Source organism: Microcaecilia unicolor, unplaced genomic scaffold, assembly GCF_901765095.1.
Source record: "Microcaecilia unicolor unplaced genomic scaffold, aMicUni1.1, whole genome shotgun sequence".
Lineage (NCBI taxonomy): Eukaryota > Metazoa > Chordata > Amphibia > Gymnophiona > Siphonopidae > Microcaecilia > Microcaecilia unicolor.
In genome coordinates, this window is record NW_021963007.1 from 304,858 (window position 1) to 376,946 (window position 72,089).

The 72,089-nt window shown below is 42.9% G+C and overlaps 1 protein-coding gene across 1 annotated transcript; it reads left to right on the top strand.

Moving 5' to 3' along the window:
* Positions 1-4,908: 4,908 nt before the first annotated feature.
* LOC115458719 (vomeronasal type-2 receptor 26-like) lies at positions 4,909-57,042 on the top strand. Its single transcript, XM_030188543.1, has 5 exons — positions 4,909-5,045; positions 18,410-18,701; positions 42,693-42,920; positions 45,724-45,850; positions 56,074-57,042. Exons 1-5 carry the CDS (start codon positions 4,909-4,911, stop codon positions 56,970-56,972), a joined length of 1,683 nt encoding a protein of 560 aa, XP_030044403.1. The 3' UTR covers positions 56,973-57,042.
* The last annotated feature ends 15,047 nt before the right edge of the window (positions 57,043-72,089 follow it).

Consider the following 72,089-nt stretch of genomic DNA (forward strand, 5'->3'; position numbering starts at 1 on the left):
CAGCGACAGAAGCAAAGCAGAGCAGAAGGGGGCTAGGGACAGGGGGGGCATGAATTCCGTGCCCACCCACCTTAGACTCAGGCCCACCCAAAATTGTCTGTCTGGCTACGCCCCTGAGAGTGAGGCTAACAAGTTAGTTACTTCTTCCATTAAAGGCTTGGTTGAAACGTCAAGCTTTCACCTGCTTCCTGAAGTAGAGTTAGTCTTGTGTTAAGCAAAGCCTTTCAGGCAATACATTCCAGAGTGTGGGGGCTACTCCGGAGAAGGCTCAATTGTGGGTATCACATTGTGTAATGTCTTTTGGAGAGTGTATGGTTAGTGATAGTCATTGAGAGGACCTTAGTGTCCTTGGCGGTGTGTAGAGAGTCATCCTGTTCTTCAAGTACGCGGGGCCATTTCCTTTAAGGGCCTTGAAGATCAGACATTGAGTTTTATGTTTAAATCTTTTTATTCATAACAAGAGTGACAATTGCAAATACAATTCACAGGTAAAATTGAAAACTTAACATGTCTGCAATCCAACTCTAGTAAACATATAATGCATAAAAACATATTTCAAACTTCCCCCCTCCCTTCCCTCCCTATTCCCCCCTTTCCCTCCCCCCCAAAGCGTTCAGGCAATGCATCAGAAAGGCGTGGCACATTTCAACACTGTTTCACAGAGGCATTAACTATTAAGGAGACTGCTCCTGGCTGCGGGCTGTAGTGTGTCCCAGAAACGACTCCACACCAACCGCAAACGTCTGCCCTCCGGTGACTCAAGGTTTTTGATTCCCCGTCTCTCCAGTTTTAGTCTCTCAATCATTTGCACCCTCCATTGCGCCACAGCTGGGGCGGTAGACTCCCTCCAGTTCAGTAGCAATACTCTCTTTCCCTGCAGCACAGATCTCCTCAAGAAATCTTTCAGACCCGATACATGAAGATCTCCTAGTTTAAAGTCCTCAAATAAGAGCAGAGGCTGCAGGGGCACTGAGTTGTTCCAATATTTCCGAATAGCTGCTAGGATCTCTGTCCAGAAGCTTGCCACTAATGGGCAAGTCCAAAACATATGGCCCAAAGTAGCTGGATTCCTGCCACACTTTGGACACGCCCCTGTAGCTCCAAATCGCGCCTTGAATGCTCTATTAGGCGCAATATATAGTCTTAGCGCAAACCTGTATTGCAGCTCCCAGTCTCGGGAGAAGGTGGCCTTTCTCAGGATGCTTCTAAGAAATTCTGTAAACACACTCTCCGAGACCTCTACTACTAAGTCCTCTGCCCACTTCGCCGCATAGCCCGCATAGTCCAGATCTTCTGTCGTGTCCAACAAATTTCGATAGAAAAATCTCAATGGTACTGTATTTTGAGAGCCCAAGGTAAGGGCCGAGCTTAAAATATCTTGAACATCCTCGCATAAGTTCTCCCAGCCGAGCGATGCTGCATAATGCCGCACCTGGTAATAAGCAAAAGAGTCCTGAGCTGGTAATTTAAACTCCTGCTGCAGTTCTTTAAAGTCTTTTATCTTCCCCTCCTCATTTAGCAGCTGATATATATAGTGGATCCCGCACTTCTGCCAAGCGAGGAGAGTCTTTGAAGATGTGCCCACTGGGAAATCTGGGTTGTTTCTCAACGGCAAAAAAGGTGTTGCTGCGGGCGAAAAATTGTGGCGCCTGCACAACCACCTCCAAGCTGCTCTTGCTGAACTAATAAACGGATTTTTCCGAATCTCCAGCTGTGGTTTTCTGCTTGTTGTGTGTACCAGCCATCCCAGATGCTCTTCAGGGGCCAACGATGTTTCTATTGCAGTCGGTGTTAAGTCCTGGGTCCCCGCCAGCCAGTCTCGAACATGCCTCAAAACACAGGAAACTACCAAGTACCTAATATTCAGTAATCCCATTCCGCCATGAGCCTTTGGTTTTTGTATCACTGCCATCTGCAGTCTAGGGCGCCGATCCCTCCACAAAAAGCCTTGCACCATGCGATGTAATATCCGCTCTTCTCTGCGCCGCAAATACAACGGCAACATTTGAAATAGGTAGAGCCACTTAGGCGCTATCATCATGTTAAAAAGTGCTATACGGCCGACAAGTGAGATGGGATAGGCGCCCCAGAGTTGCAGTAATCGACGGGTTTCCGCCAGCAGTGGGAACACATTCATTCTATATAACTTAGCTAGATCAGTCGGGACCATAACCCCCAGGTATTTTATTTTCTCAATTGCCCATCCTAAAGGGAACCGGTCTCCCCAGCCAACCTTCAGGACATTGAGTTTTAAATTTAGCCCTGTATTGTACTGGTAGCCAATGAAGTTTTTGTAAGAATGGTGTGATGTGGTCCCATTGCTTGCAACCTTCAACGAGTCTTGCTGCAAAATTCTGAATCAATTGAAGCTGGTGCAGGCAGTGGCGTAGGAAGGGGGGGGGCGGTGGGGCGGTCCGCCCCGGGTGCACGCCACTGCAGGGGTGTCGGCTCCGCTGGTTCAGTTCTCTCTGCCCCGGAACAGGTTACTTCCTGTTCCGGGGCAGAGAGAGCAGGGAAACAGCGGAGCCGACGCAGCTCCCAGCAACGTGCACTTGGGGCGGAGCGGCCCTCCCGCCCGTCCCCTTTGGTAAGAATGCGCTCGGGGGGGGAGGGTGCACACACCAAGGAGGGGTGCGCCCTGCTGCACCTGGGGGGGGTGTGCAGCGACGAACCGCCCCGGGTGTCAGTCGCCCTCGCTACGGCACTGGGTGCAGGTCCTTCATAGTCAGACCATTGCAGTAATCCAGTCTTGATGTTATCAAGGCATGTACAACTGGGTTTAAGATTTACCTTCTCGAAGTAAGGAGAGAGGCAGTGTAGCTGTTGCAAATAGTAGAAGCAGCTCTTGAAGGTTGCTTGGATTTGGAGAATCAGAGTAAGTGTTGAATCTAATTGTATTTCAAGGTTCCTGACTTGTGATTTAAGGAGAGAGGCAGTGTAGCTGTCGCAAATAATAGAAGCAGCTCTTGAAGGTTGCTTGGATTTGGAGAATCAGGGTAAGTGTTGAATCTAATTGTATTTCAAGGTTCCTGACTTGTGATTTAAGGAGAGAGGCAGTGTAGTTGTCACAAATAGTAGAAGCAGCTCTTGAAGGTTGCTTGGATTTGGAGAATCAGAGTAAGTGTTGAATCTAATTGTATTTCAAGGTTCCTGACTTGTGATTTAAGGGGGAGTTCGTACTTCCCAAAAGAGATTTTGATGTCAGGTATGTATCCCACTTGTGTTAGAGACCCAGAGAAGCTCAGTTTTACTTGGGTTCAGGCAAAGTTTGTTGTGTTTAGCCAGGTAATCAGTTTATTCAAGGTTGTAGGTAAGTCAAGTTCAATGGGTATGAGTAGCTGCACATCATCTGCGTAGATGTAGAACTGAGTGCCCATTGACCAAATGAACTCGGTGTTATTTTGGACATTGTCTGCTGTCCTTTCCTTTGTCACCCTTGTTATTACTGTTTTGTCAGAATTTAAGAAGGCATGGGATAAGCACATGGGATCACTTTAGAAAAGGAAAAGTTAGCAGTTTCAGAAGTTGGGTAGAATGGATGGGCCATTTGGCCTTTATCTGCCATCATGTTTCTTTGTTTCTATCTGCTCATAATTCAGCCAACTAAATTTAGCTAGGAAAACTAGAAGCAAGTGCACACACGAAAATATAAGTAAAATAGAGTGCAAACAAAAGAAATCAACTGAGTTCTATGCTTCTATAGTGAAAACCATTTATTCACGGACAAACAACATAACATGTTTCATCGACAGGCTGCTTCAGGGGTTATTGAGCTATATTACTGCAGTTTGGTAAAAGGAGCCTTCTATTTGCTAAATATGCACCTATGCAGATACCAGTGACATCAACAATTACAATGCTGTGGTTGCCTGTACCATATTGATGTTGTAAGAGGGGTCTAATGAGTCAGACTTCACACCAATTTCATGCAGGCTAAGGGACCTAACACTATACTGATAAGTAATAGATAACCACTTTATTTTTGAGATGACCCATTCAAAGAATAGAGAGCTCCTGTGAACAGATCTGAACCTGCCTTAATACATATCTGGTCAATAGCAAACCCATGCTAACAGCCTTCTTAGTCTTGCCCTGGGCCAGACAGAGACACACCATGAGCATATCTCCTCCCAGCCCCACCCTCTGGAAATGTAGCTGGGGTTTTTTTGTTTGTTTGTTTTGCAGGAAAGTTGTGATTTTTATCTGTGTTGACAAGTTTATTGTTTTATCCATCATGAAGTTTTCTTTTATTTTGTATAAATACTGTACGACAAGCAAACTACTTTATAAAAATATGAAAGAAAATGTAAAGGAATAAAAAGGCAAAAAAATAAAAAGGAAAAGTACAATTGATGGAAGTTGTGTTCACTATACTGATTATAATTATTTTATTCTCACTAAGACTTTCTACATAATTAATAATTGTTGGTTAATGAATATGTAATTTCTATAAAATTATATTAAGAAGCAAAAAAATATATATTTAATGTCAGACACACAAATCTGGAGAAGGCATCCCTTTAGGTTGAATCCTTGAGGAGCAGGACTCTATAAAGAATTAACAGTGCCCTCACCAGCTGCTGAATCATAGTTAATAATACTGAGATCAATGGAACCTCAGAATGAGACTTGTGCTGTCTTTCCTCAATCTTCTTTGTGTCTTTGCACAGATTTACTGGTGTGAATTTTGAAAATTCTTGGTCATAATATTATTTTTTTCTGCACATTATTTTAAAATCCAAGATCTCTGAAACTTCCACCTTCTTACCACAATTGTAGATCAGGACAAGCAGGTATATGTTTCATAGGAAAAGCTGCTTCACAACCTGAAAGACGGCAGCAACTCTGGTCCTGATTTTCATACTTTGTTGCATCCAATGGGAGACTATTGAGATCCAATGTCCACCAATGAAATTTGGAAGCTTAAAACCAGGATACCACAAGGATGGAGACATCATGATTGGGGGAATTGTTACAATGAGAAATTTTATAATCCGAAAACCATTGTCCTATACAACTTTTCCAACATGGGATCATGATTACTAGTAAGTAGCACAGTAGCTTAGTTTCTATTGAACACACACTTATGATTTATATGTTTAGGACGATCTCTGACTTGAACTGCCAATTTGATTTGTAGCTTAATGAAGGATCTTTAGATAAGGGAGACCTTCTTGGGATTTTACATTTGCCTATCACAGTTCAATGGGATGCTCAGAATTTTCTGAAGGTTTATAGTTATAAATCGGGGTCTGTCAATAAATTAATTGCCATAACCAAAGCACACAGAGATAGGTATTCAAAATTATTTAAAAAGCCAACTTCCAGTGTAACCACTTTAGTCTATTTTTTTTATTTGGGGCTCCAAACTGCTACTTTTAGGTCAGATATCAAGATATCTTGTCTGAGTTCTATGCATAAAAAGAGGTGAGAACAGAATTATTCCCAGGGCTTAGCTTAAACACAATTGGATAATAGTGATATTAACATAAAAACATAAGCATTGCCATAATGGGACAGACCAAAGGTCCATCAAGCCCAGTATCCTGTTACCAACAGTGGCCAATCCAGGTCTCAAGTACTTAGCAAGATCCCAGAACAGTATAGCAGATTTTATGCTACTTATCCTAGAATATGCAGTGCATTTTCCCAAGTCTATCTTAGTAATGGCTTATGGACCTTTCTTTTAGGAAATTCTCCAAACCAATTTTAAACCCTGCTAACCTAACTGCTTTTATCACATTCTCTGGCAACAAATTCCAGACTTTACTCACTGAGTGAAAAAATATTTTCTCTGATTCATTTTAAATTTACTACTTAGTACCTTATTTGCACGCCTCCTAGTCTTAGTAGTTTTGGAAAGAGTAAACAAGTGATTCACATCTACCTGTTCCACTCCAATCATTATTTTTTATACCTCTGTCATATCGCCCCTCAGTCATCTCTTCTCCAAGCTGAAGAGCCCTAGCTGCCTAGCTGCTTTAGTCTTTCCTCATAGGGAAGTCGTCCCATCCCCTTTATCATTTTTGGCACCCTTCTCTGTACTTTTTCTAATTCCACTATATCTTTTTTGAGATGCGGTGACCAGAATTGCAGACAGTATTTCGAGGTACAGTTGCATCATGGAGTGATACAAAGGCATTATAACATTCTCAGTTTTGTTTTCCATTCCTTTCCCAATAATTTCCATTTGCTTTCTTAGCCACCATTCCACATTGAGCAGAGAGTTTCAACATATCATCAACAATGACACCTGGATCCTTTTCCTGGGTGGTTACTCCTAATGTGGAACCTTGCATCACGTAACTATGGTTTGGGTTCCTCTTTCCCACATGCATAACTTTGCACTTGCTCATATTAAAAGTCATCTGCCATTTGGATGCCTAGTTTCCCAATCTAGAAAGGTCCTCTTGCAACTTTTCACAATCCTCTTGTGATTTAACAACTTTGAATGACGTTGTATCATCAGCAAATTTAATTATCTCACTAGTTATTTCCAACTCTAGGTCATTTATCTGTTTAAGTAGGATAGTAAATAGCTGTCTTAACTTATATAGATAACTTATTCATTTGAGTTTAGAGCTACATATTCATCGGTCCTACTTAAATGGATAGTGTGATTGAAACAAGCGGAAAGCATATATTGCTTTTCTGTGGTTACAATCAAAGCAGTTTATATATTATATACAGGTCCTTATTTTGCACCTGGGGCAATAGAGGGTTAGTTGACTTGTTCAGAGTCACAAAGAGCTGCAGTGGGATTTAATCCCAGTTTCCCATGTTCTTAGACCATTGCACTAACCACTAGGCTACTCCTCATCAAAGCAAGTGGCTCAGTCATTTTCTTATCTTTATGCATAGGCCACCCTGTTGAATGTCAACCTTACACTGCTCAGGAAAACAGAGGATAAACTGCTCAGATGAATTCTTACTTAGCCCAAGATATGAAATGCACAAAACTAGTTACCTTGAAAATGTCATATAAGCAAATTTTGTCAACCCCATAAAAATCTGAGATTGGTATTCAAAGTGATGCAAATGGCCATAAAACATCTCCTGGTCCTTTAAATTGCTTGTATGAGGATATCCGCTGGTATTCAGGGCCATTTAGCCAGTGTCACTGAAATCACACTAACCACTAAACACAAAACTGGCTATTTTCTGGGTGGTCTGAGGGCAAAGTCAGCATCTATGTGGTTAAGGGCAGATATTCAGCACTTACCCAAATAAGGTGACCTCATAAATAGGACTGTTTAAAGACATCTAGTTATCTCCATGACCTTGTTTCATAGGTACCTTGTAGGGATCTGTACACAGAAAGTTTTCAGTTTTATTTCCTCTTTCATTTGCTTTTGAATCAAGAAAGCTCATTTAGTTCCACCAGTGTTCTGGTTGACCCCTTTTTGAAGAAACCCTCCCTAGACCCTTCAATTTCAGTAAAATTAGAGGCCTGTCCTTCCTTTCTAAAGTGATTGAGAAAACAGTTTTCTCCCAACTCCTATACCATGTGAGGCCACAAATATTTTCCATCCATGCTTTTTTGGCTTTTGTGTAGACCATGGCATGTAATGCTTTCTGACTGGTTAATGAGTGATATTTACTCTGTCCTTGATAAGGCTCAGATTATACGCTTCATCTCTTTAGATTAATCATTGGCTTTTGATCTCATGAATCACAAGCTTCTTCTTTGCTGTCTTGTGAATTATGAGCTCTCTGGAATGGTATTGAAGTGGTTCAACTCCTTTCTTAATGATTGTGCTTCTCAGTCTGTGCCTATTCTGCTCTGTCCACCCCCTTCCCTCGGGGTCACCTCTTCTTTTCAATATATTTCTTAGTCCTCTTGCCAATGTTTTTCAGAAAGAAGGTGTCTTGTTTTATTTCTATGCTGTTGACATTCTTAAGTTTGTTCTGCAAGACTGTCTTACCAATGATCTTTCCTAGATTCAACATTGACTCAATTCAATTTCTCTTTGGTTTCAATCTAATCACTTGATCTTGAATGTTTCTGAAATGGTCACCTGTTGAGTGACAGGTGCATAGGACTGTCTCTCATTTTCCCAGACTCTGTTGGTATACCCAATCACCTTAGTTGACTAATTTAAATACATTGGGGTTTACATCAACCAACACCTCTCTTTTGGACCTCAGATCTCTCATGTTATTCATATTTGCATCTGAGCATTGCAGCAGTTTAGATAAATCTGGTCTTATTTATTTATTTATTTATTTATGATATTTGTACCCCACATTAGCTTGTGAGTGACTCAGGTTCAATGTGGCTTACATAACAAACAATTAAATGAATGATACATATTAAAATGACATAAACAGATTATAAATTACAATAATGCTATAACATTGGCTTTGTAAAACAAATATAACATATGAGATGAATTAACCTGGATGCAACTGTTCTTAAGGGTAGATGGATAGAGAAGAAGATTAAATCATAATTAAGTATGTAAACAAAGAAGTGAAGATGGATAAATATGTGTACAATTAGGGCTAGATAGGATTAAGGAGGAAAGAAGTTAAATTAAATTTTATGAATTGATAATTCTTTGTTTTCTGAAAGGTTAAATTGAAAAAAAAATGAGTTATCAGTAGGTTTCTGAAGGACAGGTAATCATTTGTGCATTTAATTGTTTTTGGTAAAGAATTCCAAATTTTAGTACCTTGATATGAGAAACTGCCATTGTGAATTGTTTTATAGATTACATTCCTACAAATAGGAAAATGATGATACGGCATTATGTGGGGGTAATTCAATGGGATTGCTCATATATGATGGAGCCAGAACCATATAGAATTTGGTGAATAAAAACACAGAACTTGAAAGGTATTCTATCTTTTATTGGTAACCAGTGTAGGTTATATAGAAGTGACTTTGGCAAAGCGAGGTAATCTACTTATGAGGCGTGCAGTGGTATTTCTGCAGTGTGCAATTTTTTTGATACGGTCATTTTTAATTCCTGCATAAATGGAGTTGCAATAGTCAAATTTTGTTAGTACTAGGGATTGAACCAAAGTACGAAAGACTGATTTAGTGAAAAAAGTCTTAATCTCTTTAGTTTCTAAAGTGAATTAAAGGCACTTGAGACCACCTTAGAAACTTGAGTTTCAAGGGAAAGTGATTATTATTATTATTTATTACATTTGTATCCCACATTTTCCCACTTTTTGCAGGCTCAATGTGGCTTACATATAACCGTTAACGGTGTTACTTGATTACGGTCGAACAAATACATGGTATGAAAGAATACATATTGTGGTAGAATGAGGTACATGTATGATAGGTATAGTTGGAGGGAACTTAGAGAGGGAAAGGGGGAAGAAGAGTCAAGTAATGTCCGTTACGGTCTTTGGTTACAGTGTGTCGCAAGTGACCAGGTATTTTTATGTTGGGTCGGTGGGGTATGCTCCTCTAAACAGGTCTGTCTTTAGTGCTTTCCAAAAATTTAGGTGGTCGAGCGTAGTTTTTACTGCTTTTGGCAATGCGTTCCGTAGTTGTGCACTTAGGTAGGAAAAGCTGGATGCATAGGTGGATTTGTATTTGAGTCCTTTGCTGCTTGGGTAGTGGAGGTTTAGGTATGATCGTGCAGATTTTGTGGTGTTTCTGGTTGGTAGGCCGATGAGGTCTGTTATGTATTCCGGTGCCTCGCCTTAAATGATTTTATGAACAGTCGTGCAGATTTTGAAAGTGATACATTCTTTGATTGGTAGCCAATGCAATTTTTCTCGGAGTGGTTTGGCGCTGTCAAAACGTGTTTTTCCAAATATAAGCCTGGCTGCTGTGTTTTGGACGGTCTGAAGTTTCTTTGTGATTTGATCCTTACATCCCGCATAGATTCCATTTCAGTAATCTGTGTGGCTTAGTACCATTGACTGTACCAGCTTACGAAATATTTCCCTTTGAGTGTGTGTTCGTCTTTTATTTTTTTTTCCATGCGCGTTCCAGTTTCCTAGATTGTGTTTTTAGTTTTTTCAGTTCTTCATTGAACCACGGTATCGAGTTGTGTCTTTGTGAAGTTCTTATTTGTAAGGGTGCTATTTCATCTAGTATGTGTCTGCATCTTTTGTCCCATTCTGCGAGGTAATATGTGGATTCTGTTTGTGCTATCCAGTCGTTGTTGTATATCTGTTGCCAGAAAGTATTCGGGTCTATTTGGCCGCTCGTGGTATGAGTTGCGTGTTCTCGTGTGTGGAGAGAGCCCCTTGTTCACTATTTTAGGGATAGGTTTAGTTTGTAATGGTCAGTCCATGGTGTTTCTGTCCATCTAGTTTGTGTTATGGTTAGGTTCTGATCAGTGGACAGTTTGTATGAGATGAGGTCAAGTGTGTGACCCTTCACGTGGGTTGTTTGCATGTGTGGTCATGTATGGTCACATAGATGAATGAAGTCCTTGCAATCTCGTGCACTGGTAGAGTTTGGGTCTTCAAGGTGAAGGTTAATGTCTCCTAATACTAGTGTATTGGAGTTAGATACATATATGTTTGAAACGAAGTCCATGAAGTCCGCCTGGCTTTCTTACCAATTACACTGTGGTCTGTAGAATAGGACGCAATTTAGGTGATTGAGCAGGGTTTTATAGTGGATTCTGATTGAGGCTATTTCGAGGTGGTTTGTTATAGATTCCGCAGTGGTTTCAATCGTGAGGTGAGATCGGTATATGAGTGCTATGCCCCCTCCTCTTTTTTCTTTTCTGGTCCAGTGGATGATTTTGTATCCTGGAGGACATAGGTTTAAGATGATAGGGTCCATCTGATCATGGATCCAAGTTTCAGTGATGAAGAGTAGATCAAGTTTCTCTGACGTGATCCAGTCTGTTATTATTGTTGTTTTGTTTATTACGGATCTGGCGTTGACATAACCTATTTGAATTTTTTGGTATGGGCCTTCTACATTCGGTGTTATGTGGACTTTTGTTTAGTTGGTTTGTGTGGATTTTTTATGATCTTTCTTTTCATTTTGTTGAGGTTGTATGCTTGTTGGTTCTTTTCCTTTGTTTTGGTTTATGTCGGTTTGGTGTGATGTGGTGTGTCTGGTCAGTGTTCGGTTATTGATTAGTATGGGTATATTGTTGATTTCTGCAAGTGGGGTGGTCATTGTTAGGTGGATCAGGCATAAGGAGTAGATTGCAAGGAGCAGTTTGGTGGTGTTTATTATGATATCATTTCAGTAGTTTTTAGAAGAAGATTGTTGCTGTATTCAACGTTAGAGATTATTCTTCCGGACCCTCGTATTTACGTAGCAATCTTGTCCTCCTTAAAAGTTGAGAGACTTCCATCGTGCGACGGTAACGTTATGTCACAGGGGTGTGACTAGCAGGATCTAGCGTTCTTGGGGTAATTACAATATGCAGCGATCACTAGTCTTAGCCCAGCGTTGCGGTTCTTTATTTTCCTCTTACCTGACGAATCTTGAAGGGGGTTTAATAGACTGGAGTGGAAGTGAACCTGTCTAGTCCGTTGTAAACAAGGAAGCCATTTGGTTAATCTCTGTTTCCAGTGCCACGTACAGCCGTCATTGGCGTTCACTCAAAGCACAGCAGTAAACCTATGAGCTTGCGAACCTTGAAGGAGGTATAATAGATTGGAGTGGAAGTGAGCCTAGCTAGTCCACTGTAAGCAAGGAAGCTGTTTGATCAATTTCTGTTTCCACTGTCCCACGCAGCCGTCATTGGCGTTCACTCAGCACAGCAAGTAAACCTATGAATGCTGCTTCCACGTTGTCGTTCTTTGTTGTTTGTCTATCTGTAGCAAGTCTAGCACTATTCATGTTGGATAGGCAGTGCCTGGCACACAATATGCGCGTGGTGTCTCCCCACGCCCTTTGCCTGGCTGATCGGCGCTCTGGCTAGGCGGGCGAGCTGGGACTGAGGAGCAGACCGCCTCTGTTCCTGTTGCCGGCCACCGCTCACACCACGGTTCTGGGTGGGCAAACGATTCAGGAGGACAGGCCACCTCTGCTCCGTCGCCTCCGGCCACTCTCGACCGCAGCTCTAGTGGATGGAGCGGTCAAGTCGCGAAGGCAGGCCGCCTTCACTCCGCTGCTACCCGCTGCTCATCAGCTGCTGTTGTCCGCGGATCCGGAGGATGGAGCGGCTGAATCGGGGGGGGGGGGCAGGCCACCTCTGCTCTGCTGCTGCCCGCTGCCTGTCAGCCACTCACCGCCGCGGCTCCGGTGGATAGAGTAGGGGTGGGATGGTGGGGCAGGGCAGGCGTGGGGCGCTATCGGCCGCCCACCTTGGCTCTCTCGCTAGCACCCCATAGGGAGAGGTTCCTTTGCCTCTCCCCTCTTTTGGGGTGGTAGCGGATCTCGACTAAACGGCCGGCTCGAGCCCTCCATGCTGCACCCACCATGCACAGCCTCCACCTGGACACGGAGCTCAGTGAGGCCCGTCTTGTTCCGTCGCCATCTTGATTCCTAGTATTCCTAGTATTTTCATTGATGAGTCAAGTGGATAAGTGATGTTCTCTAATGTAAATTTGTAATGATTTATAGGGTGGTGAGGGTTAGTTACTATTAGAAACTTAGTTTTTATTCAGTATTGAGTTTTAATTTAAAATTAGATGCCCAAGCTTCTATTAATTTGATGCCTAATTTGATCAATATTGTTATTTCATACAATTCTTTAGAGAACGGTATATAAATGGTGACATCATTGACGTAAATGAATGATGAAAGACCATTTATTTTTAGCAGATTACTCAGGGGGATCATCATGATCTTGAACAGGATGGGGGACAGAGGAGAACCTTGAAGTACTCCACAATCAGGAAACCATGTTGAAGAAATTGCACCTGATTATTTGACTTGATATGATCTAGACTTTAGAAAGCCAGAGAACCATTTCAGGATAGCTCCACAGATTCCATAATAGTTGAGGATATTTAGAAGAATATTATGGTCAAAGGCACTAGTCATATCAAACTGAAGTAATAATATTTTGTTGCCAATACTCAGTTGTCTTCTGAAGTTGGCTAAGAGGGTAGTAAGAAAAGTTTCAGTACTACAAGAGGGTCTAAAACCAGATTGTGAGCTGTGCAAGATGGAATGGAGTTGTCATGCAACAATTAATATTCCATTAGTTGTTGCATGACAAGTCCTTCCATAACTTTAACTAATAGAGGAATTGAGGCCATTAGGCTATAATTGGAGACTATAATTAAGCTTGCTTGGGTATTCTTTGGTATGGAAGTCAAGATAATATTGCCATTTTGAAAGGGGAACAGACCCTGAGATAGCATCAGAGTAAGATCTGAGTGTAGATAACAGATGACTAGATTAGGTGCTGATCCGAGTAGGTAACTAGGGCATGTGTCAAGTAGGCATTATGATTTTGCATATTTGAGTAGGGTGTGCCTGACCTGATCAATAGTAACTGAGTGTAAAGCGGACCAAAATATGTCTGCATGAGAACAAGATGGTAATTGATCCTGAATACTGAGGAAGTAATCAATTGATGTAAAAGAGTTGTTTAGCTCTAGTCTGATTTTAGTTATTTTCTGTTCGAAATATGCCACCAATTGGTCTGTGGTTGGAATTGGTTCTTTTGCAGTTGATACAGGTTGAGTGTTCAATATACTATTTACTAAGGAGTAGAGTTTCCTTGGATTGACTTTTGTATCACATATGAGCTTGGAGTAGTAGGAAGTTTTTGCTTTGATAATCATGTTTTTGTATATTTTTAGGAGTTTTTTCCAATTAATCCATTGTTCAGTGGATTTATTGTTGGCCCAAATTATTTCTTGTTTCCTGCAATTGTGTTTCATTGTAGAAGATCTTTGTTAAACCATAGGGATCATTTTTTAGGACAAGATTTGTTTGTTATAGGTGCAAGTTCATCAAGAACTGTTTAACTAATATCATTCCACTAATGGATGAAATTAGTAGATGAGTTTGAGCTGAATAATTTGCTGAATAGTTCATTAGACCAGAAGTTGAGAGGATCAATTTTGCCTCTAGTTTTGAAGAAATGTAACATATTCATAGATTTTGATTAATGGTTAATTTATTTCCATTTTAGTTTAAAAGAGAGGCTATAGTGATCTGACCAGGGTACTGGAGTCCACTGTGATTCAGATATGAAAAAGTTGATTCTCAGATCAAGTTTTATTCAAGATTTACTATCCCACCCATCAAGAAGCATGTCTAGGCAGTTTACAATCTAAATACATAAGAAAGAAAAAACAATAATAAAATATGAGGAAGGAAGGGTGAGATAGAACTACAATTTTGATAGGATAGAAGAAGAGGGGGTAAGAAAGGGAAGGGTTAATCTAGTCTGCCAGGTCCAACAGGCTCAACCTCCATGGATTGCAATGAAGAGGCTAGGAGTACACATTGGAGAAAAGTAAAGTTTTGAGATTTGTTTTAAAGTTTTGAAGAGATGTCTAGTGCCGGAGGGGCTTAGGTAGTTTATTCAATATTCAAGGCCTTGAACCGAAAAAATAGCCTTCAAAGTGTGTTGATGAATTATTTCTTGGAACGATGGTACTGCCAATAGGTTTTGGAATGATCTCAGTGTTTTAGAGTTTGAAAATGGGGATAGCATACAAGAGAGATGTGAGTGGTTCACCTAAAAGATGGGTTTTATAGACTAAAAATAGAATCTTATAGATGAAATGGTGGGGTAAAAGGAGACAATAAGCCCCTTTCAGGAGAAGGGTAACATGATCAAATTTATTTTTTCCAGTAATGAGTTTGATAGCGGTATTTTGAACAATTTGTAAGCGCCTAATATGAGTGGTTTTGAGGCCCATGAAGAGTGAGTCACAGTAATCAAGTATGCTAATGACAATGGAGTGAATAAGTATATTTAATGCTGGGGGATCAATAAGAGGGTGAATTGGGCAAATTTGCTGAAATCTATAGAAACAATTCATAATTACATTAGTAATTTTGGCCAAAAGGAAAGCAATTAATCTAGAATGACTGCTAAAATTTTAATACTTGGTAGTTAAGGAATAATGGTTGCTCAATTCACTCTCCAAAAAAAATCACTCTTGTAACAAAATCGGGAGTCTCGATTCGGGATTCCCCACCTCCCGTCCACCCACTGTCACCAAAGTCACTGCTTCCCTCCCTCCCTCCTGCTGTCACCCAAGCCGCTGTCACTTCCACTCCAGTCTATTAAACCTTCTTGGGCAGCTCTTTTTCCCTTCTCCACCCCCCCCACCCCCTGATTCAGTGAAACATTTCTCAATTCAATACGATTTGATTTGTTCAAAAAAATTGGTTTTTCGATTCAATTTGATTTGATTTAACTAGATTGAAATAGTGAGGCCCACATGCTAATATTATAACACAAAGGTAAAAAAAATAGGCAGCAGCAATTGAACAAAAGCAAATTTTAATGTGAGCACGCCATGCTGTGTTACATCATGTGAAAAGTGAAGTCTGGTCAAGTCCTACATCTTCCAGTTTTTATTAAGAAAAATAATTTTGTCCACTTTGGCTGCCTTCAGACAACTGCGTCTTGCAGCTATAATTTGTCCAGCAGCAGAAAAACATGTTCAAAAACAGAATAATCCATTTGTGCATCTAAAAGGTTAACTTCTACAAAACAGATGAATATGTGATTCCATGTGCCCCTATGAAAGGATAGTTTAATTCTACTTCCATTTAATTTCAATATATTCTATCACCTTTATAACACCAGGCTTCCCAAGGTAGATTACAACAACAGTTAAGATGAACCCATCAGGAAACTCGATATCCTTACTGAAATCTGAACATCTGTATTGCATAGAACAGTGAAGAAAATTGTGCATAACCAACAGAGTTTATAATTGCGGTTTCTACCGGCAAGAATAATTTTTGAAGCTATTTTAGTAATACTTAATTGTTATTTCTTTTCTCCTCCAGCTTTTAAAGCACTGCCTATCCAACTGAAACAGCTTTAGGCTTGTTACAGATAGGCCAACAATAAAAAATGACAATGTGGATGCAGCAGCTCATAAGTTTGCTTCCTTTGTTCTGAGTGAAGGCAATGATGGCTGCGCGGGGGAGTGGAAACAGATTAAACAAATTGGCTTCCTTGCTTACAGTGAACTAGATAGAGCTACCCAAGGAGGTTTATTAGACTAGAAGTGAGCCTTTCTCCCTTCTTTCACCCCCCCCCCCCATCTTACATCTTTCACCCGCTCTCTTCCGTCCACATGGTCATTTTCACTGCCCTGAAGTGTTCTCTCTCTGGTACTGGCGATTCACATAGTCAGCCTTCTACCAGTGTCAGCGCCTCTTCTCAGGCGTGTCTCGCCTAGTGTAATGCAACTTCCTGTTTTCTGCAGAGGTGGGACATGCCTGAGGAGAGGCCCCAACGCTGGAAGAAGGCTATCCAGCTTATTTTCAAAAGAGAAACACGCCCATATTTCGACCCAAATTGGGAGATAGGCGTCTTTCTCCCATGGGTGCCCAAATCGGTATAATCGAAAGCCGATTTTGGGCGTCTTCAACTGCACTCTGTCGCAGGAATGAACAAAGTTGACAGGGGCGTGTTGGAGGCGTGGTGAAGGCGGGTCTGGGGCGTGGTTATCGGCCGAGGAGAGATGGGCGTCCTCGGCCGATAATCGAAAAAAGAAAGGCATTTTTAGCGCAATTTTGGGTCACTTTTTTTGGACCCTTTTTTTCTCGAACAAGTCCCCAAAAAGTGGCCCAAGTGCCCAGATGACCACCGGAGGGAATTGGGGATGACCTCCTCGGACTCCCCCAGTGGTCACTAACCCCCTGCCACCAAAAAAAACCCACTTGAAAAACCTTTTTTGCCAGTCTCTATGCCAGCCTCAAATGCCGTACCCACCTCCATGACAGCAGAATGTGTTCTATCCAGTGACAGCCTTTCCCTGGTTCTGATGTGGCTCTCGGGTGAGTGTGACACTTTTTCTGTTATGTGCACTGCAGAGTCACATCAGCAATGCATTGTTGTGGGTGTAGGGTATTGGGATCCGTGATTCCACTACCTTGTGTTAAATGCTCACGATGTTGGTAGGTGGTAGGCTCTACTCCCATGGTGCTTTTCCCCCTGCCTACTGGGTCAGAGTGTGCCCTGTTTTGTTTCTGGTAGTCCATGAGGTAGTGGCTATTTTTGTAAGCCAGTTTTAGATCCCTTTCATGTGTTAGCCACGTTACAGAACCTAGTTCTTACCTTGAATGTTGCTGAAAGAGGGCATTGTACAGCATTCTGCCAGCTCTGACCTACTGCTAATCTCAGTACCAGGGAGACTCGTTGCCAGTGGGGCACAACCTCTGATCTGCAGTTAACTGTGAGTAAACGTGCTTATTCCAATAAAGGATGTTTTTGGAGTGATTAGTCTTCAGGTGTCAACTGGTGTGCCAATGTTATACAGCAGCAACAAGTCCTACAGGCCTGCGTGTATGCAGGTCCCTGGAGCACTTTTAGTGGGTACTGCAGTGCACTTCAGGCAGGCGGACCCAGACCCATCCCCCTCCCACCTGTAACACTTGTGCTGGTAAATGGGAGCCCTCCAAAACCCACTGTACCCTAAGAGCTAAGGTAGTGTTGTACATTTGTGGGTAGTGGATTTTGGGGGAGGGGATTGGGGGCTCTGCACCCGTGGTAAGGAAGCTATGCATGTGGGAGCAGTTTCCGAAGTCCACTGCACTGACCTCTAGGGTGCCCAGTTGGTGTCCTGGCATGTCAGGGGGGCCAGTGTACTACGAATCCTGGCCCCTCCCACGACCAAATGGCTTGGATTAGACGTTTGTGAGCTGGGCGATTTTAGTTTCCATTATCGCTAAAAAAAACAAACGTCCAGTTCACAAACGACTAAATCCATGGCATTTGGTCCGTACAAACCATATTTTCGAAACGAAAGATGGACACCCATTTTTTTTGAAAATACGGTCTGGTCCGCCCCTTCACGTACCTGTTTTTGGAAATAGACGCCCATGGAGATGGGCGTTCGCGTTCGATTATGCCCCTCCACGTCAATCACCGGTGCCAGAGGAAGAACGCTTCAGGCCAGTAAAAATGATCATGCGGACGGGAGAGATCAGGTGAAAGATGTAAGACTCGGGGGGGGGGGAGGTGGAGAAGGGAGAAAGAGCTGCCCAATAGACTGGAGTGGAAGTGACAGCGGCTTGGGTGACAGCAGGAGGGAGGGAGGGAAGCAGTGACTTGGGTGACAGCAGGCGGGCGGGAGGTGGGGAAATCCCGAATCGAGACTCCTGATTGTTTTACAAAACAAATTGATTTGACCAAAACAAAATCGATAAATCGATTTGAATCATGAATTGGACAGCACTACTGCCTTTCCATATAGCAGTGCTTATTATATTTATTTTTTCAAGCTCTGCAGCTGGCTTTTAAGAACACACACTGTGTGTTCCACAGCTTTCTTTCAATCTTTAAGTGAGCTTGTCTGATCTTCATTGTCGTTACAGTTATTATGTTGAAAACTATTTCGACTACCTGGCCTTTGTTTCTGCTGTGAAGGAGATTAACAATAGCTCAGAGCTCTTACCCAATATCACACTAGGGTTTCATCTTTATGAATCTTATCTCAATCCACTCCTTGTGTTTGGGGATGCCATAAGTATATTTACTGGTATGGACACCTGGGTTCCTAATTACCGCTGCAAAACATCTGGCACGCTGGCCGCTATCATTGAAGGCCTTACATCAGATAAATCAAGTCAGATGTCCAGTATCTTCAGGATGTACCACTATCCACAGGTAAAGGAACTGTTCTGTTTTCTTTTACTGTATAATTTATTAAGAAAGAGTAAAGGATATGGAATGATGTGATGTTTCAGTTTGAATTACAAAGGGGAGTGGGCAGTGTAACTAACTGCATTTAAGTCTTCTTTTCAGTACCTACATGGGGGCCCTTTTACTAAGCTGTGTTACAAAGTGGTGTTAGCATGCTCTTGCATGGGTTTTTCCTGCGTTCTAAGGACATGAAATTGGGTGGCGGAGCAGGTGGGGGGAAGAGGGGGTGGTGGTTGGGAGGCGAGGATAGGGGAGGGCAGACTTATATGGTCTGTACCAGAGCCGGTGATGGGAGGCGGGACTGGTGGTTGGGAGGCGGGAAATACTGCTGGGCAGACTTATATGGTCTGTGCCCTGAAAAGGACAGGTACAAATTCAAGGTAAGGTATACACATATGAGTTTGTCTTGGGCAGACTGGATGGACCATGCAGGTCTTTTTCTGCCGTCATCTACTATGTTACTATGTTTACCACAGGTGTAAAAATGGTCTTTTTCTAACTTTTGCATTAATGCTGCCATTAATATGCACCCCAAATGCTAAACCAAAGATAAGATTCCACTGATGAGGAAAAATAGCACCTTACTCAAACATACAAACATTTTTTAACATTTTATTTGTATGTTTATATGTGTATGTGGCTTTAAATTTTTTTGAAGAGAGCCCTCAGATCAACCACCACTTTTAAGGCGAACTCATTTCTCTCTGCCCGGTGGAATAGCACCTCTTTCATCAGGCAATCTCTTTTAAATAAACATATGTGCTATTACACCAACATAACAGTGCTCTAAAGTGCAGTGTGCTCCAAAGTATAACATAACTAAAAATACTGAAACGAGAACTTATCTTTGCTTGTTGTTTGTTCCCGTTATCATTGATTCTTTAATTCTTCCTTGTCTCACTGTTGTTCTTACAACCCTTGCCACTCTCGGTCCATGACGATCAATACTCCAAAAGATGGAGTCTGTGAGGCTTCTCCTAGTAGCGCCCGACGCCGCGGGTTTCACTGTTTTCTTCAGGGACTTGGGTTAAACGCCCAACGCTGCTGTTCTAAGATAAACTTATTTCATGACTGAGTGCATTGGAGGCTATGGCGACTATGCCTCAGTCATGAAATAAGTTCATCTTAGAACAGCAGCGTTGGGCGTTTAACCCAAGTCCCTGAAGAAAACAGTGAAACCCGCGGCATCGGGCACTACTAGGGGAAGCCTCACAGACTCCATCTTTTGGAGTATTGATCGTCATGGACTGAGAGTGGCAAGGGTTGTAAGAACAACATTGAGACAAGGAAGAATTAAAGAATCAATGATAACGGGAACAAACAACGAGCAAAGATAAGTTCTCGTTTCAGTATTTTTAGTTATGTTATACTTTGGAGCACACTGCACTTTAGAGCACTGTTATGTTGGTGTAATAGCACATGTTTATTTAAAAGAGATTGCCCGATGAAAGAGGTGCTATTCCACCAGGCAGAGAGAAATGAGTTTGCCTTAAAAGTGGTAGTTGATCTGAGGGCTCTCTTCAAAAAAATTTAAAGCCACATACACATACACATATAAACATACAAATAAAATGTTAAAAAATATTTGTATGTTTGAGTAAGGTGCTATTTTTCCTCATCAGTGGAATCTTATCTTTGGTTTAGCATTTGGGGTTAATTTATAATACCAAAGATCCGAGGGAATTTCAGTGTTTATTTGCCATTAATATGCAGCCATTAAAAAAAAATTAGGCGGTAAGAGCTCATACACTATTCCTGTGCTAATCAGTAAGGAGAGAATTCAAAAAATGGCACTGAAAATTTGGTGCTGATAAAATTGAGCACTACAAGGAACACACCCTTTATAGAATAGCATTTGGCATGGATCCTGCACCTAACTTTTGGGCACTGTACTTATGCCTGCTAAAAGCAGGAGTAAATGCTGATGCCCAGCTGAGGCAAGCTTCATGCAAAGTTTGCAAATCCGCATGCAACTTTTAGGAATGCCCCTGGCCATACCCTCTTGTTATGATTCTGCTGGATAGGCAGGGGAAGGTTTGGGACTCACTCTTGATTGGCTTGTCAGGGGCTGAGGCAGCAGACATCAGAAGCTTGATCCATTTAAGCCTGCCTTTCCCCTGCAATCATTGCTTTGGCATTGATTGCCTTGCTGAAGCCAGCCTGTGTTTGGGCGCTTGTGTTGCGTGGGAGTTTAGCCTTTCTCCTCATGCTTGCTGTTTCTTTGTGTGTGTGCGCTGGGTATTCCCAGCATGAGCCTGATTGCCTCACTTCCCCCACCTGGTTTGCTTCTTTTGCTCTAACCTTGTGCTGTCTGGGGTAAGCTGTTGCCTTGAATCATTTCAGTTTATTTGTTTAGCTTTCTCTCCTTCAGCGTTCCCTTGCTTGTGCTGAGCTGCTGCTCTGCTCCCTGTGGTTCTGCATTCCCTTGTCCTTCTATTTTTGCTCCCATTTGTTCAGTTCTCTTTTGTTTGCTGTAGCTGTCTCCTGTGTGTGGAGAGCAGCCTTCCTGTTCTGGTCTGCCAGTGTCAAGGCAGCTTCCTCTGTTTGTTTACTCTCCCCTTATCTTGGCTGCAGAGTGCTCTGCCCTGTTCTTTCCCTTTAGCAGCTCCTTTTTTTTCCCTTTGGGGTTGTGGGGCCAGTTTGTGTATTCCTTAGATAGTTCTCCCATTTCCTTTGTGTGCTGTGTTGTTTCAGCCTCGAGTATATCCCTATAGTTGGTTTCCTTTTTCCCTGAGTGCTGTGCTGTTTAAGCCTACAGTGTTTCTTTCTGGGGCTTCTTGTATTCTTGTTCGCCTGTGGCACAGCTTTGTTTTCCCATAGAGGCTTCTGCCTCTCACCCTTTTCTCTATGGCATTACCCTGCACTGTGTGTGCTGCAGTTCCATGTGGAACCCTTGTTATTCTTTCTCCCATTCCCAGAGTGTGACTCTCTGTCGGCCATGAGGCCCGCTTGCTTGGTCTCTGCGTGAGTGGGTTCCCAATAAGCTGTGAGGCCCGCCTGAATGCTCTATCTTCCCCTTTCTGGTGGTGCCTGTTGGTTATTGTGAGTGTGTGGGGTTTCGTGGCTGGGGTGGTGCATAGGGCCTGTTCGGTCCAACCTAGGCCTTGGCCTAAATTCTATACTAGGCCTCGGCCTGGGCTCAAGGGCTCACGTCCAGAATAACACCTCTTTTCAGATTCATGTTATTGAAGTTAGGTGCCATGCTTTATAGAATAGTGCACCAATTAATACTGCCAATTAATATACATAATTAGCTGTTAGACCCCAATTATTGATGTTTCTGAGCTCATAAGTCAATTTATTTTCACAGCATCTCCAATGTACACAAAACGTTGGCTGTGGATATTTGGGCATGACATAGAAAATCTGGGTATTAGTGCACCAGAATGGAGCTGTGCAAACTGATTAGCAGAGGAATACCCACTATCCACTTCACAGACATGCCTCCGCAAAGAAATAATAATAAAAATATTTTTTACTGCATGTTGATAATCTAGACAAATCTGAACTATCTGGAGGTTAGATAGTGTCTAGAGCTCCTTCCTTATTCTCAACTGTAAAACCTCCTTCAGATAAATTTTAAGATGTTATAAGGGAGCCAAAAAAAGTATAATTGCGAAATTTAAAAACCTCAAATTTCAGGACCTAGACATATTCTCTAAAGACTCCATTCATAAATGAATAGCTAGATAATCCTTGGTAACTGCAGAAACAACTGATAGAGTAGAAGTCATCTGAGATTCCATCTTGTCTAACAGTTTTTCAAATATTTTCAGTCTAGACTATTGGTCATTAAATTTTGCAACAGTTTCCACTGTAAACTTTGCAAAGGAAGACAAATTTTCCTGCAGGAATTTCTCTATTCTATGAATTGCTATCAGCAAATATTTAGTGAAACTTCCTGCTGATTGATTTCAACAAAGGAAATAGAAGTAGATTCAAAATAGAAACTGATGAAGGTACCTTAACCTGGGCAGTCTGTCCAATCTCCTTACCAGGAATTGAGAGAGGGAACTCCTTGTGGGGTCAGACATGTAAGGTGTGCAGCATTGTGTCCTCTAATAACGCCGTCCAACTCTTGCAAAATAGCAGGTTTGGCCCCCCAGAAAAAAAGGGAGAATTCAGAAGTAGAAGGCAAACTCACAGGCATTGATGGTATAGCCAGCATTGCAACTCGAACGTGCTGGTCCATAAGTCTTTTCTTAGCAGCAAGTTGTAGAGTCTTGTCTTTATCCCCTTTCCATTGCCCATTGGAGGGTAGCAGAATGACATGATCCTCTCATTCCATGGGCTCAGAAGGGGCTACAAAGGGGATGGACCTGCCCCTTTAATCATACCCCATTGCACATGCACCAACAGGCGCATGCCACGGGCTGCGGGTCGCAGCAAGGATGCTGAGATATACCCGTGATGCAGGACCCCACACTGGAGCAAGCTGGAACAGGCATTCACCTCAATGCCTGATGTCAGAAGGCAGTGGATAACGCAGTCTCACAGGTTATCCCTAATTAAGGTTCCTCACATTTTAACCTATTTTAATGAAATTTAGGGGCTTATTTTTGAAAGAGAAAAACATTTAAAAAGTGTTATAAAGCAGCATTTGTATGAAAATCTTCTCACGTTCAAATCGGTATTTTTGAAACCTGTCTTGCAGATGTTTATCTATGCGATTTATCGGCAGTGAGTCCAAATCACAAGGGGGCATATCAGGGCATTTCAGAGGTGGTTTTAGGGCAGGCTTATGGCATGCCTAACACTTGAACGTTTTACAGCCTTAATAGAATAAAACAAAAACGTCCAGGGCAAAAATCCAAATGCTTTGAACTAGACCTGTTGTTAAAACAAATAAGGCACAAAAAGATGCCCTAAATGGCCAGATGACCACTGGAGGGAATCAGGGATAACCCCCCCCCCCCTTACTCCCCCAGTGATCACTAACCCCCTCCCATCCACCCAAAATTGTGACTAAAAGTATTACTTACCAGCCTCTATGACAGCCTCAGATGTTATAGCCAGGTCTATTAGGGTAGCATGCAGGTCTCTGGAGTAGTGTAGTGGTTAATGCAGTGCACTGTAGACAGGAGGACCAAGGCCCATACCTCTCCTTACCTGTTACACTTGTGGTGGAATCTGTGAGCCCTCCAAAACTCAACAGAAATCTACTGTATCCACATAAAGGAGCCTCCTTCACTCATGAGGGCTGTTATAGTGGTGTACAGTTGGGGGTAGTGTGTTTTATGTGGCTCAGCAGACAAGATAAGGGAGCAACAGTGAGATGTGTACCTGGGAACATTTATATGAAGTCCACTGCAGTGCCCCCTAGGGTGCCCCATTGCTCTCCTGGGACATCTGAGGACCAGTCTACTAAAAATGCTGGCCCCCTTCCACATCCCAATGGCTTGATTTTCTACGTTTTTCACGTACTTTTTTTTTTTCCCGAAAATGGCCTAAAAAGATAAAAGCACAAAGTACAAAACCTTGTTACAAAGTATTTTTGATTAGAAAAAAAAAAAGATAGACATTTTGCTTTTTTGAAAATGCCCATATTTCCTATTTGGATTTGAGACGTTTTTCGCAAAACATCTAAAGTCTGACTTAGATGACATATCAAAAATGCCCCTCTACAAATCCTAAGCTTTCTGCTGAAAAATCACCTAAATGTAGGAACTGAAGAGTTATGCTAGCCTTAGCTCTCAGTAAAATACAGGCCAAATCAGGGGCGTAGCTACGGGTGGGCCTGGGTGGGCCCAGGCCCACCCAATTTCAGCTCTGGCCCGCCCACTCCCATTGCTCCCATTGCCGGCCACTGCTGCTTTTCCTGTTGAGCAGCAGGGCCGGCGCTACAAAAAGAAGAAGCGCTCAGCTGATTGAGCTGAGCGCCGCCGCCGCCAACATTAACAACGAGAAAAAAATGTTTAAAAAAAAAGCGCAGCACCATAGGCAGCCTCGAAGCATTGGCTGCTGGCTCTGCAGGCTCCTCCCATCTCTTACGTCACTGCCCCTGGAGCGAAGCAGGGGCAGTGACGTAAGAGACGGGAGGAGCCTGCAGAGCCAGCAGCCAATGCTTCGAGGCTGCTTGCGGTGCCGCGCTTTTTTTTTTTTAGACATTTTTTTCTCGTCTTTAGCGTTGGTGGCGGCGCTCAGCTCAATCAGCTGAGCGCTTCTTCTTTTTGTAGCTGGGGCTGGCGGGCCTGAATCGGGTGGGCCTGAATCGGATGGCAGGATGGGGACTGGGGAGAAAGAGGGGAAACGGATGGCAGGATGGGGACTGGGGAGAAAGAGGGAAAATGGAAGGATGGGGAGAGAAAGAGGGAAAACGGATGGCAGGATGGGGACTGGGGAGAAAGAGGGAAAACGGATGGCAGGATGGGGACTGGGGAGAAAGAGGGAAAACGGAAGGATGGGGAGAGAAAGAGGGAAAACGGATGGCAGGATGGGGACTGGGGAGAAAGAAGGAAAACGGAAGGATGGGGAAGAAAGAGGGAAAACAGAAGGCAGGATGGGGACTGGGGAGAAAGAGGGAAAACGGAAGGATGGGGAGAGAAAGAGGGAAAACGGATGGCAGGATGGGGACTGGGGAGAAAGAGGGAAAACAGAAGGATGGGGAGAGAAAGAGGGAAAACAGATAGGAGGATGGCAGAGAAAGAGGGAAAACGGAAGGATGGGGAAGAAAGAGGGAAAACAGATGGCAGGATGGGGACTGGGGAGAAAGAGGGAAAACGGAAGGATGGGGACTGGGGAGAAAGAGGGAAAACAGAAGGATGGGGACTGGGGAGAAAGGGGGAAAACGGAAGGATGGGGAGAGAAAGAGGGAAAACGGATGGCAGGATGGGGACTGGGGAGAAAGAGGGAAAACAGAAGGATGGGGAGAGAAAGAGGGAAAACGGATGGCAGGATGGGGACTGGGGAGAAAGAGGGAAAACAGAAGGATGGGGAGAGAAAGAGGGAAAACAGATAGGAGGATGGCAGAGAAAGAGGGAAAACGGAAGGATGGGGAAGAAAGAGGGAAAACAGATGGCAGGATGGGGACTGGGGAGAAAGAGGGAAAACGGATGGCAGGATGGGGACTGGGGAGAAAGAGGGAAAGAAGGATGGGGACTGGGGAGAAAGAGGGAAAACAGAAGGATGGGGAGAGAAAGAGGGAAAACGGATGGCAGGATGGGGACTGGGGAGAAAGAGGGAAAACAGAAGGATGGGGAGAGAAAGAGGGAAAACAGATAGGAGGATGGCAGAGAAAGAGGGAAAACGGAAGGATGGGGAGAGAAAGAGGGAAAACAGATGGGAGGATGGCAGAGAAAGAGGGAAAATGGAAGGATGGGGAGAGAAAGAGGGAAAACAGATGGGAGGATGGCAGAGAAAGAGGGAAAACGGAGGATGGGGAGAGAAAGGGGGAAAACAGATGGGAGGATGGCAGAGAAAGAGGGAAAACGGAGGATGGGGAGAGAAAGAGGGAAAACAGATGGGAGGATGGGGACTGGGGAGAAAGAGGGAAAATGGAAGGATGGGGAGAGAAAGAGGGAAAACGGATGGCAGGATGGGGACTGGGGAGAAAGAGGGAAAACGGATGGCAGGATGGGGACTGGGGAGAAAGAGGGAAAACGGAAGGATGGGGAGAGAAAGAGGGAAAACAGATGGGAGGATGGGGACTGGGGAGAAAGAGGGAAAACGGAAGGATGGGGAGAGAAAGAGGGTAAACAGATGGGAGGATGGCAGAGAAAGAGGGAAAACGGATGGATAGGAAGAGAGACACTGGATGGAAGGATGGGGAGAGAAAGAGGGGAGATGGATGAAAGGATTCAGAGAGAAAGGGGCGAGACTGGAAGGATGTGGAGAGAGAAGGGACACTGAACAGAAAAGGGTAGAGAGATAGACACTGGTTAGAAGGAGGGAGAGAGAGACATTAGATGGAAGGATCAGGAGAGAGGGTAGATGGGTGGAAGGATGGGGAGAGAAAGAGGGAAGACGCTGGATGGAAGGGTAGGGAGAAAGAGGTGACACTGGATGGAAGGATGCAGAAAGAAAGAGGGGAGACTACTGGAAGGATGGGGAGAGAGAGGGGAGACACTGGAAGGATGGGGAGAGAAAGAAGAGAGCTGCTGGATGGAAAAGGAGAGTAGTGAAAGACTGGAGAATAAGAGGAAGGGGCATGGGGAGAACAAGGGTGAGAAAAAGATGAAAAGCCATAAGTAGATGAAGGAAATTAAAGAATGGATAGTAAGAATGAATTAAATCTGGACAGAGAGAGAGAGGCAGAAAAATATTGAAGAAAGCAAAGAAAAAGGAGAGAAAAATGACAAATGGCCAGGAAACCCTGGCAGAAGAGTTAAGCGAAAACGAAGGAAAGCAGAATCTAGAGACTGGGAGCAACACAATGAGAAAAAGTAAATGGCCATACAACAAAGGTAAAGAAAATAATTTTATTTTAAATTTAGGATAAAGTAATATGGTGTTAATAAAGTTTCAGAGACCAATACTTCCTTCCTTAGGTCAGGAGAGGATACCGTAACAGCATTATACTGACCTGAGGCAGGAGGTTTTGGCCTCTGAAAGCTCACTGAAAAGGATTAGGCTATTAAATAAATTGTCTGAAATCGGATGCACTGAAAAGCAGCACTTTACCCTGTGTGACAGATGTATCTGAGTGTGACTACATTTTGCTGGGGGAGGGGGGTAGAGAGAAAATTTTGTGCCCACCCACTTTGGGTTCAGGCCCACCCAAAATTGGCAGTCTGGCTATGCCACTGGGCCAAATAAGAGCTAGGCCTCTTAAAATCAAAATCATCTCTGATACAAAATATATTTTACTGCAGCTCAAGCTGAAATGAGCTCCCAGAGAGCTAGGCTTTTAAAAATCAGAGATCACCTTTGACACAGTTATATTTCACTGTAGCAAGTGCTGAGCTGGCAAGGGAGGGTGCATTTGCTCTTGTCCACAATCCTGAGACTGGCACCTACAAGACGTCATGAGCAAGATTGCTATGGTTATGTACAGATAGTACTGGGTCAACTGCACCCCGGGTGAGAACATCCAAAGGAGGGGGCTAGGGGAAAGTTTGGGGAAAATGCAAAGTTATCTAACAAGATGCGCTCTGAGCATATCTTGTTTATACTTAGAGCTTGATAATATGTGAAGTCATTTTGATCAACTGATAAGGGCCAAGAACCCGGGTGACAACGCTAGGGTCCATTGAAATGAATAGTGTGAAAATAGTAAAAAAATGGGAGTCAGAAGGGTATTAGAACAGAAGGAAGGCTACAAGAGAAGGTGGGTGACAGACGTGTCGTGTAATGCTGCTCCATCATATGACTGCCTGATTTGCCTGTATTGCTATTGGTAAGATTATGGAGCTTGTTAATTCCTAGACTGTGTAAAGAGCAGTCTGGGGGAGTATGAGATCAGAATAGGTGGTGGGAACACACAAATTATTTACTAGAGAGAGCCCCTGGCTTCCGCTGCCCAAACGGGGGAGGCAGATCTAATCATTACAGAACTTAAAAGTTTGCAGAAATTATTTAAGGTATAATTTCACAGTGATAAAGATGTTGATGGATTAATTATTATTAATATATATATTTTTTAAACAGATCAGTTTCATCTCACAGAGTCTCCTAATGAGTGACACAGTTAAGCTTCCTTTTTTGTACCAGACAGTCCCTAGTGAACTTTACGTCTGTGCTGGGATTGTCAGGTTACTGAAGCATTTTGGCTGGACCTGGGTTGGTATCATTGCATCTGATGATGAAAGCAGCCTGAGGGCAATTCAGATCCTGAGAGAAGGGATTGACCAGAATGGTGGCTGCATTGCATTCACAGAAACCTTCAGTCACACACAGACCAATTCCTTACAAACAGAGAAAATATCTAAAATAGAAAAGATGATGAACATGCCTTCAAATAAAGTGATTATTCTCTATACTGATGTAGAGATTATGACCTATATACCCCAGCCTATGGTGATCCCTGGCAAGGTCTTTATCACCAAAACTGATCTGAATTTGATCTTAAAAGTTGAAGAAAAAATCGATATAAAGAACAACACCTTATCATTTGTAATTTTAAAGAAGAAGATCCCAAGCTTTGCAAAATTCATCCAGGAGGTGAACTATACCATGCTTCCAAGTAATCATCTCACTGAGGAGTGGTGGATGGGCCTGTGTGACAGCCAGTGTCCAAACTATATCAAAAGATCCTGTAGTTCTGATGTAAATTTGTCATATTCCATAACCTGTAACACCAACTACTTTGGGAGGAGTGACAGTGTGTACAACGCTGTATATGCCCTGGCACACGCACTGCATGACATGCTGATGTTTGGCTCTAGAAACAACACCACATGGAGTAGAGAAATGTGGAAATTATCTGATTCTTTGCCATGGAAGGTAACATCATTTGTTATGTTGTGTTGTTCAAAAGAAACAGAAAGCGAGACAAAGCAAAATATGAAAGGAAAGACTTTGAGGAAAAGGAGGCAGAATGCACTGGAGACTCTATGATCCCAGAGAAACACTGAGGAGCCCTTTTACTAAGCCGTGTGGGCGCCTACATGCACCCAACACGCATCAGTTTGGAATTACTGCACGGCTACTGTGTGGCCCGGGCGGTAATTTCATTTTTTACTCATGCCGTAAAATAATTTTTTTCCATCACGCAGTGCTAACTGGGCGATAAAAGGCATTGTATGCGCGTAGACCATTACTGCCTGGTTAACATATTAGACCTTACTGCTAAGTGATGGGTGGCGGTAAGGTCTCAGACCCAAAATGGATTTTTTAAAGGTGCGCTGAAAAATGGATCTGCACGCATCCAAAACACGCGCCTACACTAGTGCAGGCCAATTTTCAGCGCACCTTAGTAAAAGAACCCCTGAATCCCCACAATCAAAGAATGTTTTTCATGATAAGATCCTTTACAAGAAGAAAAGCTAAAGAAGTGGGAAAAGAAATGGGGAAAACATATAAAGCATGGCTAATGGAATTCCCTAGTTCTATATAAAGCACTAAGCAATGCATGCAAAAATGTTGTGTGGTCGTTTTAATTGAATAACAAGCTAATTAGTACCAATTAGCTTTTTAACAAGCAATTGACACTAATTAGATTCAATTAGCATCTGCTCATACAATTAGGTTTGGGATCTGCGCCCAAGTTCTACAAGTGAGTCAGAAAAAAGGGTGTGGAAATGTAGGGCCACAGGTGGATCAGGGGAGATTGGGGGTGTGACGTTTAGTTACGAGCGTAATAAAATACTAGTAAAAAAGGCCTGTTTCTCAAACAAATGAAATGGGCGCTAGCAAGGCTATCTTGTAATGGTGATTATGTTTTTAAGGCTCTCGTTGAAGCAATTTCTCCTCTCTCCCCTGCCCTCCCCTCCGTATCCTGTGATTTTGACCTCCCCTCCATGTGCAGCGATTCTCTTCTGCCCTGCCCTCCCCCCCATATCCCATGATTCTGGTCTCCCCTCCATGTCCAGCGATTGTCCTCTGCACTGCCCTCCCCTTGGTGTCCCGCAATTCTGGCATCCCCTCCATGTCCAGCGATTCTCCTGTACCCTGCCCTCCCATCCATTTTCCGCAATTCTCTCTTCTCCCATCCCATCCATGTCTATCGATTCTCCTCTGCCCTGGCCTCCCCTCCATGTCCAGTGATTGTCCTGTGCCCTTGCCTCCCCTCCATGTCCAGCGATTCTCCTCTGCCCTGCCCTCCCTTCCGTGTCCTGCGATTCTCCCCTCATCTCCCATCCCCTCCATGTCCAGCGATTCTCATGTGCCCTGCCCTCCCATCTGTGTCCCGTGTTTCTCTCCTCTCCTCCCATCCTATCTATGTCAATTCTCCGCTGCCCTGTCCTCCCCTCAATGTCAAGCGTTCTGTTGCCTTCAATTCTCTTGCTTGCGTTCGTAAACTCCTGACGTCAGCTTGCCTCCAGCGTTCCCTTCCCTCTCACTCTTCTGACCTCTGATGTCACTACGTCTTGACGTGAGGGCAGGACAGTGAGGGGGAATGGAACGCTGGAGGCTGGCTGACGTCAGGATGTTATGAACCCAGACTGCCAGCCAGCTAGCCATGGAACTTTGGAAGTACAAATTATATATATAGATGGGGGCTCTGCATCTAAATATAAGTGAAAGTATTTGCTCCACATTTTTGCCGATGCAAATGGCTGTGCCTAGATGTAGGCATGATCCCTGGGCTTAAATGCTATATTATAAACTGTGCCTAACTTTAAGTAGGGTTTATAGAATACCGCTATGCGCTTTTTTTCAGTGCCAGCTTTGTAGGTGCCAATTATAGAATTCGCCACATAGGGGTAGATTCAAATAAGGGAGCCAAAATGTAGGCACCAAAATATAAGTGCTAAATGCCAATTCTAGAATGACAAGTGCATGTATCACTGTCGTTATAGAACAGAGCATGCACATTTAACTATAAGTGTGAGCACTTGCACCATGTCAAAAGCTGATGTAAATGGTCACATCTGAATTTGAAAGTTGTTTGTATAAATGATAGGTATTCTATAACTTTCATGCACAACTGGAAGACCCGCCCCTGACCCATCCAGCTACATATCCCCTTTCTATTTGCATATTATAACATTTAGACACCAAATTCTATGTAAGTCAACCTAAGTTGGGCATGCAAGTTTGGTCATGGATCGCAGATCTGTATGCAAGTGAATTGGCTAAATTTGTAATAATTGGCCTTAACATGTGCTCATTTTTTTGAGGCTGCACGTGGAACTACTCAACACCCGTACTCTATAACCTGAGTACTTAACATCTAAAGCACAACTCCTAAGAGGGTGTGTCCATGGAAGGAGTAGGGGTTTGGGCATGTCAGGGGCATTCTCGGAATTTCAGCACAGTATTATAGAATGCATACATTTCCGTACCTAACTTCCATTAGTTGGGCGCAAACATTTACACCAGCCTTTGTCAGGCATAAATTCTCATGCCCAAATTTAGGTGTGGAAATGTGCAATGAGCTAGTACTCTATAAAGACTGTTCACTGCAATTTGGCCTTTATGGAATACTAGCTCAGCATGGATCATAACTTTGGGTGCCATTTACTGAATCTTGTGCTAAATCTATAGAATAACACTTAACTGCATTTCTACACGTAACTACAAATTAGTGCTGATTAACACCACTTATAGGCTACTATTGGTACTTAAGACTAATTGAAGGGGAGAGGGATCTTGGGGTGATAGTATCTGAGGATCTGAAGGCGACGAAACAGTGTGACAAGGCGGTGGCCGTAGCTAGAAGGTTGCTAGGCTGTATAGGGATAGGCGTGACCAGCAGAAGAAAAGAGGTGTTGATGCCCCTGTACAAGTCATTGGTGAGGCCCCACCTGGAGTATTGTGTTCAGTTTTGGAGGCCGTATCTTGCTAAGGATGTAAAAAGAATTGAAGCGGTGCAAAGAAAAGCTACGAGGATGGTATGGGATTTACGTTACAAGACGTATGAGGAGAGACTTGCTGACCTGGACATGTATACCCTGGAGGAAAGGAGAAACAGGGGTGATATGATACAGACGTTCAAATATTTGAAAGGTATTAATCCGCAAACGAACCTTTTCCGGAGATGGGAAGGCGGTAGAACGAGAGGGCATGAAATGAGATTGAAGGGGGGCAGACTTAAGAAAAATGTCAGGAAGTATTTTTTCACGTAGAGGGTGGTGGATGCTTGGAATGCCCTCCCGCGGGAGGTGGTGGAGAGGAAAACGGTAACGGAATTCAAACATGCGTGGGATAAACATAAAGGAATCCTGTTCAGAAGGAAGGGATCCTTAGGAGCTTAGCCTTGAATGGGTGGCAGAGACGGTTGGGAGGCGGGACTAGTGCTGGGCAGACTTATAAGGTCTGTGCCAGAGCCGGTGGTGGGAGGCGGGGCTGGTGGTTGGGAGGCGGGGATAGTGCTGGGTAGACTTATACGGTCTGTGCCAGAGCCGGTGGTGGGAGGCGGGGCTGGTGGTTGGGAGGCGGGGATAGTACTGGGCGGACTTATACGGTCTGTGCCCTGAAAAAGACAGGTACAAATTAAGGTAAGGTATACACAAAAAACTAGCACATATGAGTTTATCTTGTTGGGCAGACTGGATGGACCATGCAGGTCTTTTTCTGCCGTCATCTACTATGTTACTATGTTACTATGTTTAGGGGCACAACTGACACTATTCTATAACTTGTATGGCCAAATTTCCATGATAGTGGTTAATTTTGACATGCAATGTTATAGAATCCAGGGGTTAGTGCTCTTGATTTTATGTTTTAGCTGAAAATCACTAAAACGTTAAAACATGTTCAAAAGCTTAAAACAGGTACAGTTATTATATAGGGTATCAGAAATAATAATTACAAAAAGCTATTTTCAGTTTGATCGACAACATTTTCTCCAAATTAAGGGGGTGGCCAGGGGACCACTGTGGCCCCCATGGCTGCTTGCCTATATATATGGCGGAATATGAGGAGACGTATGTAAAACTAGTCAGTTCAGATCTAATATTGTGCAATGGAAGCAGTTCATAGTGTGACATTTGTGAGCCCTTTGCCCAGAGGTGGCCTCGTGAGAATCATTCAACCACCTCTGGGTAGATCAAGTCCCCTCAGAACTAAGAGTACTCCCAAGAACTGGACTGGACCATGTGGAGATGAACTGAGGCAGCTTTATTAGTAGCAAAAAACACAAGGCTAAAAGGTAGCCAGATGGCACAGAAAGGAAAACAGGTAGCCTAGCTATACAGTCTAACCTAGCTGAAGCAAAGTAAACATAAAACACAGAATAAAATAAAGTAGAACAGCCTAGCTGTATCATAAGCAGCCTAGCTGTGCATCTCAATACTAGCGAACACAATGCAAAGCATAAAGTATGCAGTAAAGGTAAAGTAGAACAGCCTAGCTGTATAGGGAAATCAAACATAAGCAGCCTAGCTGCACATCTCAATAATAGCAGAGCAATGCAAACATATGGCATACAGTAGAGCACAATAGACTAGGCAAAGGGCCTGCCCTAGAGGGACAAAGACAAACAGCCAATACTTGGCTGAGAGAGGTAACACCGCTAGTGGTTAAGAAAAGGGTTCATTCTGTCAGTACCCTCAGATGAGCCATTGAAGCCAAACCTGAGCCGATGCTCCCAAGGCAGAAGACTAAACGACCCTGCACAGTACCCAAGGGCCAGGAACAACCCATGCGGACCCCTCCACACTCCAAGCACTGCTCCTTCATCCAGAGATGCCTCGAGACGTGGCCTCAGTCGCTGCATCTGCGGCACTCCCTGTCATCCAGCCCACAAAATCCCAAACACAGCACAAAGCCACTAGCTGCATACAGCGACCAAGGACTCACGGTGGATGACAGAAAATTCAGCTGAGGCACAGAAGGCTCTGGACTCGCAGGCTTCACTAGACCCAAGCAAAGGTGACAGCTGTAGTCAGACCTTTTACTCCTCAGGACTACCAGGCTTGAAAGCAAACTTCCACTGGAACACAGCATAAGGAGAAAAGCTGTAGCAAAGCTTCAGGCCAAGGCCTCACAAAGAAACAGAAGTTGGAACTAGCAGAGCACCAGGTAGGCCTGGGCTTAATCAAGGATAATTGCCAGAACACTGATCACACTCAGAAGCCAGCTTAAGAAGAGCTCAGTGCTGATGACATCACCAGCTTGGCCTCCACCATTCTACAGTGACTCCACAGGTTACTGACTGGCACTGCAGGTAATTTTAGAAGGTTTAGGAGAAGGAACAGGGCACTGATGAGCAAGGCACGGACGTCGGCAATATCGACCGTGACACATAGATGATGTGTTCTTGGTTTGGGAAGGGGATGAGGAATCAAGTTTTTTTTTACAATATTTGAATCAATGTGATAATAATATCAAATTTGAGTCTCATATTGGGGATGAGGAGGTTACAAATATCAAGCTACAACATTAATTTAAACCAAATTATAAACAGAAATTAGAACATAATTAGACTGGCTTTGCTTTTCCTAAGGCCCAGCTTTACATCTTGTGTTAACAAAATATCAGAATGCTGAGTCTATCGCAGTGAGGTTCAGCATAGTGGCCAGTACATTAAGGGGTCCAGGAACATAAAAACTCATCAGATCACTTTTCTGTTAAAATAATAAGAGTACAGGTAATATAAAAAATTTTCTTGTTCAATAAAGGGGTAAAATGCACGTCACAAGTCTTCTAGTGGGGTCACTAACTCTAATGCTACTAACCACCATGGGTATTCATGCCATAACACAGGATGAAAACAACAGAATACCAATACTATGCAATCTGAGACACCATACAAGAACCGCTGCCTCTTCACCAGGTAGAGTTCAAATAGACAGGGATGTTGATTTAAACAATGGAAGTCACTCAATAAAGGTCCAGATACAGAAAAGGACCAGAAAGTAACCCAGAAAATCAAGAAGCTCAAATGAACATCAAATAGTGAAAATTACCACAGTCGTTACTACCAAGGACAACTACCTACCAACGCTAGATCAGCAGTTAGCAAAACAGAAACAATAAAGGACTGGGTACTAGATGAATACCTTGGTCTAGTATTCCTAAATGAAACATGGATTCATGACAGAGAAGACTCAAAACTGAGAATGTTATATTGCCTTTGTATCGCTCCATGGTGTAACCGCACCTCGAATACCATGTGCAGTTCTGGTCACCGCATTTCAAAAAAGATATAGTGGAATTAGAAAAGGTACAGAGAAGGGCAACAAAAGGGGATGGGACGACTTCCCTATGAGGAAAGGCTAGCATGGCTAGGGCTCTTCAGCTTGGAGAAGAGACGGCTGAAGGGAGCTATGATAGAGGTATAAAATACTGAGTAGAACAGGTAGACATGAATTGCTTGTTTACTCTTTCCAAAAATACTAGGAATAGGGGGTACACAAGGAAGCTACTAAGTAGTAAATTTAAAACGAATCGGAGAAAATATTTCTTCACTCAATGAGGAGGAGTAGCCTAGTGGTTAGTGTAGTGGACTTTGATCCTGGGGAACTGGGTTTGATTCCCACTGCAGCTCTTTGTGACTCTGGGCAAGTCATCTAACAGTCCATTGCCCCAGGTACAAAATAAGTACCTGTATGTAATATGTAAAATGCTTTGACTGTAACCACAGAAAGGCAGTATATCAAGTCCCTTTCCCTTAATTAAACTCTGGAATTCATTGCCAGAGAATGTGGTAAAAGTAGTTAGCTTAGTAGGGTTTAAAAAAGGTTTAGATAATTTCCTAAAAGAACAGTCCATAAGCCATTAGTAAGATGGACTTGGGAAAATCCACTGCATATTCTAGGATAAGCAGCACAATATCTGTTTTACTGTTGGGATCTTGCCAGGTACTTGTGACCTGGATTGGCCACTGTTGGAAAACAGATTAGTACAGATCGTCGATCCTGCACAGTCAATGCCAACTGAAAGTCACGTCTTTTTCACAAACACAGATACACCCTAATCCACTATAGAATAAGTAATCACAAACTTTCTATTTAGACAAAAATTAAACTGAACCCCCGATGCCAGACTCTGCATACAATGCAACACCACAGAAACAGAAAATGTCCTCTAATACTGTGCAAAATATAAAGACAGCAGATGTAAATTTGAAAAAACTAACAAATACCAATCACCACTTTACAAATTAACAAATAGAAATAAAAGAAATACAGAAAATAAAATAATACCATTTTATTGGACTAATACATTTAGCTTCCAGAGGCCAAAATCTCCTTCCTCGGGTCAATACAGTATAGTGCTGTTAGAGTATCCTATCCTGACCTGAGGAAGGGGGTTTTGTTCTCTGAAAGTTAAGTCAAAATGTATTAAAATTAGTCCAATAAAAAGATTACCTTATTTACATGTTCTATTTATAAACATTTATTAACACAGCTACAATACTATATCCTAAAGCAAAAAAATAAAAAAATATATTTTATTTACAGTTTGTTGTCTCTGGTTTCTGCTTTCCTCATCTTCTTTTCACTGTCTTTCTTCCTTCCATCCAGCATCTGTCTTCGCTCTCTCTCTGCCATCCAGTGTCTGCCCTCTCTCTCCCTTCCATCCACATCTGCCCTCTATCTCTGCCCCTTCCATCCACCATTTGCCCCAGTCTGCCCTCTTTCTCTCTCCCCCTTCCACCCACCATCTGCCCTTTCTCTCTGCCCCTTCAATCCGTCTGCCCTCCCTCTCCCATCCATCCAGGGTCTGCACTCCCTCACGCTCCCCCCTTCCATCCAGGGTCTGTCCCCTCTCTCTCTCTCTGCCCCCTCTTTTCAGCCCCCTTATTCCACCTGTCCCTAGTTCCAGCCCCAGCCCACATCTCCCACCTGCCCCCCTTTTCAGCCCCACTATCCCACCAATCCCCAGCCCTCAGCCCTTTTCTCCCATCAGACCCGAGCTTCAGCCCCCAGCCACTTCTCACTGTCCCCTTTTCAGCCCCTAGTTTCAACCCCAGCCCTTTTCTCTCACCAGTCCCGAGCTTCAGCCCTAGCCAGTTCTCCCTGTCCCCTTTAAAGCCCCCAGTCCCCACAGTTTCAGCCCCTGCCCCTTTTCAGCCCCCACTCCTCCCCAATCCCCTTCTCCCCTCGGGGCTCCCCCACCCCTCCCCAATCCCCTTCTCCCCTCTGGGCTCCCCCTCTCCCATCTGAGCACCCCCACCCCTCTCCCATCTGAGCACCCCCACCCCTCCCCAATCCCCTTCTCCCCTCTGGGCTCCTCCACCCCTCCCCAATCCCCTTCTCCCCTCTGGGCTCCCCTTCTCCCCTCTGAGCCCCCCCTGACCCGGTCCCGTCGTCTCTTTTCCGTACAGGCTGACAGGGCCCTCTTCTCCTGCCATCACCCTGCCTGTTTAAAAAAAAATCCATGCAGCGATGCAGGCAGTGCTTCACGTCTGCCCTGTGTGTGCTGTAAAAGCTGAAAATTGCCTCGCTGGAGTCGGGCCTTCCCTTGCGATGTCCCATCCTTGAGGAAATAGGAAATTACCTCAGAAGAGGGCGGGACATCACCAGGGAAGGCCCGACGCCAACGAGGCAATTTTCAGCTTTTACAGGACACACAGGGCAGACGCGAAGCGCTGCCTGCCTGCGTCGCTGCGATGGATTTTTTTTAAAACAGGAAAAGTGGTGGCAGGAGACGACGGAGCACCCCCCACCCGCTGACACCCGGGGCAGACCGCCCCCACCGCCCCGCCCTTGCTACGCCACTGCCACAAAGAAAATGCTCTACTCAATGTGGAAACTGAAGTGTGTAAAAAAACTACTTCCCAAGAGAAGTATTCCGCGTATTAGTCCAATCCATGTTCCTTGGCCATGTGGACTATTGCAATGGAACCGTTGCCGGATGCAAAGAGCAAACACTAAAAAGTTTGCAGACAGCATAAAACACAGCCGTAAGACTGATGTTCAGAAAAAACAGATTTGAAAGCAGGCCACTACTTGAAAGCCTACACTGGCTCGCTATTAAAGAACATATAATCTTTAATCTATGCTCTTTGACCTACAGAATTATCTTTGGGCTTGTACCTGAATACCTGACAAACCTTACTGAAGTACTGATATGCAATGATGCAAGAACCTACCTCACCCTTTACTTCTCCAAATGTCTAGGTCTAAAATACAAATCAAAATATATGCTACTGGCTTCACATTCCTATACACCAAAGACTAGAACACACTACCAAAAAGACCTAAAATGCATGAACAACTACCTAACATTTTGAAAACACCTAAATGCCCACTTCAGGAAATTCTTTTTCAACGAACCCCCACAGTCTTGTACAGGTCCGACCAATGCATCCAATATGTGAACACTGCTAGAATCTGATCTATGCCTATATCCAATCCTAAATTGCACTTTAGCATTTCTAATATAACTACATTGTAAGCCACATTGAACCTACACTAATTGGAAAATGAGGGGATTAAATTGAAAATAAGTAGCTAGAATATGGAAACTTAAGAGGCTTGATTGTATTCAGTTATTAAATCTTATAATATACTTCTTTTGCAGTCTTTATTTATAATGTCAGAACAGAGTACAATATTGCAAGTATAAATGTGAAGACTATATGAGTTAATCCTAAATAAAATAAAAAATGTACGAGTCTCTTATGCAAATTGTTGAAACATTACATAAAATAGTCTCTCCTGATGTAGTTTTTTTTATGAAAAAGAAAGAAATCTCATATGAAAACATTAACACCCTCACACATCATACGTAAAAGGAAAAAGAACCCTCCCCCAGCTACAAAAACTGGCCTATAGAACCACAACTCTTCCTAGTCTAAAAGTTCTAAAAGGCGTAACTCCCAGGCCAGATAGAAAATCTATATTGCCCTCAAATTGTATCGGGGGAAGCATCTGCCACTTTATGCTGTATTTTCCGCCACCAACAACAGGCTAAGCGCACTGGCCATAAGAATTGAAGATGTGAGGTATAGCACGCATTAGAGGTGGGCTTCATATGCAGCATACTGCACAAGGCAAGGGGAGCAGTCCACCCCTCCAGCCACCCTTGTGGCGTGAACTTTGAGTGGCCTGTGATGCCTTCCTGAGATCAGCCTCATCAGGGTCACAACATTATAACGGTGGATGTCAGGAAGATTCAGGCCCCCCATCCCTTATACAGGGTCAGGGTCGAATATGCTAAACACACCCTCTTATTGCGCCAGATAAAGGAACTAGTAACACTTCTAAAGGTGCCTTCACCCTTACGAGTTAACCAGATAGGTATAGTCTGTAAGGGTAAGAGAAGCTTCGGCAAGAAGACCATCTTAACAAGGGCTATCCCACCCCTTAGTGATAAGGGGAGATCTATCCACATACGGCAGTTTTTTTACTTTCTCTATAGGATCTAATATATTACACAGAGTATGCAGGTTAGTGCTAAGGTAAATGCATAGATAGCGCATCGGCTTTTTTACTGGGGGAATGAGTAGATCAGCATACCAAGACTCCATAACACTTCCTGCCAGCAGCAGCAACTCAGATTTCACACTGTTTACTCTGTCCCGAAATATCTCCATAATCCTGCACTAATCACAGGGCAACACATAAATGCTGAGGCACCCTGTCCAAAATGCTTATTTTGCACTCCAATCCATCAACCATCAACTAATATTCCCTTGTTCTCTGTACATTGTCGGATCTTAATTGCCAATGGCTAAAGAGCCAGCAGGAAAAGAAGCAGAGACAATGGACAACCCTGGTGAGTGCCCCTTTGAAGATCAAAACTCCTTATGAGTGCTCCATTAACCAAGGGCGTATCTGACCTTCAGCGGTAGGGGGGGCCAGAGCCGAGGTGAGGGGGCACATTTCAGCCCCCCCCCCCCCGGCACCACCATCATCATCGCCCACCCGTCGCCATCATCATCGCCGACACCCCCCCACCGCCGCCGACCCTCTCGACCCCCCCGCCCACTCGCCTGCCCGCTCACTCGCTGTCGCCTACCTGGGCTGGTGGGGACCCCATCCCCCACCAGCCGAAGTCTTCTTCCTTCCTTTCAGGTTTCTGAGTCTGACGTCCTGCACCTGTTTTCCTATAGGGCAATAATAGAAATAAAGGTCCTGAATGGCCCCATCATGAAGAAGGCCATCCAGTTGTTTCTGAACCTCATGAAGTCTTTGCTTAGTAGGATCATCTAATTGAGCCAGATGTGTGTAACGTAGATATTCCACGTAGATTCACAACGACCTCCAGTTTGAGTTGACGGTATCTAGGGTCACATAGCACTGAAAAATAAAGTTCAGTTATTCAAAATAGATAAGCATTAAAGTCTTCCAACTGAATGTATATAACAAGATGTGGGTCCAAGATATTGTTTGAATAATAAACACAGAGTGCATATTGGGAACACATGCTCTTATTAGAGTGCTAGGAAGCTATATAATATATATTAACAATATTATCTACAATCAACTACCTAGTAATGCCTAATATACGAAAAAAAGTTTGAACAATAAGAAAACCATTCACTTGAGACTCCTAGGATTAATATATTAAACAAAATGAAACATCAAATCTCAAGATAGGGACACACACATTTTTTTAACCCATTATTTTTCAAGAAGTCCTATGTGTATCATTGGTTTCTTGACTAAGGGAAAAAAGAATCAGTGTAAAAAAAATCTCCCAAATGTGGAGGAAAAACTACTGATTCCAAAAAATCCCCTATACCTATATCCAAACAATGGAAACAAAAGTGAATGTACCTTATAACAATATTAAAGTGGTTCTAAAATATATATATTTTAGCTAGGCAAGCATGCATGCAAAAACAGTCAAATACAGAGAAACATCTAATTGAAGAGAAGTGGCTCCACAAAAAGGTCTGTGGAAGATATCTCCATGGTGTTCGTTCAACTACTCCCAGAAACTTTTATTTTATCCAGACACCCACCACAAACCATGCAGTTAGAAATGCAATTATATCATTTCCCTCAGATAATTCTGGTAAACTCAGGATTCTGATGTTACCTCCTCTACTTCTGTTTGAAAGATCTTCTAGGTCCAGTTGTAATTTTCTGATCTCTGTTTCATTATTCTTACTAAGTTGCATGCTGGAATCCAGGTTGGTAGTTTTCTGTTCAGATCATATAATTTGTGCTGAGACATATGAAGCTTTGCATTGATGTTTTCCAGCTCTTTTTGCATCTCTCTGATGAGCTCTGTGTTTCAAGCATATCCTTAAGCATCTGTATCTCAGTAAGGACTGGATCTAGACAGGGCCACCGAGAGGGGGGGAGGGCAGGGGGGAAAAAATTTCCCGGGCCCGGGCCTGGGCCTGGGCCTCCAAGGGGGGCCCAGAGCCGCAGTCCCACCCGCCCTCCGTCGTCGACCGTCTGCCACCGGGCCGGGCCCCCTGCATTGAAATCACAGTGCCTCTCACCTCCATGTGAAAGCGCTGCAGGCAGCAAGGCAGCAGATCGCTTCCCTTCAGGCCTCCTTCCCTCCCTGTGTCCTGCCCTCGCGGAAGTTACGTCAGACGAGGGCGGGACACAGAGTGGGAAGGAGGCCCAAAGGGAAGCGATCTGCTGCCTGCAGCGCTTTCACACGGAGGTGAGAGGTGCTGTGATTTCAATGCAGGGGGCCCGGCCCGGTAGCGGACGGAAGGGGGTGGCCTTGCCCCGGGCCCGGCCCAGTCTCTCGGCAGCCCTGGATCTAGATTTAGAGTTCTTGGACTCAGCCATGATAGAAAAGAAGGGATATTATTTGTTGATATGTTTGGTGAAAAAATCCAGCAAATTTCTAGCAAAATAGTCTCTTCAGAGGAGCTCTCACACCATACTTCTGTCTAGGTCAAGCTCCATAGCTCCTCCTCATGATGAACTTTTAGCAAGACAGAGAAAGGTGATTATTAGCTCAGCTTTTCAGTCAAGCAAATGGCTATTTATCCTGGTAAATTGCTTTGACAATTACCCTCAATATTACTAGCATTGGCCCTCTCTTTCTTTCTCATTTCTCTGTGTTTTTTTTTTTTAATTTAATTCTCTCCATTTTTTCAGACTATGGAAAAAATACAAGCATGTATTAGAAATCAGATTTTAAATATCTATTTCTTGTAGAGCCCTCTCTCTATGTGGGTCTTTTACTAAGGTGTATTAGTGATTTTAGCTCACGCTACAAATCAGCTGGCGCTAAACACTGAGATGCCCATAGGAATATAATGGGCATCTTAGCGTTTAGATCCAACTGAATTTTAACATGATCTAATGCCAGTAGTACTCAGTGCCTTTGGTGTAATCTCCATTAGCTTAGACCACTATCTAAATACATTAGGCCAGGGGTGGGCCAGCCATGGTCCAATACCTAGAGAACTACATCCAGTCTTTAATATTTGGTAGATTGTGTATAGCATTACATAATAACAATAAAATAAAGTTGAACAGAAATATGTTTGAAGTTGTCAGTTAACTTGACAGCTAAGTTCACTACTGAAATTCTAATTTTTAGCTTCATCGTTATCTGAAGAATATCCACTTTAAGAACAATCTGGATGAAGAGATCTTTTTTAATGAGAATAGAGACTTGAGCACTGGCTACAATATTATAAATCTGATCTATTTACCCAATGGAGTACTGCATCGTGAAATTGTTGGAAGTTATAATCCTTATGCTTCCCCAGGGCAGGATTTCATCATCAATGAGAAGGCAATCGTATGGGACAGTGCATTCACCCAGGTCAGCTTTAAGAAACATTAGAGAATGAGGGAAGGCATGATGCTAACTTCAGACGTATAACTGGATTATCACGATTTTACAGGATGCAAAAATAATAGAGCAATAGACACTAGAAAAAGGTTTTGAAATGATAAAGGCATGAATATTTATGCTCAGAGAAAGATGAAAATAAGTACAATTTAAGAGGATATTAGAAAGAGTCAAAAAGAGACAAGGTTAGACAGGAGAAGGCCAGATTTTAAACTGATTTAGTTGTCTAAATAAAGACTTAGGTAAACAGATCTAAGACTATGAAAATTACCCCAGATAAATGGGTAAATTTACTCATTTAGGGCCAGATTCTATAAATTTACCCATTTATTCTTTAATAAGCACCTAATATTAGCGGCTCAAATTCCAGTCAGTCAGGGTGTGATTGAGAGTGATTCCAGGGTGTGATTGAGTTAGATGATCACTTACAGTAAATGCAAGATTCTTAATCAATCAGGCCTAGATACTACAATAGCAACCCTAAATCTAGACAGATTACCCTCCATTGGGACTGATTAATAAATTCTGGTGAGTGTAGAGATGCACATGCTGACTGCCCACCACTACAATTTTCCCTTGTTCCCTCTCATCTTTAAAGGAATCATAAGGGAATGCCAGATCGTTTAAATCTTTTAAATTACTTTGGAAGTTGAAGCGCATTAGGCCCTTTTTTTTCAATTGATATTTTCAGATTACTTGTCCAGTCTCTTGTTTTGACCCAATTTGATTACTGTAATTCTATCTTTACACGGTGTAAAGAATGTATCTTAAGGAAACTGCAAACTGCCCAAAATGCTGTGGCTAGACTTGTCATGCATGTACCACACTTTGAGAGGGCTACTCCTTTGCTGATACATTTGCATTGGCTTCCCATTAGGGTCAGGATTCTATTCAAAGTCTGTGCTCTCATAGTTCAGATTTTGTATGGTATTGCCCCTGACTATATATAAGTGCATAAGCACTGCTATGCTGGGAAAAGACCAAAGGTCCATCAAGCCCAGCACTCTGTCTCCGACAGCGGCCAATCCAGGCCCCAAGAACCTGGCAAAAAACCCGAAATTTAATAACGATCAATGGATTTTTCCTTCAGGAATCTGTCCAACCCCCCTTTAAACTCATCAAGGCCAGCTGCCGTCACTACCTTCTCTGGTAATGAGTTCCAGAGTCTAACCACGCGCTGTGTAAAGGAAAACTTTCTCCAATTTGTTTTAAACCTACCACATTCTAATTTCATCTTGTGTCCCCTAGTTCTATTATTGTTAGAAAGCGTAAACAAACGCTTCACATCTGTCCGCTCTACCCCACTCATTATTTTGTAGACCTTTATCATATCACCCCTCAGCTGCCTTTTCTCCAGGCTAAAGAGTCCTAGCCTTCTTAACCTCTCATAAGGTAGCCGTCCCATCCCTTTTATCATTTTCGTCGCCCTTCTCTGCACCTTCTCCAATTTCTTTATATCTTTTTTGAGATGAGGCGACCAGAACTGAACACAATACTCCAGGTGCGGTCGCACCATGGAGTGATATAACGGCATTATAACATCCTCATGCTTGTTTTCCATCCCTTTTCTAATAATACTCAACATTCTGTTCGCCTTCTTAGCCGCCGCAGCACATTGAGCCTTGTTGCCCCTTGTTAGTCTGCCTTCTCGCAGTTCAATCTTTGGTGCAAGAGACTACCTGCATCTTTCCTACCTGAAAGAAATTAGTTTATAAATCTATATATTCTACTACTTTTTCATACTAAAGAAACTAAATGTTGGAATTCCTTGCCAAAAAATATAAGATCCCAACTTGATTATTGGGGGGGGGGGGGGGGGGGGGGGGGAGGGTTTGTAAGTTTTTGAAATCTTTCCTTTTCAAAAACATTTCTGTCAATTGATCCTGGTGTCTAATCGCCCCCTTCCAGTCTCCCCATTATGCTTTATTATTAAATTCTTTATATATTACAATTCTTTCCTTATTGATATGTCTGAGTTTATGTATTTTGCTTCATATTTTGTAATGACTTCTTTAGCTTGTTAGCCACATTGAACTCGAAATTGTACTGGAAAATGTGGGGTATAAATGTCATAAATGAATAAATAGCGCGAGCATGCATGAACTGTGGTGCATGCTCAACCATTGCACATACATGAACCATTACACATGTACAACATTATAAGGGAAGAGTATACTCTTTCTGAAATAGTATACCCTCCCAATAGTGCCCACCCTTTGGAAAGAGGGTACACATTTTCAGAACTATGCACACTCTTAATGACAGTGCCCTACAACAAAATGAAGACTATCCAAACCAAAATAAAATAAAATAAATAATGGTGCAAACAACACGGCAAATGAAACAAAAAACATTTTCTGAGCTGCCATCCCTATTTCTGACTAAACCAAGACAAGAGGAGAAAGTAGCTAGTTGCTATTTCCCTCTGCTTATTTAGAACATAAGAATAGCCAAACTGGGTCAGCCCAGTGGTCCATCTACACAGTATCCTGTTTGCAACAGTGGCCAATCCAGGTCACAATTACCTGGCAGAAACCTAAACAGTAGCAACATGCTTGTCTCTGTTATAAGTACTGTCCTTTATTGATGAAAGAGATACATTTTAAGTAAAGTTGCTTGTTCAGAACTCCAACTTGAGACTATACTGAATTATTGGAAGCAAGAAGGGTGCAGAATGAGTGGATGTGTAGCTTAGTAAAGAGGGGCCTTAATTTTAAAAGTACCCTTTGTGAATGTTATATCATATTACCCAGATTTTTCTTTCAATATTTAGACACCCCCTCAAGCCAAATGCAGTGACAGCTGCCCTCCTGGCTTCAGAAAATTAACAAGGGAAAGTGAGCCCATCTGCTGCTTTGATTGTATTCCATGTCCACAGGGAGAGATTTCCAACCAAAGTGGTGAGTGGTATGTGGCATGTCAGTGACTGTGGTTTGTTTGCTATGGTGCTGATTTATAAACGAGAAAAACGTCTCAAAAGCAGCACAAAGCGAATGTTTTTCTCGCCAAAACATCTAAATCACGATTTTGAAAACACGGAGTTGGGACATTTTACTCTGCAGTTCATCTAAATTGCATGGGGGCATGTTGGAGCTGGTTTTTAGGTGGGATTTGGGCAGGCTTTAATTCTGGATGTTTTTCTGCTATAATGGCAACACTTGAAAAACAAGGAAAGGTATCCTATGAAATAAAGTCCAGTCAACAAAGTAGGGAAGGGACTTTGCTCTACCAAATGAGATAGATCAATACAAAGTCTTTATTGGTAAAATACAGATACAATGGACTCGACACAGTCCCGTGTTTCGGCAACTACGTGCCTGCATCAGGAGTCTTGGTATCTACAAATATGAAATGCACAAAACAAATACAAATATATACATACTAGTGAAAAAGGCCCGTTTCTGACAGAAATGAAACGGGCGCTAGCAAGGTTTTCCTCGGAGTGTGTATATTTGAGAGTGTTTGTGAGATTGACTGTGTGAGAGAGAGTGAATGTGTGAGTGTGTGTGTGTGTGTGAGAGAGAGAGAGAGAGAGAGAGAGAGTGAGACTGGGTGTGAGTGTGTCCATGAGAGAGAGAGTGTGTGTGTGAGAATCAGAGTGTGTGCCAGGGGCCCCTCCCTCCTCCCTCCCAGTTCCAGGGTCCCCCCTCCATCCCTCCCAGTTCCAGGGTCATCTCCCCTCCCTCCCTCCGAGTTCCAGGGTCATCCCCCCCTCCGAGTTCCAGGGTCATCCCCCCCTCCGAGTTCCAGGGTCATCCCCCCTGCCTCCGAGTTCCAGGGTCCCTTCTAGTTTCAGGGTCCCCCCCACCCTCCCTCAGGGTCCCCACCCTCCCAGTTCCTGGGTCACCTTCACTCCCTCCCTCCCAGTTCCATAGTCCCCCTCCCAGTTTCACAGTCCTATCCCCTCCCTGCTATTTGCTATCAACCTAAGGAGACACTGCTTCTGGCGTCCAGCAGCTAAGTCCTGTCCTCACCCACAGGCAGCTGGAGCTCCCTCATAGTCTTTCAGTGACACACATTGACAGGCAATGGCGGGGCTGACGCAGCCACGGGCACTTACCTGGATAAACTTTGTATTGTTGACAAATGATCTGAAAATACAGAGTTTAAAATTGCTGTTTCTACCAGGTAGAATAATTTTTAAAGCTGTTTTAGTTATATCTAATTTAGATTTCATGGTATTCATATGTACAGATGGGTAGCTTTCAAATAAATTAAAAAGGTGTGCAGTAAGAAACCAAAAACAAAAACCTTTTGTATTTTACCTGTTAAGACACAGTTTATCCAGTAGAAACAGCTTTAGATGTGTTTCAGATGGAAGAAGGAAAAAAAAACGACAATGTGGATCAGCAGCTCCTAGGTGTGCTTGGTTTTGAGTGTATGGGAATGACGGCTGTGTTGGGGAGTGGAAACAGAGATTAACCAATGGGCTTCCTTGCTTACATTGTAGTTGATTGGGTCACTTCCACTCGTGTGTAGTAATCATCCTGCTGCATGGCCAGAGTCAGAGAGGAGAGGGGGTGCGGCGGAACGGTGAGCGAGTGGCTGCGGGAGGGTGGTGATGGGGACTGTGGGCGGGGGGATGGGGTGTAGCGGCGATTTTGTTTGGTTTTGAGTGTATGGGAATGACGGCTGCATTGTGGCGTGGAAACAGAGATTAATCAATGGGCTTCCTTGATTCGTTGAGTGTCAGTGCTCCGCCCTCGACGTCATCACGTTTGACGCGAGGGCGGGGCAGACACTCATGGGCAAACCGGATATCTACACCACCACAAAGGGAAACGTTTCCGGCTTGCAGGTGAGGCTTCAATAGAACGTTGGAGGTGCGTTTTATATAGATAGATAGATATAAACAGCTAATAGATACATGAAGTTAAAATGTGATATAAAATTACAACTTAAAATTATAGTAAACAAGCATATATAGAGGGATATTCAATTTGTGCCATGTACAAGAAATACCCAAGGTGTGTTATATCAAAAACACTTGGGAGTCTGTTTACAAAGCAGTGTTAGTGGCTGTCCATGTGCTAGTGCCAACACGGCCGATTCAAAATTAATGGGCCTTGATGGCACTGGTGTTGCTTAGTAAAGCGGAGCGTTGGTCAACCATGTGATTTACATGAATAAAGATGTCCTCCAAGAGTGAGCAGACTTAACCATTCCCAAAACGAATAAAGTAAAATAAAACATATATTGAATAAGAAAAGAATATGTGTGAAAAATGTCTTAAATTGAAATAGCATATAGTAAAAGTGAGTAGTGTGTAAAGGGCTTAAATATGAAATATCATATCTAAAATGTAGATAATGTGAAAAAGTGTGAAAAAAGTGAAACTGAGAAATGCTATAATGGAACAGAAAAAAAGGTCCATGGCAGAAAAGAAGCATGTTTTTTTTTGCTCTAGTCACTACTAAGGGCCAGATGCACAAAGCTTACTATGCTATTAACGTTTGCTTTAGACTGGTTCTAGCCAGTCTAATGCAAGCGATTATGTAGCTAGCAGTGCAAAATGGGATTTTCCATGGCTCTAACCTGTGCTGTTAGCAGCCACCGAGAACCCCATGCAAATGTATTATAATAAGTTTATTAGTATTCTTATGTGTATTCCAGAGGATGAACAGCTCCAGAATAGCTGTAATGTAACAAGCAAAATTTACGACTGCTCTGGAGCTGTCGGAGATGAGGGAAGCACAAGCAGGCAGCTAAAAAGGCTGCCTGCTTGTACTTCCTACCTCTCACCTCCCAGTGCACCCTCCAGCCGAACACCATAATTAATTTTTTTTTTATTTGTATCCCATATTTTCCCACCTATTTGCAGGCTCAATAGGGCTTACATAGTACCGTAGAGGCGATCGCCAATATCGGTATGAACAAATACAGAGTGAGGTTATGGACACCAGCACCCCCCCCCCCCCCCGCCCCGCCAATCTTTTTTTTTTTTTAATTCCCTAGTGGTCCAGTGGACCCTGACCCCACTGCAGCCCTCCCAGAATCTTTTTTTTAAAATTCTTCCTGGTAATCTAGTGAACCGGACCCTCCCCCCCCCCCCCCGCGCAAGCATATGCATGTTCCCCCTCCCAATCCATTTCCCACCCCTCCTGTACCTTTACAAGAGGTGGAGGCAGAAGGGTAGGAGCAACAGCTCCTCCCTCCTGCTTCGGGCCCACTAGAACAAAATGGTGACATCCAGGCCCTGCCCAGTACATTCTGTGCATTGCCTGGGCACTGTCATTTTGTTCTGGGAAGGCCTGCGGCAGGAGAGAAGAGATGTTGCTCCTGCCTCTCTCTTGTAAAGGTACAGGGAGGGCTGTGGGGTTCGATCTGGGTGGGGTGTGTGTGCATATGTGGGAAGAAGGGGTGCAGTTCACTGGACCACCAGGGAAAATTGAAAAAAAAAAGATTGGGGGGGGGGGGATGGAGTGAGAAATTTTTTTTTAAAAGATACGGGGGGGTCAGGATTCACTGGACCACCAAGAAATGTTTTAAAAAATTGTGGGGTCAGGGACCAGTATATCAGAGCTGTCAAGTGCATTTGACAGCAGTGTCAAATGCATTCAACAGCTCAGACTCACAAACAACAAGCAATGCACAAAGGGGGATCCGAGCAGCCATTTGCATGCGATTCCCTTTGTGCATTGCACGCTGTTTGCGATTCGCTAAATTTTACCGAGGCAGCCGTATTTTACAGCTGCCTTTGTGCATTAGGCCCTAAGTCTGAAAAAAGTACCCTAATGGACTAGCTGACCACTAGAGGGACAAAGGCATGAAACCCCCTTAATCTCTCAATAGTCACTGACCCCCTCTCAACCCCCAAAGATGTGACAGTGACAGTAGATAGCAGGCTCTATAACATCTCCAGATCTTATGGCCATTCCTAAAACAACAGCAAGCAAGTGGATGGAGTAGTTTTGATGTCAGTGAAGTGGACAGTGAATAACGGGACCCAGGTTCAATTCCCACATTAACTCTTTAATTTCAGAACAAATATGTGAGCCTCTTGGAGCATAGACATAGCTCTTGTTCCCATATATATAAGTGAACTGCAAGCCTGAGGGCTATTGTAGTGGTGGATCTTTAGGTACAGTTAACTTGTCTCTATTCCTGGAAGGCTCAACATACAATATGAAGGGTTTTAGGTGGAATGTGTACCCGGATCCCTTTTTGTGAAGTCCACTGCACTGACCACTAGGCTGTCCCTCTGCACTGCTGGGATGTTTGTGTGGTAAGTTCAGTTCACTAGGAATGCTGTAACACAGATCTCCCTATGGCTTGCTTTTCTACTTTTTTTTTTTTTCTAATGGCACCTACAGGTGGACGTGCTGAGCCTGAAAACATCTAGCACAAAGCCATAATGAACAAGAAATTCAGATATTTTTCTGGTTTGATTAAGTCTGTGTGCTAGGTGTTGGACTGAAACTTGGATGTCTTATCAAAAATGCCTCTCCATAGCTCCTAGAATGTTAGGTATTATTAGGAAAGGAATGGAAAACAAAATGAGGATGTTACAATGCCTTTGCATTGCTCCATGGTACGACCGCACCTCGAATATTGTATTCAATTCTGGTCACCGCATCTCAAAAAGATATAGTGGAATTAGAAAAGGTACATAGAAGGAAGACAAAAATGATAAAGGGAATGGGACAACTTTCCTATGAGGAAAGGCTGAAGTGGCTAGGGCTCTTCAGCTTGGAGAAAAGACAGCTGAGGGGAGATATGATAGAGGACTATAAAATGATGAGTGGAGTGGAAAGGGGTAGACGTGAATCGCTTGTTTACTCTTTCCAAAAATACTAGGACTAGGGAGAACTTAATGAAGCTACAAAAGTAGTAAATTTAAAACAAATCAGAGAAAATCTTTCTTCACTCAGCTTGTAATTAAACTCTGGAATTTGTTGCCAGAGAATGTGGTAAAGGCGGTTAGCTTAGCAGGGTTTTAAAAAATGTTTAGCTGGCTTCCTAAAGGAAATGTCCATAGACCATTAGTAAAATGGACTTGGGAAAAATCCACTGCTTATTTCTGGGATAAGCAGCATAAAATGTATTGTACTTTTTTGGGATCTTGCCAGGTACTTGTGACCTGGATTGGCCACTGTTGGAAACAGGATGCTGGGCTTGATGGACCATCGATCTGTCACAATATGGCAATACGTATGTACTTATATATAGTCATCCATTTTTTTCAATGGGATGAGTGTCCTTCTTATTCTGTAGTTTGAGGACATTTGCTCTAGATCGTAATCCCCAAATTCATCCTCCATTTTAGGAGGGATGTTATCAGTGTGGGCTAAGATTAAGACGTGTGTTTTACTGTTAACCTCAGTGGCATGGATGCCTTTGGAAAACATGGGGAACCAGACACCAAAGGGTATTGATCATCAGGTGGGGGTGGATGTCTGGAGACTGATGTGGTGGGGGGGGGGGGGGGCAGGTGCTTCTTACAGAAATGTTGTTCCTTCTATGATAATTCCCATTCAGTCACCATTCCTTTGGCATGAGAAAGTTCTTCTAGCATTTTTCCATAGGAAGCTTCCTACTTAAGTTTAAAAAGGGTTTAGGGGATCCTTTATTTCTCCAGAGCATGTGGAGAAGCTGTATGTGATGACACAACAATGATTGTCCCTTTGTTGTCTTTTATCCTTATCTCTTGTTTGTCCTGTTTGTCTGTCCTAATTAGATTGTAAGCTCTGTTGAGCAGGGACTGTCTCTTCATGTTCAAGTGTACAGCGCTGCGTACGTCTAGTAGCGCTTTAGAAATGATAAGTAATAGTAGTAGTAGTAGTTATCCTCTGAACTTCCTCCTTTGTGCATAATTAAGTCAACTAGTTGTTTGCTGTCTTCCTTTTATGGTCTGTCTGTTTCATTTCACCCCATGTGCTTTTCCTTGTTTTCCTTTTGAATATTAAACCAACTTATTGTCTTTGCGTGTGAAAGCAGAACAGCAAACACTGAATAAACTAAACTCTGGCCTCCACCTACTCAGCTTGCAGCTTGAAGAAAAAAGGTGACAAAAAAAACAAACAAACAGAGAGAGAAAAAAAGAGAGAGAGAAGAGATTTATATTCTCTTTGCTATAGAGAACACAGGGACTTTAACAGACCTACCAAAATAGTTCCCCACCCCAGCACTCCATTGAGCGGGAGGGTTTACTTTTTGGTAAATAGAGGGTCTATAATTAGACCAAGTAAATAAAGTACAGACTTTCTTTTAACAGTGCAAGAACAGAATAAATTTCTTCCCTCTACAGGGCTCATTTTCAAACAAGGCACAAAAAGGTTCCCTAAACGACCAGATGACCTCCCCTTACTCCCCTACCCCCCCCCCCCCCAGTGGTCCTGAACCCCCACCCCACCCCCAAAAATGTGATTAAAAATATTACTTGTCAGCCTCAGATGTAATACTCAGGTCCATTAGAGCAGCATGTAGGTCCCTGGAGTAGTCTAGTGGTGGGTGCGGTGCACTGCAGATAGGTAGACCCAGGCCCATACCTACCCCTACTTGTTACACTTCTGGTGGAAACTGTAAGCCCTCCAAAACGCACCAGAAACCCACTTTACCCACATATAGGTGCCCCCTTCACCCATAAAGGCTATTGATGTAGTGGTGTACAGCAGGGGCATAGCTACAGGTGGACCTGGACCCAGGCCCACTCATTCTTGCTTTAGGCCCACCCATTCTCAGTCTGATCACCAATCAGGTTCCTAGGCATCACTTACCCTGCATACAGCTGTAGTGCTCATTAGCTCAGCTTCAACCACTTGTAACAGGAAGTACCTCATCTGAGAGAGCCTGTTGCTCCAGTGATTTGTTTTTTTTATACCTACCATCACCTGAACAAGTAAGCAGCAGCCCTCCTGCCTTGCCTGCCTCATTTGCTGCTGCTCGGGCATGGGGAGAGGGGAAGGGCTCTGCTCAGTTTTTTTTCCCCTATGTTCTGCAGCTGCTCTGCTCTCACTGCCTGCCCCAGCGAATCAGTCTGGCACATCTTGGGCCTCTACTATTAATGATACTGCAGGACCCAGAGAAATGTGCAGCAAAGTCCATAGCCTGGGTGCTGCCTTTAAATATGTGGGACCTCTCCCATGCCACTGGCATCCAGCCCCAGACCAAGACCAGGAGTCAGCAGCTGCCAGAGCATTGGGAGTGAAGCCCCCCCCCCCCCCCCCCCACCATCCAACACACACCTCTAGCCAGGAGTCAGCTTAGGCTGCCTCTCCAGCCCTGCACCACATGGACATTGATCAGGGTCTTCTCATCCAGGGCAGTAAACTTCTGGAAGAAACGTTTTTGCAGTGCTAAGGGGACACAGACTTCAGGTTAAAAAAAAAGAAAGTTTTGTTATTATACTGGAGGGCTTCTGGGTGGGGGTGGGTTCTGCAGTGTCCAGGCAAAACAGTATTCTATTTCATGCTCTTGGGCTGTTGGGAGGTTTTGGGCTCTGCAATACCAAGGTTAAAAAAATGTTTTGTTATATTATGGACTTCTGGGTGGGGGATTTGGAAGGCCAGGGAAGGGCGAGACTGATGCCAGCCTGGCTGATGAGAGGTAGAGAAGGGCAGGGCTATGTTGTGCTACAGAATGACTTCAGAGATTGCAGGTTACCCAGTTCCAGGTAGAAATTTTGGGACAGTCCTGAATTTCTGACCACCCCATTGTGGTGCAGCATTATTTATTTATTTACTTACTTACTTACTTACTAATTTATTTATATCCCACAATTATTATGGGACTTGCAGCACTGATTTCAATGGACAGGATTAGACACAGCAAATCCCACACTGCTTTAGGTTATAAATTCTAAACCAGGACTGTCCCCAAAACTCCAGCCTGGAACCTGACATCTCTGTGACTTCTAATTTTTGGGCCTTTATTCTGCAATTGGTAAGGGGTGGTCTGTGGTCTGTATGTGACCAAGGTGAGAGATTCTGTGTGCATAAAGTTCATGTGGGGATCTATGAGTCTGGCTTTTCCAATGGGAATGTCACTCACAGAAGGGAGAGAAAGCAGTAGAGCTAGAGGAAAGAAAGAGAGCTATTTGCCTGTGTTATGAATACAGCTTAATCGGGCATTCACATTTGTTACAAAGCAAAGTTTGAAGGATATGTGCCATTTGCTTGTTGTTATTTTTCAGGATACTGTGATGTGTGTTGAGATGTTTGCCTTATAGTAAACATCTCTGGTCAAGTTTAAGTTATGGGATAATATAGCTATGTAAAAATGTCTGTTTCCATTAACTATGTATGTGGTTTAAGTTGATACAGGACAGCTGTTGGGCTGGCTATTTACTTAGAAATCCATCATCAAGTCCACTCTTAAGGCATTATTTAGTAGTATCCCAAGAAACACTATTCATACCTATATATATAGTGCCCACTCATATTAGCTCTGGGCCCAACCAAAATGTCATCTGGCTATGCCACAGTTGGGGGTACAGTTGGGGATAGTGTGTTTTGGGGGGCTCAGAAGGTAATATAAGGGAGCAGCGGTAAGATGTGTTCCTGGGAGCATTTTTTTAAAGTCCACTGCAATGCCCCATTGCTCTGCTGGGATGACTGGTGGACCAGTCTACTAAAAATGCTGCCCCTCGTATATCCCAGTGGCTTGATTGTTCTATGTTTTTCAAGTGGACTTTGTTTTTAATGGTAAAAAAAACTATACAAATCACAAAACCTTGTTAGAAACAATTAAAAAAAAAAAAAAAAAAATATATATATATATATATATATATATATATATTTGTTTGTTTTTAAATGATCTTTCCTATTCTGGCTTTAGAAATTTGTGCAAAATGTCAAAAGCTGGACTTAAATGTCATATCAAAAATGCCCCTCCACATCTCCTATCTTGATAAGGATTGTAATATTTTAATAATGAATGGATATGTATCAATTAGGATTTGAAACGAGATCAGACCCTCTGAAGAAGCTCATACACTAGTCCTTACTACCAAAATATGATATAAAAAAGTCCATTGACCTTGGTCAAGCAGGGTACAGACTATGGACCTCAGCAGCAGCTGCCAGAAGGTCAAAGCAAAAAACATGAATTCAGACAAGAGCTATTAAAATAACTGCCCTGATTAATCTTTTAATTTTTTTCTATCCATTTGCATACTATAAAATGAAACTGGGGTGATGGGATTTATTATTTGGAAGCAATTCAGCCAGGCTATCCTTTCAATTCTTCAACTGACTTGATATGGAACCATTCTGACCCTATTGTCTCACAATTCATTCCTTCAGATCCATGTGTCTAGTTGATATTATCTGTGGTCTCACAGATTTGATAACAATGCAAACAAAAAAGATATTCTAACACATACTGCTGCTAGTTATTCCATATTTTGATTTTCTAAAAGAAACAAAATGATTTCTTAAGATACTTATTGAGTATTCCAAAATCACGATTGGTCTAGCTGGACACCAAACTTGCAAGGGTCAATATTCACCAGTGGTGGTGAGCATTTTTTATAGCTGTCACCAGTGTAATTCCTGGATATTCAATCCTGTGCAATGTCCAGGCATTGAATATCAAGGTTTATGTGTCTGGCTTTCTTATATTCAGCATTTAACTACCCAAGTGACACTGCAAAAATATAGGGCTGTGTTTTATAGGGTCTGATTTAGCAATTAAGTGCTGAATATTAACACTTAACTGCATAAGTGCTGACTCCATCCCTAGACAGCCCACAAATTAGCTGGCTTTCATTTTCATGATCTATGATGATATCCCATGGCACCACCAAGTGAATTCACCAGCCAGAAGCCATTTGCAGCTGGTTAAATCACTTTGAATATCAATCTTACTGTGTTAATGTTCCTCACTTTCTAGAAAATAGATCAAACATGGAAGAAAAAGGATATAATATACAGGAAACAATATCAGCCATGTGTTTTTTATTTTAATGAGATGAGTGGAATTATTCTTGGCAAAGTGTCTGCCTACTGTACATACTGATTCTGATTTGTAACTGGTTGATGTGCATCAAAACTACTTCACCCTTCTAAACTTTGGGATATTATAGAGAAACATCTGCTGTAGTCTGAGATATAGAGAATTTAATGTTCATGCACTGTCCCCAACCTAACGCTGTTTATGAGATATTGATGTTCATCTTCCTCAGATATGGACAACTGTGTAAAATGTCGAGAAGACTACTGGCCCAATCATAAGAGAGACACCTGTATCCTAAAACCAATAATTTTCCTGTCCCATGAAGAGGCTCTTGGGATAGCTTTGACTACCAGCAGCATTTTCTTCTTTCTTATCAATACAATCATTTTGGGAATCTTCATTATTCACCGAGATACACCTATTGTGAGAGCCAATAACCGAGACATCAGCTATATCCTCCTCATCTCCCTTATGATCTGCTTTCTATGCTCCTTGATGTTCATTGGTCATCCTGAACCTGTGACCTGCATGCTACGCCATACTACCTTTGGGATGATTTTCTCTATCTCACTCTCTTCCATACTAGCAAAAACCATTACAGTGGTTATGGCGTTTCATGCAACCAAGCCTGGAAGCAAGCTCCGGAAATGGATGGGTTCCAGGATCTCATATGCTATAATACTTTCCTGCTCTATTTTTCAGTTTATTCTCTGTCTCATCTGGTTGTTTACTGCTCCCCCATTCCCATATCCTAATATGCAATCAGAAATGGGGTCAATACTAATTGAATGTAATGAAGGGTCAACGATTGCATTTTACTGTGTTCTGGGTTTCCTGGGATTTCTGGCTGGCATCAGCTTCATCATTGCGTTCTTATCAAGAAATCTACCTGACAGTTTCAATGAGGCCAAGTACATTACTTTCAGCATGCTGGTGTTCTGCAGTGTTTGGATAACTTTTATCCCGACATATCTGAGCACAAGAGGAAAATACATGGTAGCAGTGGAGATATTTGCCATACAAGCTTCAAGTGCTGGACTTCTGGGATGTATCTTTATGCCCAAATGTTTCATTATCTTTTTGAGGCCTGAAATGAACAGCAGGAAATATCTAACTAAAAACAACTGAAATGAATGTTTTTATGAAATGTTGAGGAAGTTAAAATTGTGATCATTCAAATTTGTGGAATTATCTTTGATTTGAATCTTTAATTCATATAATAATCAATACTTACATGTTCCTATCCCTTAGTCATGCATTCACTCCTAAATGAGTAGGAGTGGCTCCTGCCCTTATAAATCCCCTGGGGCCACTTAACCCCCAATATTCAGTGGCACTAAACTGGAAAATGTCACTAAATATCACTTCTGACTGCCACAAAAAAAAATGGGCATTAAGGGGGACTGCATTAGGGAAGATCTCAGGGTTATGTGGGTGTGTTTAATATTCAGTGCCATCACCCACAACATTCAGCAGTCCAATTCAGGACAAGTCAAAAGTTATCGTAAATTAGGCCAATGACAGACACAGTGGCCTAATATTGGCTGGCACCTGATTAACTTTTTTGATGTGCTTTTATGCCATGAACCTCCTCCTGGCCCCCCTCCTTCCTTTACAAAGGGTAGGAATGAGGGGGGGGGGGGGGCTGTGCTCTGGCCACTAATTACCCACAGGACCACCAGGCAGCAGAGGTAGGCCCAAGGTTTAGAGGAGATGGCTGGCTTCGTTTTTCAGCCATAATGGAAACCGGGCCTGGCCATCTCAAACACGGCGAAATGCAAGGCATTTGGTCATGGGAGGAGCCAGCATTTGTAGTGCACTGGCCCCCCTCACATGCCAGGACACCAACCGGGCACCCTAGGGGGCAATTCTAGAAATTTAAAAAAAAGATAAAAATAGCTCCCAGGTGCATAGCTCCCTTACCTTTGGAACTGAGCCCCCCAAATCCCCCTCAAACCCCACTCCCCACAACTCTACACCATTACCATAGCCCTAAGGGGTGAGGGGGGCACCTACATGTGGGTATAATGGGTTTTGGAGGGCTCAACATTAACCACCACAAGTGGAACAGGTGGGGGATGGGCCTGGGTCCACCTGCCTGAAGTGCACTGCACCCACTAAATACTGCTCCAGGGACCTGCACACTGCGGTCAGGGGGCTGGGTATGACATTTCAGGCTGGCAAAAAACTTTTTTGGGGGTGGGAGGGGGTTGGTGACCACTGAGGGAGTAAGGGGAGGTCATCCCCGTTTCCCTCCAGTGGTCATCTGGTCAATTGGGACACTTTTTTGTGACTTGGACCTAAAAATAAATGGACCAAGTGCAGCCAGCGAAATGCTCATCTGAGCCGGCCATCTTTTTTCCATTCTGTGGTGAAGCCGGCTATCTCGTAACCACGCCCCGTCCCGCCCCCGTCCTGCCTTCTGTACCCTCCCTTGAAGGTTGGCCGGGTCCGCGACGAAAAGCAGTTGGGGCCGGCTAAAACCGGCTTTCGATTATACCGATTTGGCTGGGATCAGGAGATCACCGGCCATCTCCTGATTTGTGTCGGAAGATGGCCGGTGATCTCTTTCGAAAATAAGCTCAGAAGAGTGAATTCAAGAAGCTTGGGAGAAGTAGATATGATATCTAGGTGAAAGGACGGGATAGTAGATGTTATGGATGGGCAAACTTGATAGGCCATATTGTCTTTATTTGCCTTCTTTTTCTATGTTTCTAAATTTTAAATTCACACATAAAAGACCAAAATAAAGTACATGTGAGTATATTAGGGGTTAATTCTATAAGTAGGTGTCTAAAGTTAGTATTCATGTATTATTTTATAAAATACTAGCACGACATAGATGCATGTATATGTGCCTAAGTATGAACACGTATGCCAGCCATATTCATAGCTAAATGTAGATGGTACACATGTAACTTATATTATTTTATCAGTTAAGCATATAAAGTTCTGCTCCTACCTACATCCTGCCTAGATTCCATTAGTTTAGTGTAGTAGACTTATATTCCTTCCAACTATCAGTTCAGGGCAGATTACAGAATAAAACCTTTCAAAAAATTCTCCACATAATGGATATCTAACATGCAAAATTAAAAAAATATATATATACTAGTAAAAAAGGCCCGTTTCTGACACAAATGAAACGGGCGCTAGCAAGGTTTTCCTCGGAGTGTGTATGTTTGAGAGAATGGGTGTGAAAGTGACTGTGTGAGAGAGAGAGAGAGAGAGTGAATGTGCGAGTGTGTGTGTGTGACAGAGAGAGAGTGAGACTGGGTGCAAGTGTGTCTGTGAGAGAGAGAGTTTGTGCCAGGGCCCTCCCCTCCCTCCCAGTTCCAGGGTCCCCCTCCCTCCCTCCCTCTGAGTTCCAGGGTCGTCCCCCATAGGCGTAGTTTGACTGTTTCATTTGGGGGGGGGGCAAAGAATGGGTGGGGCATATTAGCATATCATTTGCATATATACATATGCAAATGAATATGCTAATATGGCGGAAGGAAATGAAATTTACAGGCAAAATATCACAGATGCACATTTCAAAAAGCTGACACATTTCAATTAATAAATTATGAATAAAATACTTTTATTTACCTTTGTTGTCTGATCATTTAGTTTTTCTATTCGCTTTGATCCCAGTGTCTTCTGTTTTATGCAGTGTCTTCTTTCCAGTAGGCTTCCCTCTGCTCCCCACCCTCCCAGTCCCATCCATCTCTTGCTCCTTCCCTCTGTTCCCCACCCCTCCCAGTCCCATCCATCTTCTGTTCCTTCCCTCTGCTCACCATCCCTCCATCCCATCCATCTTCTGCTCCTTCCCTCTGCTGTGCCTGACCTCTCCCAATCCCATCCATCTCCTGGTCCATCCCTCTGCTCCCCACCCTTCGCAGTCCCATCCATCTCTTGCTCCTTCCCTCTGCTCCCCACCCCTCCCAGTCCCAACCATCTCTTGCTCCTTCCCTCTGCTCCCCACCCCTCCCAGTCCCAACCATCTCTTGTTCCTTCCCTCTGCTCCCCACCCCTCCCAGTCCCATCCTTCTTCTGTTCCTTTCCTCTGCTCACCATCCCTCCGTCCCATCCATCTTCCCTCTGCTCCCCCCCCCCCCCCGCGAGGTCCAAGATGGTGACTCCGTTTACCCCCTCTCTTCCTCCCTCCCTCCCTCCGGCGCAGGCAGCAGTCTTTTCCAGCGTTCCTGGCAGCGGTAGCGATATACACGCTGCCTTCGGTCTGCCCCGGAAGCCTTCTCTTGAAATTCCTGTTCCCACCTATGCGGGAACAGGAACTTGAAGAGAAGGCTTCGGGGCAGAGCCAGAGGCAGCGTGTACAACGCTACCGCTGCCAGGAACGCTGGAAAAGACTGCTGCCTGCGCCTGAGGGAGGGAGGAAGAGAGAGGGGTAGACGGACACGCTCCTCTCCGTCCGCTTGGCTTCCCTGCCCTCTCTGTCTGCGTCCCGCCCAAAAGGAAATGACGTCAGAGGAAGGCGGGACGCAGATAGAGAGGGCAGGGAAGCCAAGCGGATGGAGAGGAGCGCGTGCCTGCATGTGTTTTTTTTTTTTAACTAATGGCGCGGCGGCGCCTCGCGTTGTTTGGGGGGGCATTGCCCCCTCTCGCCCCCCCCCAGTCTATGCCTATGTCGTCCCCCCTCCCTGCCTCCGAGTTCCAGGCTCGTCCCCTCCCTCCCTCCCTACCTCCGAGTTCCAGGGTCATCCCCTCCCTGCCTCCCTCCGAGTTTCAGGGTTCCCTCCCTCCCCTGCATTATGCTCTCTCCCCTGCATTCATCCATATGCAGGCAACGTCCTCTGTGCCCTGCCCCCTCCGTCCATCCATGTGCAGCATCTCTCCCCTGCCCCCTCCACCTCCCTCTGAGTTCCAGGCCCCCCTCCCTCCCTCCCATTTCCAGGGTCCCCCTCCCTCCGTCCCTCCCTCCCAGTTCCAGGGTCCCATGGAACTGGGAGGGAAGGGGAACGGAGAACGTTGGAAGAGTGACGTCAGCAGGTGGTTACAATCCCAGTGACACACATTGGAACGTTGGAGGAGTGATGTCAGCAGGTGGTTACGATCCCAGTGAGACACATTGGAATGTTGGAGGAGCAAATTATTATATTAGATATCTGCCCTAGATACTAAAACAAAACCCCAGCTTTCATCCTTAATACAAACGTCATTACATGGTGAAATACTTTGTAAAAAGCCACTTTTTGAAATGTCAATTGAACATCACATAATTTGTTATATCTTTCAAATCTTCTGGAAAGGAGTCCCATAGTTAAGCCTCTTTTACCTAATCATTTCCATTGATAGACATTTCTAGCTGGTCTATGTAGTTTCACATCATTAATTCATCATACAGTTCTGTGACTGCTATGACATATTTTAGATAGCCTGGGCTAAACCATAAAGAATTTTAAAAATTAAAATTACAACTTTAAATTCAATTCTGGCCAGCAAGGGCAACCAGTGAAGTTGAATCAGACAAGGCATCACACAGTCATACTTCCTTCTCCCCAAAATCAATTTGGTCGCTGCATTCTGGAATGCTGCAACCTATCTAGTTGCTTTTGATGAGGACCAATAAAAATTACATTGCAGTAGTCTAGTGTTCCAAGAATTAGTGAATTATCATTTGAAAATGATTTACTTCTAAGTATTGTTTCAGCCTTCGCAACATCTTCAATTTAAAAAAAAAACATTTCTATCTGTACTACTAATGTGAGACCCTGTAGTTAACTCAGAATCAAGAGACACTCATAGAAGTTTTATTTGTGATTTAATTAATACTTCTGAACAGCTAATATTGGATTCAATAAGAGCATAGGTTGTTTGCGATTTCCCATCAAGCTCATTTCATTTGGACTTTACTGTTTTTTTTCCCAGTCTTAGGAAGAAAAGAGATAACTTGTGAGCAGCTATATGTCCTGATCTTCCCAGGTACTGTTTGTTTAGATAGTTTTATAATTGATCTATATTTCAATTACCTGTTATTGTTTGCTGATTGCACATTTTTTTGTTCACTGTTCTTATTCTGACAATAAACATTTTTAGTTTGTTGACTCTGCTTGTTTGCACTGATAAAGAATCCTGGTGGTTTGTGTACTGGGTCTGTAGTGCTTTCTGGGAACTGTGGGACTACTGGGATTATGGCCTTCAGTAAAATAGAAATCACTGGGCGGTTGTGACCCTGTCGGTAGGAGGAGGATGGTAGTGTAGAGCACAAGCGGCAAGTACAAGCAGACCTGAGTTATGCTGGGGATAGACTCTCTAAGTGACCATGGGGTAACCCTAGGTGGGTGGCTACGTATTTCGTCACAGCCCCTAAATGATATCCATATATAAATTTTTTCAAAAACTCCACTCATCAAACTGTACACTGCTGTTAAATCAGAATGCATGAGAAACAACAAGACCATGTCATTAGCACAGAGAAATACTATATTTTCAATGACTTAAATATTTCCCTCAATTAGATTTTATATAAAATGGAGGAGTGGCCTAGTGGTTAGGGTGGTGGACTCTGGTCCTGGGGAACTGAGTTCAATTCTCACTTCAGGCACAGGTAGCTCCTTGAGACTCTGGGCAAGTCACTTAACCCTCCATTGCCCCAGGTACAAATAAGTACCTGTATATTTAAGCTGCATTGAGCCTGCCATGAGTGGGAAAGCACAGGGTACAAATGTAACAATAAAAAAAAAGCAGGGAGCCTTGAGGTGTTCCCTGTGCCATTCACTTGAATATTTTTCCTACCAATTTATTTGGATGGCTCAGTGCTTCAAAAGACCAGTAAACCAATGTAATATGTTGCCTGAAATTCTATATCACTCAACATATTCAACAGACAATTATAATGTACCAAATCAAAAGCCACAAAATAAGTCCAATTGCATTAAAAATAATTCAAATTCCTTTATCTAAAATCAACCTGGATTAAGTCAGTAGAGTCGCCAAAGGTGTTTCAGTACTAAGTTGTGATCTAAACCCTGATTGCATAGGGTCTAATATTTCATGACACACTAGGTAATCCTGAAGTTATTTGGCCACTATAGCTTCCACCGTTTTTGTTACTCTTGGCAACAGGGCAGTAGTTACTGTGCACAGGCCTAAGTTAGAATTCTTTAGAAATGGGGCCAAAATAATTTTCTCCATCTTGTGACAAGACAAGCCCCAGAGATTCCCCAGTGAAGCAGTTGAGCTCAGAACTACGGGTCCCAGAAATCCTTGCAAGAATGAGTGAGGAGAGTAGTCCTAAAAAGATGGAATGGATTCCCAGTCCCAGCAGGGGGAGCAATGGCTTGAAGCAGGGTGAGCCTATTACTCCCTTCCCCTTCCCTTCCCTGGCTTCACCATCAGTATATAATTCCCCCCAGCTGTGAGAAGGGGCGAGCAGATTTCCTGGAGGCTCTCGGTCACCAGGGAGGAGGAGAGACGAAGGGAGAGAGAGATTCCATGGAGCAGGGGCGTAGCCAGATGGGCAATTTTGGCTGGGCCTGAGCCTAAGGTGGATGAGCATGGAATTTGCCCTCCCCGGCCGCCCTCTGGTTTGCTCCTCTCCCCACCCCTCCTTGCCCACAAACCCCAAATATTAAATACTTGAGCTGGCGGGGATACCCAAACCCTGCCAGCTGAAGATTTCCTCCTCCTCGAGCAGCCAGCACTCTTCCAAACGGCAGCCGGCAGCACTTGCCTCAAACTGATGCTGCTGCCAACAGGCTGTGCATGCTCAGTGCTTTTACATGTGTGAAAACTGAGGATGTGCAGAAGGGCTGGTCTCAGCGTCAGCTCAAGGAAAGTGCTGCTGGCTGCCCAAGAAGAGAAAATCTTCAGCTGGCAAGGTTTGGGGGATCCCAACCAGCCACAGCAAGAGTGTCACAATTTTGGATGGCCCTGAATCCAAAGTGGGTGGGCCCTGGCCCACCCAGGCCCACCTGTGGCTACGCTACTGCCATGGAGTATGTGGAGGAAGGAAGTAGCCTGCCACTAGAGCTGCCCAAGGGAGAGGAGCCAGCTACCATGGAGTGGGAGAATTCAAAGGTTGCCCTGCCCAGCACATGAAGGCAGAGGAGGAGGCCACACTGGGTGAGTTGCTGAGAGGTGGGAGAAACTACCAGTCCTGCTCCTTACAGGGTTCCCTCTGTGCTGTGAAAAGGCAGGTGATTTGTGGTATTGGTTTGATGTACAAAGACTGTCCATGAAGATTTGTTTTGAAAAATTGTGCTGTATTGGAAGTGTGCTGAACTCTTACTAAACCCTTCTGAAGGAGGGGGAAGGGAAAGCTAATGCCCTAGTAGAAGACCTGAGGTCTTGAGGAGCTGAGCGTTTGCTGAGGGATTTTGAGACCTAGACCGTACCTTTTTCTTTTGAGGATTATATTAGGAGGACTGTCCTTTTTTTTTTTTTGAAGACTATATTATAAGGGCTGTACTGTTTGTTTTGAAGAATATATTATGATTTTGGGTGTGAAATTGCCTTGATAATAAGACTTTGACCCGGAATTCCCGTATCAGCTGTATTCTGTCCTGGAACCCTGGGAGTCCTGCAGGCTTGCTGGCCCCGCCCAAGAAGAGGAAGCGGACCCCCCCCCCCCTTTACAATCTATTATGAAAAAGTCCTCATTTGTAATGAATGAAGTACCATAAGAGTTAACCATCAAACCAAAGAATCGGGTAAATCTTTTAATAACCATGCTGAACATGGGTCAAGTAGACAATTGCCCTTGGCAAATCTTTTTATATATTCTTCCATTTGAAGAACAGTATCTGGAAGAAAAGTATCCCAATGATCATCAGAGAAACCCTCAACCTCTCCAATTTGTTTCAAACTTTTTATGGGACAATATCTGCCTTATTTTCGAAAGAGAAATACGCCCATATTTTGACCCAAATCGGAAGATGGGCGTCTTTCTCCCGTGGGTGGCCAAATCGGTATAATCGAAAGCCAATTTTGGGCATCTTCAACTGCAATCTGTCGCGGAAACGGCCAAAGTTGACGGGGGCATGTCGGAGGTGTGATGAAGGTGGGACTGGGGCGTATTTATCGGCTGAGGAGAGATGGGCATCCTCGGCCAATAATCGAAAAAAGAAAGGCGTTTTTAGCGCAAATTTGGGTCACTTTTTTTGAACCCTTTTTTTTCACGAGCTAGTCCCAAAAAAGTGCCATAAATGACCAGATGACCACCGAAGGGAATCGGGGATGACCAGCCCTGACTCCCCCAGTGGTCACTAACCCCCTCCCACCCAAAAAAACCAACTTTAAAACTTTTTTTCCAGCCTGTATGCCAGCCTCAAATGTCATACCCAGCTCCTTCACAGCAGTATGCAGGTCCCTGGAGCAGTTGTTAGTGGGTGCAGTGGACTTCAGCCAGGTGGACCCAGGCCCATCCCTTCCTACCTGTTACACTTGTGGTGGTAAATGGTAGCCCTCCAAACCGCCCCCAAAACCCACTGTACCCACATCTAGGTGCCCCCCTTCAGCCATAAGTGCTATGGTAATGTTGTAGAGTTGTGGTGAGTACATTCCAATTTAAATACAAATTCTCCTTCTATACATGATTTCCTCACTAATATTTGCCATAAAGGCCATGTAGTATCACAATTATACAAATTTTGTATATAAAAAAATTCGAGCAGCAAACTTAGCTTAGGTTCAGTTTGGGAAAATGATCTCCAAATCCATGTTACACCCCAACAGCGGACTTGTCTCTGGTCTAAACTAAATAGACCCATAGATTCGGCCAGCTACATTCAATGAATATATTTCTTTTGCCATAGGGTGATTTGGACTCCCCATAAAATGGAAGTAGCTGGACTTACCACTAATAACAAATGTTGGTCTTGTTGTTCATATCCTGGCACCCTACTTCATATGATTTTTGAATGTAGATTAATGATTTTTGGTGCCAAATATGGTCCTTTTATAACAAATATCCTTCCTATACAATACTTAATTACACCTTCCATTATTGTATTTGGTTCTGTATTATTTCTCAACTAGGTATTTCCCAACAAAAATTGCTAAACATTTTAGTTACTGCTGCACTTAAAATGGTTCTTATGCATTGGAAAGATAATTCTAATCTCAATTCTATTTTTTGTGGCACTTAATTTTACAAATCCAAACATTTGAAACATCTTTAGCAGAAAAAAATGGGAACGACATGTTGAACTACTAAAATTTGGTTTCCTGTAGATAAATATTTGGAATATTATTATTCTTTGTAACTATTATCAGATTATGGTTATCTGTTATGCAGCAATTACTCAAACTAAATTGTTATTATTTTTATTATAACTTATGTTACATTTATTGTTATTTCTGATAACTTGCTTGTCAATTTCAAAATGCAAAATTCAATAAAAAAATTATTGGACTAAAAAAATAAAGATGAATGCATCTCTAATGCTCCTGGATCACAGGAACATTATCTATAATCTGAAGTTTTATCCTGAAAAAAAGTTACAAAATCTTCAGCTGAAGCATCTATATCCATTTGTTTAATTAGCAAAGTAGTCAGGTGTTTAATCTAAACAATTTTTATATGATTGTGATGCTTCAGCAATCCTAGCACCAGTTAAGTGGACCATAAGCATTTTCTGTGCTGATGTGCAGACCTTGACCAATAGAGACTAAAGTTCAGGCTGCATTGAAGTCTCGTCGAAAGTGTGGATTACAGAAGGTTGTCAGCCAAGATCTATGTGTAGCAATATGCAGGGGTCTAACCCCTACATTATCTACCTCTCCAGGGTATCTACCCTATTACATATTTTGGTATCATCCACAAAGAGGTAAATCTTACCAGACATTTATTAGGCAGACTTTACGGTCTGTGTCCCGCAAATGACAAGATGGATTCGGATGAGCTGGACTGGCCTTTGATGGCAACTCCAGGAGTTGGAACATAAGGGCAGTGCCGAGCAGACTTCTAAGGTCTATGTATTAGAAATGCCAAAGAAGGTCCACACACACACCTCACATTCATTGCTGGTTTAATCATGAATCTTATTGTTGGGCAGACTGGATGGACTGTTCAGGTCTTTATCTGCTGTTATTCATTATGTTATTGTGTTTAGCATTCCCTCAATATCACTCACAAAAAATATTAAAAAGAATCAAAACAAAAGCCAGTCCTTGCATCATATCCCTTTCCTCAGAGTGAACTCCATTAACCACTGTCCTTTGTCGCTTTCCACTGAACCGGTTCCTAACCTGGTCAGTCACTTTAGGATCTATATCAAGAGCACTCAGTTTATTTATAAGTCACTTATACAGAAACATGTCAAAGGCTTTGCTAAAATCTAAGTAAACCACATGAAATGCTCTCCTTTAAACCAAATATCCAGTCAAACAAATTAATCAGATTTATCGGACAAGACCTAATAAAGCCAAGCTGTCCCAGGTCCTGAATTCATTTGATTCCAGAAACATCACTATTTTGTTTTAGAAGCTTCTCACCACCAGGTCAGGCTGGCTGGTTTATAATTCCCAAGCTCTTTATTACTTTTGCTTTTGTGGGGTGGGTCCATATGCACTGTTCACCTCCACAAGCGAACCACTCTTGACTCTAGAGAAGCACTGAAATGGTCAGACAGAAGAGTCAGCAACACATTCCTAAGTTTCCTTAGTACCTTCAGATATATCTTATCAAGCCCCATTGCCTTGTCCATCCTCAGCTTAGCTAGCTTCTCACACACAATCTTATGAAAATCATTCAAGGTCTATCACACATTCATTAATATTTGCTTTGGAGCAATTCACCACTTAAACATCCCCATACAATAAGTTATGTGGTACAGATCTAATCACCGCCTCAATTTCTGTCTATTGCTCATTTTTTGTTATTTCATTATTTTAATTACACTTAAAAAACTTCAGTATGGTAGACAAAAACATGTCACAAAAATAGACCAGAATACATAATTTCACTTAAATAATGATCTTTGTAAGGGAGGGGGTGATCATATTTTCAACCAGATTTATAAATTGCATAACTATAAATGAACTAGTAAATGCACTCTTGCTATACACTCTGTGAAAAATTGCACAATACTGATATATATCATCTACAAGCTCCCTCGGTACAAATATGCTAAATGCTGGTGGAGATTTATTGATGATGTTTTTATTTTATGGGGTTCTTCATTAGAAATGTTAGATTTATTTCTGATTGATTTAAATGCATGCCATCCTACGATCAAATTTCAACACACGGTTCATAATCATGAAATCAGTTTTCTAGATGTTAAGATCAATAAAAATAGTGAGAAGTTTGAAACCGATGTTTTTACTAAACCAACTGATCGCAATTCATTACTATCCTATGATAGTATGCATCCAATTCATATTAGGAACAATCTTCCATTTGCACAATTTTTACGTTATAGACGCATCTGTGATAATTCACGGAAATATAAAGATTCAGCTGTCCAATTGAAAGATAAACTTATGGAAAGAGGGTATCCTAGTAAAATTGTTAAACAAGCTTATAAAAGAGCTCTTTATAATCATCGAGAACATTTATTAGAACCCAAATCTCAGGAACATCAAACTATAAAAGATCAAAAAGCGGTCTGCATTATGCAGTATACATCAATGGCACCCAGGGTTGCTAATATTATATATAAGAACTGGAAAATACTATCTATCCATCAAATGTTTGCCAAACAAAAATGCATGATATCATACTCCAGACGTGCAAATTTAGCAGAAGTTTTATGCCATTCAGATGTTAGAACAAATATTTGGCATAATGACAATGATATACGTGGCCATAAGAAATGTGGAGAATGTATTATGTGTTCAGTCATGGAGGAAACAGACAAATTTTGGGATAGAATCAAACAGAATTGGATATATCTAAAAGGAGTGACTTCATGTATATCAAAAGCAGTCATTTACATGATTACATGCCCATGTGGATTACGGTATATAGGTCAAACTAAACGCATGTTTAAAATTAGACTCTCGGAACATAAGCATGCGATTCAATCGGGCAAAACACACATGCCTTTGGCTAAACACTGTATAGAAAGGAACCATAAATTTGAACAGCTACGTTGTCTAATTATTGAACAACTAATAGATAACAACAGAAGAGGTGATGTTTCACGTGTTCTACATCAAAAGGAGCAGAAATGGATTTACTATTTGCAAACTGTGTATCCAGAAGGTCTAAATGGACCGATGGAATGGGAAGCATTCTTTTAATTTTCAAAAAAGCATACACTCAGGATCATTACCATCTGAAGAGAAAGAAAAAAATTTTCTTCACACGTGTATATAAATAATCTCGATTTCAACATGTTAACATCTAAGATCATTGATAGAATAGTCCATAGTGAGAGGCTATTCCTCTCAGATATTGAAGATTTATTCTAAGTAACTTCAAACTATATGATAACATCCTTTTATTACAAAATTTGTATTAACCTTCCTTAAAGAGGATTGTATCACTTTAAATCTTTCAATAAAAGTGATTGGATAATAGGATACAAACAGGTTAGCTCAGGGATTGGCTACCTGAAAGAACTACGGAACTCCTACTGGGTGGAGTTATGGATGTTGGCGTTCTATATTAATAGTCGCCATGTTCTGAACCAAGGTTCGCGATGGATAGAAAAGAAACATATTTAATTGTTTTTGGATATTTCTCCTGACGAAGAACGCGAAACAGTGGGGACCCTTGCTGTCGAGAAAATTAAGAAGACATTACGGCTGAGCAGATTTACCGCTCTAGCAGCTCCCACGTTAAAATATTTTGCTTCACAACCGGAACTATAGGTGACTGAAGAATAAGAACTAGAGTTGGGAACCGTTTTCAACTGCTTTTGGTGGACTGTTTCTGGTGGATATAAGTGACAACATCCCCAGGCTTCAAGATAAGTGGTTTATTTCAATATTGAAAATAGGTTCCAACCAAGCAATGAATTAATGAATGATGGTTCTCTATTTCTGAATATCGCTTCAGTATACAACTTTAAGAGGATTGTGAAGTGAATTCATATACTTTTTCTTTACTTCCATTTAATACTCTCTGCGATATAATGCACTTATAGTCATATTGATATTTGAATTAAGTTATTAAAACACCCCTCCATCCGTTTTTTATTCACAAGATCTTTTTCTTCCTCTAGTAGGGAGTTTTTTGTTACTTGTGGATGTTTTTTCGGAAAGGAGGAGGAGCCCATGATACAGGCCAATTCAGTGGAGTCCTAAGTAATGGTTCCCTGGGCTATTGAGGCTAGTTTATAAACACAAAATAGATGATATATATCAGTATTGTGCAATTTTTCACAGAGTGTATAGCAAGAGTGCATTTACTAGTTCACTAGTTTTTTGATATATGTTAGTGCATTCTAGACAATTGAAGATATAACTATAAATGAACAATATCCAGCCAATATATCACTTATCTAATGACATAGAGCAGGGTTCAGATTCCTATAAGGCACCACTTTTGCTCACCTACACAAAACTCTCTTTGCCCAGCAACAAGGTGTCTCAGGATGGTCCACTTGCTTTCATGATGTTCTAGAATTTGGCAGCTCCTGCTGTCTTGGACCTTGTTTTTTAATCCTTCCACTCTCAAATGTGTCTGAGTTGGCATTAGTGACCAAGCATCACAGCTAATAGCTAGCAAGTGCATCTTGTTGGCCAGACTGGATGGACCATTCAGGTCTTTATCTGCCATCATTTACTATGTTACTATGTATGTTGCCACAAACAGAATACAAAGCACACTGCATACCTCTCAGACTGGCTATAGAAGACATCAGTGAAATGATGTCAGTACAATCAATACTGCATCTGGAGGCAGATGTGTGGCACAGGCATGTATCCCCATGGAAAGTGGTAGAAAGCTAAGCAGGAACCACCCAGGCTGCCCACTGGATGGGCAACCTGGTGACCCAAGAACAGTGGCAACAGCAAAACGTTTGTTTGGATTATCCACCTGAAAGAAACTGGAGGGCAGAGAGGAGACAAGAGGTAAGCTAAGCACTCCCTATCTGGAGGCAGATGTTGTTGGATTATTTGTAGTAAATAATTAGCAGATTTTTATACACACAGCTTCAGCTTTAGAAATGTTAATTTCTTTTCTTCATCTCTCTCATACACCCCAGAATAATTCACTGCTGAGTCACTTTAAAGTTGAAGTAACAAAACATCTGTTTACTCACAGTTTGTAGTTAGATTATATTCAGACAGGCTTATATATACATAATACTATACATTTGGATTATCAGCTCTTTCCATGTGCTTAGATGGTAATGGATGCTCACACCACCATAGATCCTCAGCTTAGGAGAGATCATGAGCTCCATGTGCTGTGCCTAACCCCCACAGGAAGTTGCATGGGTGTGACCTCTCTAAGTAATTCACATCAGAGGTCACAGAGTAATCACAGAGAAAAAATTGGTGACAGGCAATGCATGTAAAATACAATACATTATTCCAACAAACCCCTTCTCATGCATAACTGTCATGCAATTATTAATTCACACAAAGTCCAAGCTTTATACGCAGATTCTCAAAACGTTCTCTGGGTAACGGTTTGGTCATGATGTCAGCTGTCATCTCACTGGTGTGACAATAGTGTAGACTGATGACCCCTTCTTTCGCCAACTCTCGCACGTTGTGGTATTTCGTTGCGATGTGCTTGGTGCGTGACTGAACCTTGTCATTCTGTGACAGTCGGATGCAGCTCTGATTATCTTCCATTAACTGGATTGGTCTCTGTTCAGCTATTCCAAAATCCAGCAAAAGTTTTTCAATCCACATCAGTTCTCTGCATGCTTCTGATACAGCCACATATTCAGCTTCTGTAGAAGACAGACTCACAATACTTTGTTTATGACTGGCCCAAGAAATTTGTACATTTCCATACATAAACACATATCCACTTGTGGATTTATAATCAGAATGATCCCCTGCCCAATCTGAATCACAGTAACATATTAGTTTTGGATTACTATTGGCTGAAATCTTTAATTTACAATCAATGGTACCTTTTAAATACCTTACCATCCTTTTAACTGCAGTCCAATCTGATTTGGTAGGTGAGCTGACCCTTCTGCTCAAAATTCCTACTGCATTTGCTATATCAGCCCTGTATGTGGTAGTTAGATATAAAAGCTTACCTATGGCTGATCTATATTGGATGTTATCTGGTAAAGGTTCTCTTACTGTTTCATCCTTCAGAAAATCAGTGATCATGGGAGTGCTTACAACTTGGGCATCTTGCATACCTAAACTTTCAATAAGCTC

Bases quoted from the DNA above. Each gene is read 5' to 3' on its own strand.
- LOC115458719 (XM_030188543.1), top strand. From the start codon at position 4,909: ATGAAATTTGGAAGCTTAAAACCAGGATACCACAAGGATGGAGACATC. The intron at 5,046-18,409 runs GTAAGTAGCACA...TTGTCGTTACAG, and splicing joins ACATGGGATCATGATTACTA to TTATTATGTTGAAAACTATT. The intron at 18,702-42,692 runs GTAAAGGAACTG...TCTAATTTTTAG, and splicing joins GGATGTACCACTATCCACAG to CTTCATCGTTATCTGAAGAA.